The sequence below is a fragment of the Notolabrus celidotus genome, chromosome 9, assembly GCF_009762535.1.
Source record: "Notolabrus celidotus isolate fNotCel1 chromosome 9, fNotCel1.pri, whole genome shotgun sequence".
Taxonomy (NCBI): domain Eukaryota; kingdom Metazoa; phylum Chordata; class Actinopteri; order Labriformes; family Labridae; genus Notolabrus; species Notolabrus celidotus.
The window spans coordinates 23,118,550-23,190,638 of record NC_048280.1 but is presented as its reverse complement, the minus strand read 5'-3'; the positions used below and the strand labels follow the sequence as shown (position 1 = coordinate 23,190,638).

At 40.9% G+C, this 72,089-nt stretch overlaps 2 protein-coding genes across 3 annotated transcripts; one reads left to right on the top strand and one right to left on the bottom strand.

The window, feature by feature from the left end:
* The first annotated feature begins 27,434 nt into the window (after nt 1-27,434).
* Nucleotides 27,435-57,510, top strand: rasa1a (RAS p21 protein activator (GTPase activating protein) 1a). 2 transcript variants are annotated; one of them, XM_034691280.1, is made up of 25 exons: nt 27,435-28,767; nt 43,475-43,627; nt 49,459-49,594; nt 50,229-50,299; nt 50,822-50,939; nt 51,132-51,163; nt 51,791-51,843; nt 52,007-52,157; nt 52,283-52,361; nt 52,624-52,747; nt 52,854-53,010; nt 53,551-53,638; nt 53,907-53,987; nt 54,083-54,240; nt 54,335-54,411; nt 54,518-54,690; nt 54,798-54,957; nt 55,060-55,202; nt 55,353-55,468; nt 55,582-55,668; nt 55,766-55,833; nt 55,922-56,010; nt 56,102-56,179; nt 56,261-56,395; nt 56,492-57,510. In XM_034691280.1, exons 1-25 carry the CDS (start codon nt 28,220-28,222, stop codon nt 56,573-56,575), a joined length of 3,159 nt encoding a protein of 1,052 aa, XP_034547171.1. In that variant the 5' UTR covers nt 27,435-28,219; the 3' UTR covers nt 56,576-57,510. The 2 variants fall into 2 exon arrangements, with proteins under 2 accessions (XP_034547171.1, XP_034547172.1); XM_034691281.1 differs by having other exon boundaries at nt 27,491-28,767; nt 55,937-56,010.
* A 110-nt stretch (nt 57,511-57,620) lies between these two features.
* On the bottom strand, nt 57,621-63,405 carry ccnh (cyclin H). Its single transcript, XM_034691282.1, has 10 exons — nt 63,203-63,405; nt 62,972-63,096; nt 62,749-62,871; nt 62,584-62,657; nt 61,008-61,221; nt 60,727-60,890; nt 60,144-60,214; nt 59,922-60,024; nt 57,868-57,931; nt 57,621-57,793 (listed from the first exon to the last, which is right to left on the bottom strand). Exons 2-10 carry the CDS (start codon nt 63,086-63,088, stop codon nt 57,767-57,769), a joined length of 957 nt encoding a protein of 318 aa, XP_034547173.1. The 5' UTR covers nt 63,089-63,096; nt 63,203-63,405; the 3' UTR covers nt 57,621-57,766.
* Nucleotides 63,406-72,089: the final 8,684 nt, after the last annotated feature.

The following is a 72,089-nucleotide window of genomic DNA, read 5'->3' as shown; positions in this document are numbered from 1 at the left end:
ATGTGCGAACACATGAGATGTTCATTGATAGACAGCTTTTTAATGTAACATGTCGTTCTTTCTATTTCACATTACCTGCATTGGTGCACATTGAAAGCATCACTCACTTGAATCTCCCTGGGAAAGTCTGGGAAATTTCTGAGCTTGCAAAAAAATTCTGATCTGTTGCTAAAACACTGAGCGCCTCATCAGGACTGAGCAGCAGATTCAACTCTGACAGTCAGCCACGGACGATGCTAAAGCACATCCACTGTTCCTGAATTCATTCACAGACTGTGATGGCAGTTTTGCCTCAGCATATTCCCGTCTGCTGTCTTGTTTTTTTTATTTTCTCTCTCTCTCTCTCTCTCTCTCTCTCTCTCTCTCTCTCTCTCTCTCTCTCTCTCTCTCTCTCTCTCTCTCTCTCTCTCACTCTCTCTCTCCCCCCAATCTCTTTCCCTGCATCCCGCTATCTTTGACACATCTTTCCCACTTTGGTGTAAGAATCCAAACTGACGGCAGGCAGACTTCTTCTCAAACTTTGAAAAAAAAATAAGACTGTGAATAGAACATGTAGCCCCTCGGCTCCTGGGGGGCTCTGAGACTCCTGAGCTTTTTCTTAGAGGTGCATTTTCACAAGCTGAGAAAAGAGAAATATTCAAAACAAAGAAGGTGGGGGAGTAAAAATAAAAAAAAATATCTCCAGGAATCCAAGCGGAAATAACCTTAGAAAGCACAGGTGATAAAGTGGTTTATGCAAGTTGGAGAGTTTTTGTTTAACATAAAAAAAAAAACCTTACAGATTTTTAATACACATTACAGAAATTTCACTGTTGTTTCATCACTTCCAGCAAAGATCTAACCTATCTTCATAAGCTCTTAAAGAAGACATTCTCAGCAGTATTATCTTGATGCAATGTCATCATATCACGGAGCGCCCTTATTCTGAATATATGTTTTCATCTATCCTCGAAAAAGCTTTCCCTTTGGCTACATCATAATATTCCATTACTTTGGTGTAATTTTCACAGGAGAGAAAATGAGCAAAGTATGTACGCTTAATTCGATGCAGCTATGCCCTAAGAGTTTCAAATTGAATTCCACCTACCTTCAAAGTCTGCTAACACAATTAAGCGTAGTTCTTTGACTTTAAATGTGATTTTGTTCTGAAGTCTCTTTGTTCTGAGTATCTTTTCTTGGAAGTTAATTACATTTCCGGCCTCTGTTGTTCAGCAGTATAAAAAGGGCATTCATGACAGCTAGCTTATAACTCCACTCGCAGTCGGCGCTAGATCATGAACCTGGGTGTTTAATATTATGTTTCATATTTAGGCAAAGAAATGTGGGCTTTAATTTTGGTATCTTTGTTTTGTTAATTGAACAACTCTGAGTTTTACATATAGAAGATCTCCACTTTCAGGGCTGAAAATTTCAATGGTTCATTAACTTACTTTCCTGAGTAAGACGCCCAAAAGGTCTCACAAAGTAAGGGTGAATGGCCTGCCTTACAGAGCAAGAAAAGATGGTCTAATTAAACTATGCCCTCCATCACTCTATTTAACCTCTGACTGCTTTTTTAATGAGTCACTCTCATGGTACAGGTTTGATTCATATTCCATTTATTCATGGACACATAAAAGTGAAAAATGTGGGCCAGACCTCCATAAAGTCAATGTTAACCTGCAGTGTTTTTAAATTTGGGTCTGTTACAGTCTGTGAAAAGAGAGAGTTCAATATTTGCAAGAGTTAAACATGTAGTTATATGGCACAACAGTATATTTGTCCTAACGAAAGAAAACTGTGTGAAAGTCCCTCCTCATTTTCTAATACTTTCTGCCTCAAGGTGAGGAGAGCAAAAAGACACCAGAGCAGCTCAACAGCAGCACACTGCAGAGTGTGTTATGTTTAGTAATTACATTTTATCGTCGAGTATCCAGCCAATCGGTCCACACTAGCTCACTGTCCCTGGAGTCTCCTCAGCAGCCATCTGTGAGCGAGGCAGGGAGAAAGAGCAACAGGGAGTTTGGGAAGTCTGGATGTTCTCAGTCAAATCTGCACCACCAGCTGCAGAAAATCTAGGAGGGCTGGGAGTGAAAGAAATGAGTAAGCTTTGATATAATGAGATAATAATGAATAAATGTCGGTATGCCAAGGTTTGTCAGTACAGGAGAGACACTTATCAGCCTTACAAAAATATTTGGATATAAGTTAATTTATTTACTCCATCACAAGGACAACTCTATAAAAGATGCAAGAGTGTAGCAACATATCAAAAATCAGTTTTTATGTATGCATTTAAGGTTTCTTATATCAATACAGAAACTCAACATTTATCAACCAATGAGCGAGCACTTTGTAACATGTAAGGTTGTTAACCACAGGACGGCACTCTAACAAGTTTAAATGTCTTCTCTATTTCTGCACAGATGTTTGGGTAAACACCCTTTCTCAGTGGCGTCAGGCAAACACACGTATACCCATTTTCGACAGAGTCAGATCCAAGGGCTGATTCCAGTACCTAATCTGGAACCAGTTCTTTGTGATTCGACTACCTAAGAGCTGCCCCCTGCTACCCAGGGAGAAATGGTTCCAGGGTAGCACCAACTCCTTGCTGGGCTAGAAGGAAAGAACCAATAACCCCAGCGAGGTTATCGTGAAGTGGTTCTCTTGTGGGCCTTGCCTGTGGAAAAGCAAGCTGGTTCTTAGAGAGTTCTCACATTGAACCAAGTCTGAACTAGAACTAGCACTAACCCAGAACTAGAATAGCAATAGCAATAGCAATAGCAGTAGCAATAGCAATAGCAATAGCAACAGCAACAGCAACAGCAACAGCAATGTATAAAGCACATTTGATTACACGTAAGTTCAATGTGCTTTACATGGGGAATTAAAAACATAAAGACATTTTTCCAAACAGAATAAATAAAAACAGAAAAACAATAGATACACCCAACATACATCAGACACAGCAATCAAACAAACAGCAAGTGTTGTTGATCTTGCATCCAGTCACAACAGTCATCAAATCATTCATACGCTTGAGAAAATAAATATGTTTTCAGTCTTTTTTTAAAAGTGGAGACAGTTGTTATGGACCTGAGGTCAGCAGGCAGTTTGTTCCAAAAAGATGGACCACAGTAACTAAAGGCCCCTTCACCGGACCTAGATTTCACCCTGGGTACATTTAAAAGACTTCCGCCTGCTGACCTAAGGATCCTGGTCGGGTTATACACTGTGAGCAAGTCAGAGATGTACTGGGGAGCTGAACCATTCAGAGCTTTATGGACTAATAGCAGAATTTTGAAATGGATTCTGTATTGAACGGGGAGCCAGTGAAGTGTTTTGAGAACCGGGGTGATATGATCATATTTTCTTGTATGTGTCAGGATTCTAGCTGCTGTGTTCTGGATGAGTTGGAGCCATGCTATGGAATGTTTGGATAGACATGTGTACAGTGAGTTGCAATAATCTAACCAGGTTGATATGAATGAGTGGACTCATTTCTCAGCATCAGTTTGGAATATGAATGATCAGAGTTTGGAGAAGCGTGGCCACTTTAGTGAAAACAGGGCAGGTGACCCCTGTCATAAATCAATGATGTTATTCGTGGTGTGTTACCAAAAGCCCTCAAAGGACACAAAATTATAGAGACTGATACTTAAAGTGTGGCACACACACATATTTACACACACGTATTTCTGTATTTCTCTGCATTGAAAAGTATACATGGAAATGCGTATCACTTGCAGAGCGTACTCCGTATAGATATTGTATCCCAACATGCACACAAATACATTGAGTCTTCTTGGCTCAAGAGTTTCAAGAAAACAAAACCAAAAACATCCTTTTTGCAGAGGAATGGGAGAACTCCATGAGCCCAATCACTGATCACTAACAAGAGTCACTTACCTGCCTGTGAGTACTTGAGTTTGTTTTTCTGAACCACTGAGGACTGACATTTGCTCAGGACATTTATGTGGCAGTAAAGAAGACAATTGAAGTTATGTAAGTGTTGTCCTGTAGTACACACATCACTGAGAGTAAGTTTGTTCTTTGATATAGCTTAACAGTTTGGCAGAGCAGGACTTGTTGGTGGATAGCCATCTGCCTCGACTGGCTATGAATCATCATAGGAAGAGTACAGTGACTTAAACGTGATGAAATGATGCCACCCATTGCTTTGAGCTGCTACTGTACCTTCTTTGCTAAAGGAGGAGTAAATGATTGAGTAAAGGACTGAATGACTGAATGAGGGAATGACCGTTTGAAGGAGTGCAGAGGTGAGGGAGGGAGGGAGTCAGGGAGTTTGGGAAGGAACAGACCTCTCTATCATCTCCACCCAGACAGCACTGGGACTTCAAGAGGGAGATGTTATAGAGTGGTGGAGAGACAAATTGCCTCTCTTGACCTTTGAGAGAATGGCCACATACAGTAATAATCCATTGATGGGGGAGGGGCGAGCTGAGCCGGACATCATTTGTTTTTGTTTTGTTTTGTTTTTTTTCTCTACAGAGAAAGATTCTTGAACCAAACTGCATAGGAGGAGGAGTCTGAAAGGATGGAGGACTGAGCACTCATATGGAGTTCTGTTTTGTGTTTATAGTGTCTCATCTCTTGGTCTTAGAGCTTTGATGATTATCTAACAACGGTTTATCTCACAGTTTAAAACTAAACATGATAAGTGCACAGCAGAGACTCAATTGGTTTCCAAAATATGATCCAACTGGTGCAAAAATCTTCCCTGCAGTGCTTTTAGCAGCAGCTCGAGATTTCCAACTCTGAGATTTCCACTTTACTTGCCTTCATTAAATTTCAAATTGTGCTTTAATTATTTGGCCTTTGATTCAAAAGCTCTCCCCTGCACTTTATTTTTTACCATACAGGAGGCTACATGTGGGATATAGCCTGCAGTGATGTGAAAGCAGTGTTGCAGTGTTATAGGCTTTGAACTTTTTCCTCCACTGCAGCAAAGAGGTTAGCATGATGGACTAGTTACTGGTGGGCCTGTCACTGTAGTGTGCACTGCGCTCTGATCTACATGGTTCTGGGCTTTAAGTACTACTTCACGCCCTGAGCAATTACGGGCTGCTTCACTGTAGTCTGCCAGAGAGAAAGCTCAGGATGTATCAGTGGGGACAGAACTATTTCGGAAAGTGAATTATTCATCAGCCACATTACTGTAGAAATGATTTAGATCGCTTCCTGGATGGCTAAATTTACTTCACCTGTGACTCTTTCACCTGAGCACAATATTTAGAAATGTGGCAATACTTTCCTTTTTCACACCAGCATATTAAATGATTTTTAGTTGTAACACCAACAGCATAACACTCCTTTCACTTTTGATTCTAACCTTTTTTTCCACTTTTTCTTACCCAAGCATGTCTCTCCTATATTAAAGAGGATTAGCAAGAAGACATTGAAGTACTAAGGTCTCCTTTTCTTAGGAGCAAACTGAAACTGACACAGTTAATTACCTGGCTTTCTTACGAGTTATTCAGATGTGTTACATTTTGATTCTGGTTGGTCAGAATCCCATGACAGTGGTGACCAATCTTCAAAAGCAGAAGCAATGCCAGGGACAACCTGATCACACGTCATATCAAATCAATGCGTGAACAGGATACTAGAATAGTTAACCCCTGCCTGTTACTGGACACAGATGTGAGATGAGCAACTTGACTGAAACCATTTCTAATAGTAAAAAATGGGGCAACACCCCCTCCTGTGATCCAGGAGCTGGTGAGTGTATCTCTAACATGTAGATCACATTCAAAGTAATTTAACCCTCCTTATGTTCAGGGTCAGATTGACCCTTTTCAAAGTTCAAAAATCCCCAAAACATTTTTAAAAGTGTTTTTTCGGTATGAAACTTCTTCTGCTTGCCTTTATTAGCGTAATCAACATATAGAATAAAAATGGTTCCATTCACATATTGGTAAACCCCCCTGCATGTTTATATTGCATAGATACTGTTCATGGGTCAATTTGACTCGGCAGTCAAAGTGGAGGCTAAAGGGAGTCAGAAGTGTCAAATACTAATTGTTTCTTTTCAACTGTGTGACATATCTCACCCCAAACACGTACACACACACACACACACACACACACACACACACACACACACACACAGACACATACACACGAACACCCTCTCCCTATCTCTTAACCTCATCTGTAAAGTGCGAGAATGCAGGTGTTGGCATGCCTTTTGACGGGAACCTTCTCTGTTCCTGTGGGCAAACTCCACCCACATTAAGGGGACTCTCAGCAGGGTAGTGATGTGTCATGATCAAGAGGTATGGCTCTGAGAGCCGATGCTTGATAGTGAATCAGAAAAGCCAGCTCGCAATGAGAGAGAGCCAGCTCCCAGTTTTTTCCCTCTGCTGCTTAGCTCTCACATTGGTCAGCCCCAGCTCTGCTCACAGCAGAACTTTGGTTTGAATGGTCAGCATGGCGGCCATGCCTGAGGCATCTGATTCTTCTCAATGCTAACCTGCACTGAGGACATTAACAATGTTTGCCCGAGTTTGGTTCTTGTTTCTGTTTGCTTAAGTTTGGTTCTGGTTCTATTTGCCAGAGTTTAGTTCTTGTTTCTGTTTGCTTAAGTTTGGTTCTGGTTCTATTTGCCAGAGTTTAGTTCTTGTTTCTGTTTGCTTAAGTTTGGTTCTGGTTCTATTTGCCAGAGTTTAGTTCTTGTTTCTGTTTGCTTGAGTTGGTTCTGGTTCTGTTTGCTTGAGTTTGGTTCTTGTTTCTGTTTGCTTGAGTTGGTTCTGGTTCTGTTTGCATGAGTTGGTTCTCGTTCTGTTTTCTTGAGTTGGTTCTGATTTTGTTTGCTTGAGTTGGTTCTGTTTCTGTTTGCTTGAGTTGGTTCTGGTTCTGTTTGCTTGAGATTGGTTCTGGTTCGGTTAGCTTGAGTTTGGTTCTCGTTCTGTTTGCTTGAGTTTGGTTCTCGTTCTGTTTGCTTGAGTTGGTTCTGGCTCTGTTGGCTTGAGTTGGTTCTGGTTCTGTTTGCTTGAGTTGGTTCTGGTTCTGTTTTATTGAGTAGGTTCTGGTTCTGTTTGCTTGAGTTATGTTCTAGTTCTGTTTGCTTGAGTTGGTTCTGGCTCTGATGCTTTATAGTGAATCAGAAGAGCCGGCTCCCAGTTTTTTTCCTTTCACTGCTTAGCTCGCACAGTACTCAGCCCCAGCTCTGCTCACAGCAGAACTTTGTTTTGACTGCAGGAGCTGAGATCGAATAGAGACAAGCTGTCAGCCATTATGATAGTGAGGGACAAGTGGGTAGAGCAACTTCCACTACTCTATAACCCAGGCCCTAATGTCACAGTGGATGAAAGACCAGAGGCATTCAGAGGTTTCTTCCATTTTAGGCAATGTATACCTTCTAAGCCAGCTAAATACAGCATCAAAATCTGGGCAGCATGTGACAGAAGAGGTGTCTCCTGATAATTTATCAACATCACTTCATAAAATAAATAAATAAATAAAATCTATGTCATGCAAAACTATTGTATTTATATTTAGGTCTTTCAAATGTACATTAAAAAAAGCTTTAACGTGAATTTTCATAAAAAACGAGTGAGTTATCCTCATTGAACCATGATCTGTGAGGATTAAAGAACACCAGTGCACTAAATATTGATTTAAATGGTTAGTAATGGAGTTAATAATGAGATTAAAACAAGTTTATTGGGATTTTTTTGAGTTCTGACACTTCTGGATAATTAAACATGCCCCGGGTCAAGTTGACCCACAAACATTATTGCTGTCCCTAAGAAACGAACATAACAGGAGGGTTAAACTATGAGCTGTAGAGGCAATAGCAACAAAGTTAAACATTGGGACATTTGACTCATTTATTTTAACCGGATAGGTCACCAACCTCGACATTTTGGATCAATGAGGTATTCAGATTCCTCCCACATTCCTCCCTACCCTGCTCTGTGACTTAAACATTTACTGAGCAGGTGTTGAAGAGCCAAACTCATTCAGTAGCAACACTCATCTGGATTTAACATATAAATTTCTTTCCCCTCTGTCTGATTAATACTTCTTGTCTGAGTTGAAGGGGAGTAAGAGGGCATTTAGAGGGGACTTAACCCTAGAACACTATCGCTAAAATTAGTAACACCATCACCAACGGCAGGTGTTTTTTACCCGATATAAAATTACTTGTCATCAAAATAAACCAAAAATGACAGTACATCACAAATTAGAGTACTGTTCTTTCATTTTCAACTGTACCATGTCTAACAAAAGGAAAAAAAATGATCATGGGGGAGGACCCTATTAAAGTGCTCCAAAATTACTGATAAATTTGGAATTCGGGACCAAAAATTGCCCCCCCCCCCCCCCAAAAAAAAAAAAATGATGAAACTGGAAACTTGGTGTTCAGTCCATCCAGTCCTGGGACATTTGAGACTTCCCTGTTGCAGGCACAGTCTCCTTGACACACAAACAGGTGTGCCACCTTATAAAACTATAAAAAAATAAGAAGCATCACTCTCCTTGTAGATACTAAATTAATGGATGAGGTCTGGACCGAAGTATTCACCTTTTTGCGTCTAATACATCATCTCTAATCATCCTTGCTGCAATGTACAACCAGTCAATACGTAGAGCATTCCTATCAGTTACGCACTGAATCCTGGTTTAATTGTGCACAGCTGACTGAGCAGGAGGCAGTGGGATCAAGTCTGACTGCATGTTCCCCTGACTCCTGAAGGAACACAGACCTCATCATATAGGCACATAAATAACTGCCACAAAGACTCAAATGACTTATGAGCTTGTTTAAAAAAGTATCATCTTGCAGGAACGCCGTACTGTACAACATAATCAATTCCAGGGGAGCACAAATACATGCCACTTTATTATTACAAATAATAAATGAACATTAGGCTGCTGGTAATGCAACCAATTTGTCTTTCTGAGGCACACTAATGGCGCAAAACACTCAGCATGAACTCTCCACTAAGAACTTTGGGTATTCTGGCTCTTTCCATTAAATATTGAAATGCAATCAGAGTTGTAATCTTCGGCTGCAAGTCTAGCTGCAGTCAATGGTGCTGAAACAACAGGCAGCCAGTTCAGTCTAATATCAATCAATCATAAGGGATTGTGCTCGCTGGATAAAAGTGCTGAGATGGAGAGACGGAGAGGCATTTTCTGACTGGTGGATAAAAAAACACTGTATATTCTGCATTGAGGCGAGCATGAGCTGATCAACTAGATGTCGCCCATTTTTCCCTTTGCATTTACAATTTTACGAGTATGCAGACACTGCTTTGAACTGTGTTTGACCTTCCATAGATCTATTTGCTTGTTCTTTTAACTCCAGACGTCCTTGTCTGTGTGCTCATTAAATATCCTCCCATCAGGCCTCAGGGTCAGGGACGCCGGGCCCAACCGTCTGAGATGTCTGTGGTGTGGAATACCAGAGGAGCCCCCCCCTCCCTGCTTGAGTGGCAGCCAGACAACCACACCTTCACACACACACCCTCCTCCTACACTCATCTCTAATGAAACAGATGAATTATTGCTGTGAGTGTCCAAAGTTTAACGGAAAGTGATGTTAGCATGAGCCACAATAAAAAGAGAGGGTGTGACTTTATGCTTTGTGCTCTGCATACACAGGGGCGTGCGTTTGTGTGGCTGTAAAAGAAAAACATAGGACAGGGTGTTGAAAAAAAGCTGTACACACTATCATGCACACAAACACACGCAGCCCTCTTTCCCCCACAATTCAGTGGCCCAGTAAAGCCCTGACGTCGTAAACAGGATTTATGTCATTTAATTAAGCTTTTGTACAATTACCGTTATTTACAGCTGCATGAAGCAGGCAATGGGGAACTCATGGCTGTGTGAGCCAAACACAGAGCTCGTAATTTCTGTCCTTTACTTCTTACTGTTCCCAAGATATGAGGATGATACTCCTGAGCATGTTGGCTCCATGTATTATGTGATGTTGCTGCATATATGTCCCACTAATGGATCTTTCTTTCTTAATTGTTGCTACATTTAATCCTAAATCAGAGTCTGGATATCCCACATAGCTGTTTTTTAGATAGAGATAGGCAAACTGTTTGTTATTCTTTTGAAAAGCTGCATATATTTGATGAAAATGTAGCAACTGTTCAACCCAAACTCTGTATATCTGAGGCAACATTAATGCTGACATCCTGCATTTTCATCTGATCTCATCTGCTATGAATGTACAGCTTTCATGCCCACAAATCTGCTCCCTCATTTGCGAGGAAATGTGTGCCTGACATGTCTCATAATGGTGATTTATTTTCTTGCTCCTTATAGAAATGTTGCACACTGGTCTCAGCTTTGATGTTACAGTGCCATCTACTGTTCAGCCTGAAATAATCTAGCTTGGTGTGTGATAGAGAGAAAATAAATCTCAACATGTGATTGTGTGTAGTGTGCCTGCTCGCTCTGACAACAACAGAGCCCCTTCGGACAACTGTTCCCATCTCTGTGTCAAACCATCTGTGTGTGTGTGTGCGTGTGTGTGTGTGTGTGTGTGTGTGTGTGTGTTTGTGTGTGTGTGTGTGTGTGTGTGTGTGTGTGTGTGTGTATGTGTCTGCTGGCTCCATGCCATGTGGCAGACTCACACAATCTCACTGTGACTGTTGGCATTGTTCTCACTCCAGGAGTCTCATCAACATGGGTATTGTGAGGCAACAGTCACACATAACCATTTAAAAATGTATTACATTACATTCAGTGTAAGAGATTACCAAACAGGATTCCTTGTAAATTGTCTGCCATTGCTTTCTGAATATTCTTAATTTAATTTAGTGAATAAATGTTGCATTTTTCCCCTCAGTCTTCTTCAAACAAAACATCTTTTGTGTGGGGCTTGCAAGCTCTGACCAGGAGAGGGGGCTTTGCACACACTTTTATGACGACAGGAGTTAGATCATGAGGAGTGGCAAGTCACAACACATTTCTACCTATTTTATTAATACAAAGTGCATTTAAAATCGGTGATGATATGTTACTGGAGTCAATCAGCAGTTATTCAAATAAACATCTAGAGTTGTGAATCTCTTTCTGACATTACTATCATAACTTGAACATCCTCTTAGACATCTAAATCTGCATATAAGTAATAGTGTTGGGATCGACATAATCAGTATCTCTCCTCACGCCAGGCTGTGCCCCTCTCCTCCTGTAAGAATAACCTGCTGTTTACTTCATTTGTTTGTGCATCATGCCCTTTAATCAACCCTTCTGAGTGGCATGGAACATGAAACTAAGCTCAGAAATGCAACAGGCCCCAGGGCACCACCACTGAATGCAGGGCTTTACTTCTCATTATGGTCCTAATAAAGAGGCTTTTGGATGCAGCTGGCCCAGGGAGGCCTGTGTCATAAAAGGAGGTAAGGAAGAAAAATCAAGCAGCAGATGGAGGGAAGAACAGAGCAAGATTAGTGAATTGGGATTTGCAATGGCAAGACAAAAGTAGCACAAAGATAAAGGGTAATGTGCACGTGCATCTTTCACTGTAATTTTCATTGATGATAACATAATTGCACAGAGACAAGGGTACCCCAATTTTCTTTGCAAACTGCAAAATACACTTTGTGTTAGTTACACAGCCCTGGGTTTGACTTCATAAGCTGTCATTGCTTTTGAAAGTTAAAGTGAATGAACCCAAATAACACCTTCCTTCATTGCACAGCTGCAGCCAGTGTCTCTGTGCATTTCTGCAGTGTTTTCAAAAGTGAGTGAAAGGATGGATAAAAATAGTTCCTGTCTAGCCAGTAATGATAAACCCATACCTGCTGATCCGGAAGCCAACCCTCATCCCCTTTGAAGACAAAAAGAGCTCCTCTCCTATTCAGTCATGCACAAAACACACGACTACAGGGAACAGTTCTTTACATTGTTCTGCACTCTTGTTCTTGATCTGTTATTCCTTGCAAGGTGTGTCTATTGAACAACTTCTGTGTATCAAAATCCAGTCCTGCAGGACTTGTAAACACAGCATGCTGGGACAAATTCCACACTGAGGATGCAGCTGCAGTTCAGGGACTTTGAATGTGCATTAGCTGCATGTGTGTGTTTTTGAGAGAGGTGCTAAAACACAAGCTAGTAAAAGCTGAGAGGAAAGGCACTGTTTAATTAATTGCAGAACAAGTTTAACCCTCAAGCAAACAACAGTGCCTGCCTGTGTTTTAGTTGGATCCTTAGAAAACTGCTGCTGGTGAGAATACAAGCTCATAGCTGCAGGCTCTATCCGGTGAGTGTAACTGAGTTTAAACATTGGCATCAGGGTCATTACACGAGTTGCACAAAGGCAGCAAGTTCAGATGATCAGATGATAAAACCCCAATATGATACATGTTTGTACGCCAAAACTTTAAAACTAGTAGCATCTGAGGATTCAGATGTCTATCTTTAAATGTAAACAGACTAATTTCGTATAATTTAGGTCAGAAAAACATACAATTTCAAGTAGGAAAGTGAAAAGAATAGCACTTCCTCAAAGAAAGAGGATATTTCTGGCATGTTTCTTCAGTAACACATGGGTTAAGTGCTGAAGATGAATATCCTTCCTCTTATAATGGCTTGTCCTAGATTCCCCCCACCTGCAGTGCCCTTATTTTTCACTGTAGTGTCTAATCCACTATCGCTCTTCCACTTAACACAAAACAAAGCCTCCTACAGTGTTACTCGAGGCGGCCCATGGGAGCTACTTTGTTGAGACCCAACTTCATCACATTGAGAGTAACACACTTTTTATGGCGTTCTATTCCAGGATGAGGATTAAGCCGAACAGATAGCAGACACTTACCTCTCACCTTCAGGAACTCTGCTGATTTAGAATGCAATCCATCCCATAATCTTAATTTGTTTCTGCATTATTCATGATTGAACATACTTTTTCAACTGGGATAATTTGCTTCTTATCGAGCAGCTGAATGATGTAAAGAACTAAAGAGCCAACACAGCTGAGGGGATCAAACATAATGTATCTGCAGGTTAGGATGTCTGTGTGGGAGTTTATTAGCTGAGCCGGCTCGCATCAAGAGAGAGCCGGCTCCCAGTTTTTTCCTTTCCTTACATACAAACTACTTCCTAACTTTTTAAATCATAAATGGATGCTAAATAAGCATTTTATTTATCGGCTTCACCGTTGTTTACTTCCGCTTTCCGAAACCGGAAATCCAGCGACGTCTGGCTCAGCATGCTGCATGACAGATCGAACAGAACAGTCATACTACATACTAAATTCAAACGCAGTATGTAGTAGGCAATACCTACTGACTACTACATTAGTAAGTAGTATGTAGCAGGCCGTTTCGGAAACAGTCACAGTTTTGATTGGTCAGCATGGCAGCCATGCGGCCAATCACATGTGAGGATATAGGATACAGGTGATGGAGGGGAGGCTGTGTATTCTGGCTTCATCTGTTCCTTCAGAGAGAGTCTTATTGAAGACCGGGCAAATACTCACTGAGAGGAGAAATCGGATCAGCCCATCCAAGCTGAGGCATCTGATTTTTCTCAATGCCAACCTGAGGAAATTAATAATGTTTGCTCCAGTTTGGTTCTGGTTCTGTTGCTTGAGTTTGGTTCTGGTTCTGTTTGCTTGAGTTTGGTACTGGTTCTGGTTCTGTTTGCTTGAGTTTGGTACTGGTTCTGGTTCTGTTTGCTTGAGTTTGGTTCTGGTTGGGTACGATTCTGGTACGGTTCTGTTCTAGTTCTGTTCTAGTTCGGTTCTGGTACGGTTCTGGTATTGTTCTGGTAAGGTTCTGGTTCGGTTCTGGTTCAGTTCTGCTTCGGTTCTGGTTCGGTTCTGGTTCGGGTCTGGTTCGGTTCTGGTTGTTGTTGCTTGAGTTCGGTTCTGGTTCTGTTTGCTTTAGTTTGGTTCTGTTCGGTACGGTTCTGGTTCGGGTCTGGTTCGGTTCTGGTTGGGTTTGCTTGAGTTTGGTTCTGGTTCTGTTTGCTTGAGTTTTGATCTGGTTCTGGTTCTGTTTGCTTGAGTTCGGTTCTGGTTCAGTACGGTTCTGGTACGGTTCTGGTATGGTTCCGTTCTAGTTCTGTTATGTTCTAGTTCGGTTCTGGTACGATTTTGGTACGGTTCTGTTCTAGTTCGGTACTGTTCTAGTTTGTTTCTGGTACGTTTCTGGTACGGTTCTGGTATGGTTCTGGTTCGGTTCTGGTTGGGTTTGCTTGGGTTTGGTTATGGTTCTGTTTGCTTGAATTCGGTTCTGGTTCGGTACAGTTCTGATTCTGGTCTGGTTTGGTTTGCTTGAGTTTTGCTCTGGTTCTGGATCTGTTTACTTGAATTCGGTTCTGGTTCAGAATGGTTCTTGTATGGTTCTGGTACAGTTCTGGTATGGTTCTGGTATGGTTCTGGTATGGTTCTGGTCTGGTTCTGGTTCAGGTCTGGTTCTGGTTCAGGTCTGGTTCGGTTCTGGTTGGGTTTGCTTGGGTTTGGTTCTGGTTTTGTTTTCTTGAATTCGGTTCTCATTCGGTATGGTTCTGGTACAGTTCTGTTCCAGTTCGGTACTGTTCTAGATCAGTTCTGGTACGGTTCTGGTACGGTTCATAACCCTAACCCTAATCATAACCCTAACCCTAAACCTAATCACAACCCTAACCCTAATCACAACCCTAACCCTTATCACAACCCTAACCCTAACCCTAATCCTAACCCTAATCCTAACCCTAATCACAACCCTAACCCTAATCACAACCCTAACCCTAACCCTAATCACAACCCTAACCCTAACCCTAATCAAAACCCTAACCCTAATCACAACCCTAACCCTAATCCTAACCCTAATCACAACCCTAACCCTAACCCTAATCACAACCCTAGTCCTAATCACAACCCTAACCCTAATCATAAGCCTAATCCTAACCCTAATCACAACCCTAACCTTAACCCTAATCACAACCCTAACCCTAACCCTAATCCTAACCCTAATCACAACCCTAACCCTAACCCTTATCCTAACCCTAATCACAAACCTAAACCTAAGCCTAATCACAACCCTAACCCTAACCCTAATCCTAACCCTAATCACAACCCTAACTTTAACCCTAATCACAACCCTAACCCTAATCACAACCCTAACCCTAATCACAACCCTAACCCTAATCACAACCCTATCCCTTACCCTAAACACAACCCTAAACCTAACCCTAATCACAACCCTAACCCTAACCCTAATCACAACCATAACCCTAATCACAACCCTAACCCTAATCACAACCCTATCCCTTACCCTAATCACAACCCTAAACCTAACCCTAATCACAACCCTAACCCTAACCCTAACCCTAATCACAACCCTAACCCTAACCCTAATCACAACCCTAACCCTAACCCTAATCACAACCCTAACCCTAACCCTAATCACAGCCCTAACCCTAATCACAACCCTAACCCTAACCCTAATCACAACCCTAACCCTAACCCTAATCACAACCCTAACCCTAATCACAACCCTAACCCTAACCCTAATCACAACCCTAAACCTAATCACAACCCTAACCCTAATCACAACCCTAACCCTAACCCTAATCACAACCCTAAACCTAATCACAACCCTAACCCTAATCACAACCCTATCCCTTACCCTAATCACAACCCTAAACCTAACCCTAATCACAACCCTAACCATAACCCTAATCACAACCCTAACCCTAATCACAACCCTATCCCTTACCCTAATCACAACCCTAAGCCTAACCCTAATCACAACCCTAACCCTAACCCTAATCACAACCCTAACCCTAACCCTAATCACAGCCCTAACCCTAATCACAACCCTAACCCTAAACCTGACCCTAATCACAACCCTAACCCTAATCACAACCCTAACCCTAACCCTAATCACAGCCCTGACCCTAATCACAACCCTAACCCTAAACCTGACCCTAATCACAGCCCTAACCCTAATCACAACCCTAACCCTAAACCTGACCCTAATCACAACCCTAACCCTAATCACAACCCTAACCCTAACCCTAATCACAACCCTAACCCTAATCACAACCCTAACCCTAACCCTTATCACAACCCTGACATTAACCCTAATCACAACCCTAACCCTAATCACAACCCTAACCCTAATCACAACCCTAAACCTAACCCTAATCACAACCCTAACCCTAATCACAACCCTAACCCTAACCCTTATCACAACCCTTACCCTAATCACAACCCTAACCCTAATCACAACCCTAACCCTAACCCTTATCACAACCCTAACCCTAATCACAACCCTAACCCTAACCCTAATCCTAATCACAACCGTAACCCTAGGATCAGGGTGAGAATGGTTTTGTAACAGAAATGCACAAAATTGGGCAATTATAAGGCTGCTCATAAAAACACTCTATGTAAAAGGGTTTTCAAAACAAACCATTATTTTTTTCAAAGTTTAGGTAAAATATACGGCTACAAAAGATCCTAAATTAAGAGCCGTTCGGGAGTCGAAAGAGCCGGCTCTTCTTTGGGAGCCGAGTCAAAAGAGCCGAACTTCCCATCACTAAAGCACATGCTTACTACCATTTGCACTCTTAGATGCCCTTGGAACTATTTGTATTGTAAAACATATCAATGTAAACCATAATACCATGTACCATAGTGATAAACAGATAACACTTCAATTTGAATCAAGTAAATACCACTTGTATATATCTTAAACGCTTTCAGAAAATTAACAGTAGCAAGACTCACATATCCCTTCAAGCCACCAAATGGTATCGTAACAATGGTGTATGCTGTTTTGTAATGACACAGCACAATTTTATAATTTATTAGAAATGTATTCAAATTATTTCACGGACCCCCATGCTATGGTTCGCGGACTCCCAGGGGTCCCAGGACCCCACTTTGAGAACAACTGAGCTAGAGTAAGGTAATAGAGCTCTCAGCCTGCAGAGAAAGTTGTGAGGCACAGACCCCCAAGCTCTCTGCCCGACTACGCTGGTCACTCTATAACTTAAATATAAGACTCTTTGAATCAAAAGAGCACTCTACAAGGTTCATGTACCATAGAACTAGACAATATACCCCTGTTTTCTGTGAATGCATGATTATGAAGTGAAGGAGGAAAGATGTGAAAAAAGTTGCGCCGTGTCGCTGTCTTTTCCAGCACAGAGTGCACTTAACATTCAATAAATGGGGATGTGTTTTATTAATCGGGGTAAGGTCACACGCAGCCATGTTGGAATAATTTTCCAGGACTACATTTGATTTTCCAGGACATTTTACTTTTTCTCCCATTTTCCAGGTGTTTTCCAGTACTGGAAAACTGGTCAACTGTTTTCCAGGTTTTCCAGGTGTGGGAACCCTGGAATGAGATGCAAACACACACACACACACACACACACACACACACACACACACACACACACACACACACACACACACACACGCACACGCACACGCACACGCACACACACACACACACACACACACACATACTAACTCCTTGCACTGTGTACATACCAAATGGGCTGCCACAAACAGCCACAGGGGGACAGATCAAGCAGAATAAAACAACACAAACCTCAGTGTCAAGCAGTGGTGGGTTACACAGGTGATTATAAAACACTGTCAGCTTAAGTAGAGGATTTGCTGAACATAACACAGATCAATAAAGACCTGCTGTGTTGCCAGATTGTTACCTCTGGGGATTTCCTATGTTGATGTGATCAACTGTCATGGCCTTTACAGCTCCATCTCTCTGAAAACAAACATATGAAAAAACATTTGAAGACACAGAATATGACAATTTGATTTACTTTTTGTAGCTTCGCTGTCATTTCATGAAATACATTGAATATTGTTGTATTGGAGTGTGCATGGAGAAAGTAAAAAGCACACACACACACACACACAAGTGTCTCTGTATGTCAGGAACATCCAGCCCCTGCAGATATTTAAAAGGTTTGTAGTTTGCTCCATCACACAGAGGGAAAAAAGGCTGTCAGCTTGGATTCAAGGCTGTTCAGTTTAATTTTACCCCACAGCTGACTCAGTTTCTATCTCACAGTATTGAGTCAGCTTTACATTACTGGCTCGATTTATAGCCATTCATAAAACCATGTCTGATCCTATAGGGTCAGGGATGATGCTGCAAAGAAAAGAATGCAAATCACAGAGACACTAGCTCTAGGTTCTCTACTATCCTGTCCAGGCTGATCCATTCTTTATTGATGTACACAGAACAAATAACCTCAAGCCACATATTTGAGTGAGACAACCAGATCTGTGCTGTGTTTGAGGAGTTGCTCAGCCGTGCTTAACAAGCAGATCATTTTAAAGACTTTTCCTCCAAAGACAGCCATGTGAGAATTAAGTAAGGGCCTCACCTCCTTTCTGCTGCCCTGATTTCTCATTTTGTCTCACAACAGTATTGATCTGAGCATCCTGTTATGGGGTTTAAGGAAGGATTCAATAGAAGATTGCTGATGGGGGGCTGCTCAGGAACCACCTCCACAGTGATTAATGCCGATAAAACGCCAAGAGGTGGTCAATGCTAAAGACCGCAGCAGTGGGAGAATGTTCAGCTTGTTCAATAAATGTTGCTATGGGGAATGTAGTGTCTGTGGTCATGTAGCCTATTAGAATAAACCTTTTAAAACTGTATTTGACTAGAAAGAGCTCCAAACTTCAGGATGTATAAGTGTCACAGTTTAGGGTCCCTGCTTCCTTAATTTCTTCTTATGTGGTATTTCCATAAATTCCATTTGCCTCCTTCTATCTCCTCTATTCCCCCCTGTGAAAATAGGTGGTGTCATTTGTTTTTGTCATCTATCTTCGAAATTCACCACTTTATCTCTTATAATATCAGTGTAAAGTTTTATTATCTAAATGTTTTGATGTCAGTTTATTAAGTGTGTGGAACTATTACAGAAAGTAATTGTTTTATGATTAAATGCTACTTGCATTGAAGGCAAGCTGAACTTGGTTACGTTTGTATATTATTTTATTTGTGTAGCTAGAGCAGGCAGTAAAGTGAACGTGCAGGTCTGTTTCACTGTGTTTATCACACAGAGAGTAATAAACAATGGATGACTTTACAGCTCCCAAAAAGTGAGGCCAAAACATTTAGAGCTCCCCAAGGTGAATAGCTGCAGTGTACGCACCATTTCCTCTTTCCTGGGTGTTAACAGATGGGACAGAAGTCAAACTATACTCTAAAAGGCAGATATGATTTCTAATGTTAGCAAGAGATTAGCTAATGCTTGTTAGTTGAAACCAAAAAAATTGAGTAAAATATTGCAGCTCAGTTGACAAGTCCAGCAGCTGCTGTGTGCAAAGGGGAGGAATGGTGAGAGTAGATGTAACTAACACTGCCACAAGAGTCATTAAACTTTCCATAACCCTGAGCGGCTGCTTCACCCCAACAAAAGAAGCAGTTAATCTGTAGACTGACCAGAGGAATCTTTGCTGTTTTATCAGTAAGTTGCATGTGTTTTGGTTAGCAACAGGGACATGACGTCAATACCATGGCTCCACCAGCTGATCCCTGCAGCGCAGACTCATGCTCTAATTGTCATCGTCAGTGCTAGATGTCAGCGCCTGTCAGGATGTATTTTGGCTTCAATGCTTCACAACACAGAGGTGGAGATGTGTCATCCCTCTTGATATAAAATCACCAGTTGATTTAAATGAGTGTTGGTGAACTCTAAAGAGACCCGGAGGTAACAGGAAGTCCACCAGTTATGCAAAAGTAAACAGCATTTATTTAAATTAGAGGTAGAAAATGTATTCTATCATTGGTTATGTTATTTCTATAAATGTATGTATGTTCAGCAAAGTAAACAAACAAATATGAGGAGAAACAACACATTAACACAGTATGTGTGCCAGCAGCCCTACAGTAACTACACTTTATGTTCACCATATGCCGGGAAATAATGTTTCGAGCAGACATATGTGTTCGAGAGGCGCAGAGCCGCAGACTGCTGTCCTGTCCTCTCCTTGGGAGCACATGGTGCGCTGCTGTGACAGTCAGCATTGAACATGTCTTTGGGGATGCTCCATTATTTACACTCCGCCTTCCTGTGGCCCAGATGAGACATGACAGGAGCCACAGGAAGCTCATGAATTAAACAGAGGGGGCCTAAAAGCACATGGGGAGGGTGAGGGGTAGAGGGTGATGGAGAGGCCTGGGGGGGACAGCCGAGTGCCGGGGCTGGAAGCAGATTGTGACGCACATGTTGCCGTTGCCTGAGGGGGCTGGAGAGAGGTGAGTAAGGGACACAGGGATGTAGTGATAGAAATACAAGTAGAAAGCTGAAAAATGATTTATAAATTATCTTTAAATGAGGTTTTAATGAGAAATGAAAAGGACAGAAATAACTTAATCTAGAGAGGGGGGGGGGGGGGGGGGGGGGGTGTTAATTTGTTCTGCTGTATTAAAGTCATGTGGGCGGTGAGATGATGTCATGCATTCAGAGGACCTTTTATGATGTCTCAGCTGTTGCACAAATAGGTTGGGCAGCCATGAGTAGCTTCTGGTGTCAGCCTGCATGTCCGGATGGATGGATGGATGGATGGGGTAACCTCATATGGGCTGTGACTCATCATCTGATGCAGCACACCAAAGCACAGTAGCTGCTGGCAATGAAATTAAAATAACAGGCAACACTTCCTCTTTTAGCGACGTAATAAAATTTGACTAATGGGTATTGAGGTCATGGGCATTGATGTTGATTTTGGATGGAGAATTATGCAGAAGGTATTTGTCCTTTTGCGTGGGTGTGCCATGTTTATAATCATACGAAATGTCACAAGGATTAACCCATGTGTGGATTAGTGTAGAATTGTTTGCTTGTCTGTGTTTTTATGGTTTTCTCTCTCTCTCTCTCTCTCTCTCTCTCTCTCTCTCTCTCTCTCTCTCTCTCTCTCTCTCTCTCTCTCTCTCTCTCTCTCTCTCTCTCTCACTCACTCACACACACACAAGCTCAAGCATACACGTGTGTTTTACGAGTCTGATATTTGTAAGTAACTTTTTACAGGAAGTGCCTCTAATGACAAACCCATTTTATTGGCCCACAGGGAGCTTCTGTCCATCTCTCATGGCAACCCCAGACGGGAAAAGGAACCGCCCAGACCGTTGGTGCCAGAGTGATATCATCTGATCATCCACCTCCAACGCGGGCGCTGAGCCACGCGGTGCATTTTCATATAGTGGAAGGTCTTCATCCTTCACTCTCCCCCTTTTATATTCCCAGCCTTTTATCTTCAAATATTAATCCTGCAGAACAAGTGAAATTGGCTTGTCATATAAAATGGGAAGTTGTGAGCGTTATTTATCTGAATGGGTGCCAAGTGAATTAGGCTTATTAACTTGAATCTGTAAAATCTCTTCTTTTTTTAAACCTCAGGATGAATGTTGCTTTCTGTTATTGATGCAGTCCATTAGTTGTAATAGTAGTCTGTCCGTGGAGTATCAGTTGTCGTTCCGCTTGTGCCTGAGTGCTCTTAATTCCCTGCAGAGCCCATCTGGACAAGTATCCTTTCAAAAACAATATGACAAGGAACTACAATGAGAGCTGGACATTTACACAATCATTACAATGCTCCCCGGTGTATGTTGCTTTCCTACTTATTGCCGAGTAATGCCAAAAAAATCGTGTCTCAATCCTCTTTTTCCCCATTTGCATTCACAAGGATAAAGAAACTAATGATGTGCATAAATGACTGTTGTGTCGTCCTAGAGTATATTTTTCATTAGCTCTTTCACAATAAAACACATTACGTATATTCCTGCAAAAATATCCATAAAAAAGCACCTTTGATGTCCATTAACATCAGTTACGTGTGGGAGTCTATATGTGCCAAAGAGCCAGACAGATAAATAGACATTCATTTCTTTCTCGACACCAAACTGAGCTCTCGAGTGACATGAAGTTGTCTTTATCATAAGAAACAATAAGAATGACATTAAGATGCCACATTTCTGACACTGCTTTGTCAATATGACCTAAATAAAGAGGACTGCAGCACGGGTGATACTCAAAAAATGATGCTCCTGCAGCCTTTATAAGTTCATGACGTCTAATGCAGTATTTATCACATTGCTAACTCTACTCCCACTTAGTTTCTTTTGTCAAAGTTGGCCTCGTGTCACGGAGCCAAAAGTTGTCCATGTGTGGAGCTGCCCATTTTCTACCACCATAAAAGTGTGACTGAAGGGGCCATGTGGTCTCCATCCCCACCCCCATCACACCACCACTCTGCCCATATGTGCATTGGAAGTGGCAGCTGCAAACTCCCCCGCTTGCCCTCTGAAAAAAGAAAGTGAAAAACAGCCCCCGAAACCATGGTGAAAGTGGGAGAGCTTTTCTGGTCTGAGTGTCAGGGTGACACTCTGAGTGTCAGGAAGAAGAAACACAAAGAAAAAGCTTTTGTTGTCCCTTTTGTTCAGATTCATTGAGAATTACAGGACTGTACTGTCTGCAGTGTTCATCTGTTAAAAATCATCCATCATTTCACACTTTTTGTAATTATCTTGATGTATTCATTGCATACATGTGCGCTCTCCCCACCACATAAACAAACAACCTGCAGCTATCCACAAATAAAGCCCCACAGCAGCCTCCCCCATCTGCCTCTTTTCTTCAGCTCCCTGCGGGAGACTGCGGGAGGTGCAGAGCAGCAGACTGTGCCATAGTCTGCTCAACACATTAACAGCTCACTGCCACAGTGAGTCCAGGATGGACACATATTGTACACATTGAGACAACGCCAGCCTCATCCAGCACCAATTAGAATATTACAAGACAAGCGTGCAGACAGGGGGACAAATGTAAGCGTGTGCTGCACACTCAGACAGAAATATAAAGCAAGCTACCTTTACTTTCACGCTTTCTGTTTTACATTCACCACAAAACTCAATGAAATGTCACCTCATACACACACAGCAGATCTAACCTGCTGCTTCCTGCTGCATAATACCTATCGTGTGCAAAGTAGAAACTGCAGTCATGTACTGTTTCTGTATATTAAACAGGACATTGTATGAATCAGAAAAAAATGTCAAAAGTAGAACTTGCAAAAGAAAGTTACAGCCAACAATATTCTTGTGCATAGATAACATAGAGCTCAAGTGCAAAGGATAAAGTATAGACAGTGTATTACTAAATATAACTTAAAATCAGGGCTTTGTCTAATAGGGTTGCATGATGCAGCCTGTATGCATTAAATATATTTTAATCTTAGCTAATATATGTTTTAGCAGTACATCCTGCCACTGTCTGGGACCTATATTTCAGATGCATGCTCCATGGAGTATTTCTTTTCTCATGTTACATCTTAAAGTTTAATGTCTCATCTTGAAATTCACATATGACATTAAATGTTAAGCATCTGGTTAACATTTGACACAGCACGGGACAGTCTCATAAATCCCACCTACGTCGGAAAATGGAGCCCACTGGTCCCAAGGACCTTTGCTCACGCTATCCATCCATGTGTCACTCACTCCACTTTTTAAACTTTTATGTTCATCTTGTTACTTATTCACGCAAGGCCTGGTGTGTCTACGGTTATCTCCAGATTGAGTCTAGGGAACAGAATGTAGAAGAACATATGTGATAATGTTTTATACTTCTCCTTAGAAACTCACCACTTTAGCACTTATATGAAAGTTCGAGGGGTTAGTCGTTAGTGACGTGTTGTAAGCATCTCGCTATAGAAGGTGTTTCTATTTTTTTCACTTTATAAAAAAATACATGCACATAGACTTCCTTTCTCAGTCTCGTTCTGTCACTTATGCACATGCACATAAGCATGAATAGCCTGTCATTCTCACTGCTGTGTCACAGTTTCCACCTCTTTACCTTACATATGCTAACCATAACTCAATGAAAGGTTTGACACATATGGTTGCTGCAAGAATCTACCCTCACCACTCTGTCATCAGCTGTGATGACAGAACATCAGGGAAGCTTGTATCATGAATTACAGCGAAGTATGATGCTGCAGCCTTAAATCACCAGATGTGTGTCAGCAAAAGCAAAACAATCATTGTGTTGAAAAGCACGGGAGGGTAGAGCTCTTCCCATGTCCTGCCTCAAAAGGTAATGAAGTGAAATGATAATGTTAAAATTATTATGGATGAAAGACTCTAGTCCACACTCGGTTTGGCTTTTGAGGTACTCAAATTAGGTCCATCCTCCAGTCTGACATCGCAGTTATGGTGAAACAGAGCAGAACAGCCGAGCTGAGCTGCCATTCTCCTGACTCTCACCCATGCAGAGACATAGAAATGAAGACAGCAATGTCAGTGTCATTCTATATGCACATAAGGTGTGAACTCTTGAGTGAAGATTTCAGATTCGATGATGTAACCATACACAATGTGTATGCCAGGGAGAGGGGATTAGCCACATCCTGTCTGAAATCTCATTATGCTCGGACTGTGAGGATCCACAGGACACAGTCACACTGACACACCGAGACACAGGATCAGACCACCACAAGGCCACTTGAGGACAGACATCACAGTAAATATGGGTGTAAGGATGACTTAATGGAAAAAAAGCAGGCTGTTGTGCCTCTTTGGACTCTTTGGGAGCCTGCGTACACTAGAGTGCTGTATGAGTTCAGTGAGCGGGTTTGACCAGGTCTGTTGGTGCATGTTTGTTTGCGTGTTTACATCAGAGTATTGCTGTGTTTCAAGTGGAGTGGCTTTATGGATATATGTCAAGTCAATGTCAGGCTTTAGATTTACAGTTCACTGACCTTCTGTGTCACAGGACTTAAGGAAAGCCCGTGCTTCAGTGGAGTACATCCACATCAGCTTCTTGGATGACAAACAGGGACGCAAGGTGAGCTCCCTCCTGAGTGGTAGAGTAGTTTTTTTAACACCCTAGCTCCTGCACCTCTGTCATGCTGATGTCAGGAGCCATTTATCATGAGCCTACCACTCAGAGAACAGGGGGAGTGAAGGAGAGGAGGGAGCACTGGTAGGATGTCACTCACATTAGATCAGAGAACTCGGCAGATCAGCAAAGACTTGGTGGAGACTGACAGCAGATGCCATCCAGCTGTGCTTTAAAATCTTCATCCATCTATCCATCTATCTCAGAGGAACTGTCAAATCACAGTAGTTAAAACTAGAGGGAGTAGAGAGATGAGTGTTCATGAATTGAGAAAATGGCTCTGACAGAGAGTAAAACTGCACTGAGCAAAGTGGAAGGGACATCAAGATATTCTTTGACATCTTTTTTTTTTACAATGCAAGTTCCCCTGAGATGGGTCAATGTGGAGGTAAAACGGTGACGGCAGCCTCACCGCTGCTGCTGCTGCTGCTGAAGCAGATCGACACTGTTTAAGCTCTATCAGACCAGGGTAGAACCACAGGAGCTTACAAAGCAACTCCCCTGCCTGCACACTGCAAATGAATGTCCAAAGGTGGTATTTAAAGCTGACCCTGATCAGATGAACATCGAAGGGTAACTCGCCTTTATTTACATCCGTTGATGTTCCTGATGTGTTTCTACATTATCATGTCATATCATAATTTTTAAAATATGGGCAGGAGCACAAATTTCTTTGTAGATGCTGATAAATAGGTGAGGTGCTAATGAAAGAAGAATACAAATATTCACATTTCCTGATTTTCTCTCATATTTTGATGATATGCAAGCTAAATACTGCTGCTGAGATTTTTTCTGCACTTATTTTGTGGTTGCTATTATCGAGTCCAGTATCCACAGACATCAGCAGAGGTTTGCTACCTTCCAGGATAATGTTCTGCCGGCCTGTGCTGCAGCCATCTTTAATTATATTTCTGTCTTCAGTCTGGTCTGTGGTTTTATTGTGGCCATATCTGACTTGGCCAGATAAGCATTTATAGAAAACAAGAAAATATTAGTTTACTTACCCGTATGGTAAGGGGTGCCTTGTCTGTCCTACAATATCACAACCTTTCTAAACATTGTAAACGAATGAAAACCTAACTCTACCCTTATACTATCAGATACCTCTGCTCTAGATAGCCACTCTGTGGTCTATCTAACAGGCTGCAGTGACCAAATAAGTTATTTTGAAATGGAGTTTTTGGACAAGTTGTGCTGTAAAATAAAGTTTAAAAAAATATAGAGTTTCTGTCATATAATTAACAGTTAAAGTCAGACTGTATATGCAGCTGTGTGTCAAAGTGATAATTTTAAATATGAAACTACTAGAGCCAAAAACAAAGAATAATTATTATTACCTAAACTGACAGGTTGGGATGACACCATTTTGTCTGTTCATTACATTGACACCTTGCCCTCAATATATATTATTCGATTCAAGCTCATTTTGAAGAAGAAAAAAGAGATCAATAATTTGTTTTCATCACATTTGTGAAATGACAGAGAGGTTGCAAATGAATCTTGTATGCAATATTATTTTTTCTTAGTTACTATTTTCTTTCTATGTTATTCAAATTACCTTACAGGCAACCTAAAATGACTCGATCAATTTGATGTAGGCTAAATCATTAGTATACGGTAAGGTAGTTAAAAAAAAGCTTGATTAGAGTGATGTTGAAGCTGGTCTGAAAGCCTTGACACTGCTTATTCTGCATGTACATTATTTAACCTTTAACCCTCCTGTTATGTTGCAGGTCAAATTGACCCATTTTAAAGTTTTAAAAAAAATGTTTTAAAGGTATTTTTTCAGTATGAAACTTATTCTGCTTGGCTTAGCGTTATCAACATTAAAAATGAAAATGGTTCATTTCACGTATTTGCAACCCCCCCCCCCCCCCCAAATGTTTATATTACATACATACTGTTTGGGTCAATTTGACCTGGCAGTCAAAGTGGAGGCTAAAAGGGGTCAGAAGGCTTAAATACTAATTGTTTCTTTGGGATTGTGGGTAGAACAACCTCTACTACTCTATAATCTAGGCCCAAATATCAAAGTGGATGAAAGGCTAGCGGTATTCAGAGGTTGCTGCCCATTTAGGCATGCCTAAATACGGCATAACTATCTGGGCTTCACTTCATAAAAAGTAAAAAAACTTAAATGTAAAATAAAATAAACAAAAATCTATGTCATGTAAAACTGTTGTATTTAGCCAACCTTGACCTGTGAGGTAAAGAAGACCATTGCACTAAATATTGATTGACATGGTTAGTAATAGAGTTAATCATGAGACATAAACAATGTTTTGGGGGGATTTTTTTTGGTTTCTGACACTTTAACATAATTAAACATGCGCTGGGTCAAATTGATTCAGGACCATTATTGCTGTTCCTGAGAAACAAACATAACAGGAGAGTTTTAAGAATAGCACCATCACCTTTTAAATCACGTCTTAAAACTTTTTTTTTACTTGGCTTTTAATACAGCTTGAGAGTTTGTGTTGGTCTCTGTTTGTCTTTTAATTCACTGTATTTTAAATTGTACTATTATTCATTTCTACTGTTTGTATTTGTTGTGCAGCACTTTGGTGACCTTGTTGTTTTTTAAATGTGCTATATAGGCTATAATGATAATAAAATTGATTGGATTGGATTGGATCACCTATTTCCTCGAGTACCGATAGAAGATGTCATGGATGGAACCGGTGCCGCTCTGTGTTCACTTGGCTGTGTCTGCTGGCTGACTGGAGAGCAGAGGGAGAGGGAGGGGAGAAAGAGCAGCGCAGGCAGCAGCGGGCAAGCCACCAGCCCTGAAACCCAGAAATAAAGACCAACTTCGCTTACATGCGTAACAAGAATTCACTGCAGTTAACGATACTTTGCAGTACCTTTCCGGGCACTTCGTGGATGGGATCAGGGACGTTTGTGGACTATATTTTGGAAACTCTAAAGGAAAGAAAACAACAACACTGGAAAAAAATAGACACACAACAGTGACAATAAAACAACACTCCCCGACAAGTGGTCCGCCTGGTGCCGAGGGTGAAGTCCGAGCAGCAAAACTGGAACATTTGGTGAACTCATTTTCTGTTTGTTTTAATAGTTAGTTTCCATGTGGTGTTTTTGTGTCAACTTTAAACTCAGGAAACAATGAAGACATAGTGAGGAAGAACTCATCAAGTGTCTCGAAGCTGCTAGCGTTAGCTGCAGCCGAGTGAGCTAAGCTAGCTTGGCGGCTAACGTTAGCTGGCTAGCTGAAACGCGTTTTGGAGAAACTTTTTGGTTGTTGTTCCTCCAGAGCCCGAACACTGAAGGAGTACTGTAAGAACAGAGGGGAAGGGCAGGTTCCCTTCTGGACTTTTCCCCCTCTATATACTCCTCCAGTATGATGGCTGCGGAGGTCAGCAGTGAGGATACGGGCTCGGTCACCGCAGGGACAGGGGTGGCAGGCGGAGGAGGAGGCCCGGAGACGACGGCCCCTTTTCCCTACTATCCCAAGCCGAGCAGAGTGCGAGTGACTGATATGGGACAAGGACCAGCACCAGCCCTTCGTCAGAATTCCTCACCAGACTCACTTCCTGACATGAGTATAGTGTATCCAATTCCTGGCGGGGATATTCCCGGAGCAGTGCTGTCCGCTCCAGGGAGTGGCGGGGCAGGAGGTGGACTTTCAGCTTTCCAAGGAACAACCTCAGGGACCGTGGTGGGCAGCGTTTGCAACTCTCCCACTTCAGAGGGTCCAGTAAGCCGGGTTTCACCCACATCAACAGCCCCGGATGGATCTAGTGTCTTCCCCCCACTGCCTCCACCTCCTCCTCCCCCTCCAGGCTGCGGGGGGCTCGGTGGCACTATGGATGAAAGCGACCTGCAGGATGGACCGGAATACGAAGAAGAGGAGGTGGTGTTCCCTCTCTCTGCACCTCCCACGAACCAGTGAGTATACAAGCATATCAAACTGACATCAACAAATCAATCCTTTCAAGCTTCAGGTCCAGGTTGTTTTTATTGATTAGGTTTATTTTGGTTTGTATCAACAACTAACACTTCCCTCCACAACATAGGAGCCATGTAAACATGACAAATAAAAGCAAAAGAAAACAAAACAATCACTGAGGGATTCATCAAGAAAATATATATAGAGTCTAGCATATACATACACCAAGCGGCAACCTCCGGTCTCAAACTATGAAGCTCATGTGGAAGTGTTATAAACTGCAATTAATCAAGAATCCACTTGAGGCTGGCTGCAGAGACACCGGAAACCCCATACACACCAATTCAAAAAAGACAATCTTTGCAGCATTAATAAACATGTTTACAGCCTGGTTCAAAAAACGTCTTGGCTCTACGTAGCTAATTTCTCTATCAGCACACACTGTACAGGGGTGAATTTTTTTCTAACGCAACATTTCAGAAGATATTAAGATTACAAGTTTTAGCCCAAATAAGGACATGACTGACTTGACTCCCAGACGGGAACACATAGCTGTTGGCTAGGAGGCTCAAACTCCACCTCTTTACGTTACACTATTCCTGGTTGAGTCACGCATTTCCAATATGGCTGCCGCTGACGATTGGCTTCAAAACAGCGCTGAGTAACAGATGGGTGACGTTACAGATACTACGTCCATATTTTATACAGTCTATGACATACACACACATATTGATATGTACGCACACGTACACATACACATGCATACATACACAAGTACATTCATGCATATATAAACATGCATACACATCCACATATATTTTAGCTAATCACATGGTTCAGGTTACTTTATTTGTATCTGTATGTAAACTTGTTTTGCAGTCAGTGAGATATTAGGTCAATACAGAGTTAGAAGACAGATGTCAGACAGAACAAACAATTTAATGTGCAAAACAGACAAAAATATCCTGAAACTAATGTTAGTATAAAAATGGTGAAATTAATAGACATGATAAAATGATAAAGTGCTAAAGGTTCCATTTAAAACCAAGCGGCAACCTCCAGTCTAAAAATACAAGTCCAAGTCGGAAGTGTTAAAAACTGCAGTTCATCGAGGATCCGCTTGAGGCTGGCTCCGGAAGTACAGGAAACCACATACACACCAATTCAAAAAAGCAGATCTTTACTGCAGAAATAAACATGTTTACAGCCTGGTACAAAAGACGAGTGTAGTCTGGATAGCTAATTTCATGATCGGCACACATTGTACGGGGGTATGTGTGAATTTTTTCTAACGCTGCAATTTCGAAGATATTAAGATTACAAGTCTTCAAATGAGAGGCACAGCTGACTGGATTGACAGGCGGGAACACTGTAGCTGTTGGCTAGGAGGCTCAAAGCCCGCCTCTTCATGCCACAATTGCTCGACAGCAGCAATATGGCTGCCGAAGACGATTGGCCTCAAAACAGAGCTTCAGAAACAGACAGGTGACGTCACGGATACTACGTCCATTTTTTTATACAGTCTATGTTTAAAGTGCATATCAGAAAACAGTCAACCAATAAAAACAGCAGTAACAGCAGCAGGAACAGAGCTTTTCTTGTTCCGCTGTGTCCTGCACCTAGGGACTAAAAACCGTCGTCCAGAGTGAAGAAGCTTGAAATCATTGTGCAGAGGGTGTGAGGCATTGTTTAAAATAGAGGTGGCTATCTGCTGTAACTGATTCGTGTACAGGGATGCTGGGTATGCCTGTGGCTCACAAATCAACTTACTTGCTACTTGTACTTTTTGATGTGTTCACTTCCTTCCTGCAGAGATACACGAGAGGTGTTTGTGTGAGCTCCTGTGGGTTCAGCAGTGACTGAGAGCTGTTATTTTTAGTTCTGATAAACATTTACAGCGCCACAACATTTTCTTTATCTGCTGTGTAATCAATAAGAAGTGATTGTTCACAAGACACAAATCCCAATATACCAGGACCTATGCATACCTTCTGCGTACACATGCAAGGAAGAATCAAGCTGACTCTGATCATACAGAATCTGCAATTTGATTTTTTTTTCTTGAGTCAAATCCAATCAAATCCACCTTCACAGCATAGTTTTAATGTTTGCGTTCATGGATCAATATTTGATAAAGAATCAGTCATATATTAAAGTATATTCAGCAGGGTGATAGTTGACAAAGACTCACTTATGGGTTATTTCATTACATTCAACAATATCTCTGTTAGACTGGTATTCAAAGGAACCAAAAACACCCTCTTTATTCTCTGTATCTATAATTAATTTATTGAATATTAACTTTGATTTGTTGACCAGCTAATATACTTAAGGTTAGTTTGTTAGTAAGGTTAATCAGTTCTTCTGTGGCAGAGATATTATACTTGCCAGCATACAAGGTTGGTATGTCATCTCACTGGTGCCCTCATTATTTTCAGTGACGTATTCAGCCTTATAATAAATGGAGAATTGTAATGGCTTTAAAGGAGCACTAATGTTGTTGCTTCGCTGCACAATTCCCAGCTTATGGACAGTTTAATGTCCACTGACTTCATGTACTTGTGTAACATATTGATGTAGTTAAAGTGAAACAAGCGTGTCTTTAGATTGTAGCATGAAGAATGCATGCTAAGCTTTGTTTGTTTTTTTTCTGTTACAACACCAATTAAAGACATTTGTATGAGTTTATCAGGCGTGCACAGAAGCACATGTCCAAACGCACGTTTGCTGGTGTTGTAATAACCTAAATCCAGCCCTCTCATTTGTTATAGTCTCATTAGAGAGCTGCTGAGCTTTGTCATTTCTGGCGCTCACACTGTAAGATATGGAAGTGACTGGGACTGGAGTGTGGATTCAGCTTTTATTTTAGGAGCCACCCTATATCTCCCTGTCAGATTACAGAGAAAGGGGCAGGCCAGTATTTCACCAGTCTGCTGGTAATGAATGAACGACCCAAAGTGGAACAAAAAACTACAATGCTCAGTTATTACATGTAACACCACTATGGAAGTAGTATTTTCCCAAGGGAAGGCTGACTTCCTCATTGGTTTGCACTTAGATTTCAGTTTATCAACTTGCAGGGTTGCCAGCAAGGCAGTGGAACAGTTGTCGCTTGTGCATGAATGCCATTGATTTTCTTTGGTTGTGCTTGTTTCACAATGACAGACTTGTAGTCAAATGTTTCTCTGCCACATTCACAAGCACATAACTTTACACACTGGTGAGAGTCAGAGTGAATCACTCTCTCACTCTGCCCTACTCAGAGATGTTTTACACAACCGAGTTGTGTAAGGCACATACACAATACAAGCCTTTCCTCTATTTTAGGGTTTGTGGTTTTTGTGAATTGCTTGAAGTGGTCATTACGCACCGGAAAACTGAACCACACTTCTTTTAAGATTTTAGTTATCGGCCTGCAATTTCCCAATAAGTGTTGGGAAGTGTTTGACAAAATCAACTGTAGATGCTTAATAAACTATGAACTAATGAACAATTTTACAACATATCAACTCAAAAACACAGAGGGAAAATAATGTATTGATGTATTTGGTTGTTACTTACAGGAACACCTGCAATAGGAAATATAAGTAACAGGCTCATGTAGCATTCAGGCGCACTGCCTTTATTCATCCTCTTGTCTGGAAGTAAGCGCCTCTCGGGAACAGACGAGATAGAGGGTGCTTCCTTTGCTCTGCAATGATGACCTAGTTAAGGAGAGGGTCTGTTCCTCCTTAAGGACGTGTCACTGATCCATTATGATGGACAGGGCTGATATGAGTGGACTATCTGCGAGGTCACTGTCTCATCTTGATGTGCTATCCTGTGTAGATGAAGCCTTATCTAAGATACAGGGAATCGGGCAAACTGCATCACAGTCATGAGCATTGCTAAAGTAGTTGGCCTGAAGGCAATCTACTCATGGCCACGTTTTGTGGCATAAAATCAACATACCTTCTGTCACATTGTGTGTGTAATGCCCTTATGTATGTAGAGTACAAAAGATGCATACATTTGTTTTTTCATGACGCACATTTTCTCACTGTTCCCGTGATAGCGTACGCCAGGGGCAAATCTCTGATTGGCACAAATGGGTGTTACATTCGTAGCTGACTACCCTGAATGATTGTGAATCTCACTTCACTAGCTGCGTGTGCCTTCTGTAGCCTGGGTCCAAGTTTCACCTTGTATTCCTTTGAGTTATGTTAGCAGCCTGCAGAGTGCATCTAGAAAAAGTGATGGTGGAAATCTTCCACACTGTTGGAAGTGGTCCCACTGTGTGTTGCACGGTGTGCCGAGTGCTAAACTTGGCACACTTGCAGAGAGCGGCAGAATGTTTATGCATGTGATAGAGAGACAAATGGCAGTCACATTCATTCACACCTTTTGTGCTGCACTGCTTCATTAATAAAAAATAGACGCAGCTCTGGAATCAGGATATTACACTGATAGCTAACAAAGAGTGGAGTTGTAAGACGGCACAACAGCGCACGTTCCTGCTGCCATCAGAAATCTGCAGCCCAATGCCTGAGCTTAAACAAACAGACGTTGGGAAACAGGTCATTGATTTTGAGTTTCCACGAAGATTAGCAAGGATTTTGAGTCATAGAGGGTTTCCCTAAGAAGGTGGGTGGTTAGAGGAAGAAGTAAAAGGGAAAAGAAAAGTTGGATCAGAGGATCAGTGGCAATGAATGAGTTTACCAGATTTAGCACTCGGCTGAGGAAACAGTAAGTATAATGTTAATTGAGTATCCATGCTACCTTATTGCCCTTTGTGTAGGGTGGCAGAGACAATCGAGCTCTGAAATGGCACAAGGATCATGTCACATAGCTTAACTGGGTTATTCCCAGAGGGAGATTGTTCCCATGGCCAAAATGTTACAGCACTTCATAACAAAGCAGGGTTTTATTAATGGGATTGGATCAGTCATTACACACTTTTGATGACTGGTGAGCCGTGCAATTAGTATTAAGCCCGTAATTTCCTGCCAGACATTTTTGAAATTATTGCAGTACCTTGGCTGGAAATTTTCTTCAACTAATACAGCTTCCATGAAACTCTGCTTAACTCATTTAATAGAGGATGCATATGCATTTGCATGGTTTACTGGACACATTGATTGAAATACTAGTCACACTTTTATTAGTGTGAACTCTGTGCTGTGCATTGATAAGCAAAAGCCTCTGATTTCCATGCATTTTCATTGTGTTACGCAATGTCCTGTCATACCCTTCCAATGCCCACACTGCCCTGCCTTTTCTCTCGTGCATCCTGTTTTCAAGACTTCTGAGCCTCTCATTGTGGTCTTAACAGGATCCTCTGGAGCATTTCAGTTGTGTTTGACAATACCAAAGATTTTTTTGATTTGATTTACTTAGTTAGACGTGCTGAGTGACAAAGTGACTTCTTTCTTTGTCTAGGAAATGTTTCATTGCAGCCCAGACTTCCCACACATCAAGTATAATAAAGGTCTGTCTTTGACACTTTGTCGTCAAAACATTGCATTTTGTGCTGAATGATTCTAAGTAGGGCTGGGCGATAATTCAATAATGATAATTATGGTGACGTTGTTTTTCTCAATATAAATGTAACAAATGTTTGATAAAAATGTAATATAAATAAACCTGTAATTTAACAAGGGTGTGCTAGTAAGCCTTAAACGCTAGTTGCCACCCAACATTAAACAGAAGAAGAAGATAGCATTGAACAGCCAATCATGTCGCAGGGTGAGAGGTAGGCAGGGCTTAAAGACGTTAAGAGCAGAATGTAAACAGATGAAACAAGCAACAGTGACCAAAGAAAACTCAAAACCTACCAGCTCAAAGCAGAGTCATTAGTCTGACACTATGTGGACTCTGTGGCAAGTTTTAACTTAATACATTTCAGAATAATCAACTTTCAGGATGTGAGTAAAGGAAAAGCACAGAGAAAACTTCTGCTGTGTATTTTGAACATGTTTAATGTCCACCGAGACGGCAGTACAACTAAAACACCGAATAACTGTGATGCATTCACTGCACTGTGGGAAACAACATCACTCTGCCTGTAACCTTTAGTAATCTTAAAAGGGAGAGCACAACTAAAACAAGACTCTATAAACTGATACACAGAATATAATTTGATATATCTTTGTTGTAAATCTACATGAAATTATAAAATTAACCTCAACCTGAGAAAAATAACAATCTAAATCTCATCTTACACAGAAGACCTGCTTCCTGTTAGCCCTGTCAGAAATTATGGATTCAAGACGCGGGACCAAAAATCTGCCTTTATATTTAAATGAAATAAATATTTGATATTTATCGTGATAATTATCGATAACGGCTGATGAAATATTTTATCATAACATCATTTTCAATATTGCCCAGCTCTAATTTGAAGCCTTTTATGGGCATTGCACTTTTTCTTCTTCCTATATATTTTTAAAAGTTACTTTAAGCTTGATGAGAAATTACAGCTTAAATTCTGCAGAGAGAGAATCCAGCTGGATGCCCCTGTATGAAAAAATCGAAGCTCAGGAGGAATATTGAATGTGTAGATGACAGTGAAGCCTATTATCACTGATGTAATGGTGTTATTTCAGGGTGGCTGATTCACAGCAAGAAAGCTGAGATGTCTGCTTTGGTCCCCGTATGTCTGGCTGCGCATTAAAACGATGATGATGGTTGGTTAGCATTCAGTCTCAGTGAAGCTACGGATGCATGGATGGTATTTCCCATCTCTCCATCTGCACAGCTTAGGTCGACCTCCGTGTGCTGTCACTCTCTTGCTCTGGCAGAGGTAACAATCTGTGGCAGTTCATCACATGCATGGAATAGCAAAACCAATGCATAGCTGCTGTCAAGCCCAGACAGCTTCATATTATAATAACTTTGGGTTGTGGAAACTCGTGCACACAAAAATAAGTTAATGATTAAGATAGCAAAATTTGCATAGCAGTTTTTTGGCTTGTTGAAAGCGGGATTTCTTTGCAGAGAAAGGTTCACATCATCCTGTCTTAGTGTTTAAATGTTCCAAAATCAGGATGAATTTCATTAATATATATCTGTGTGTTCAATATTCATTGACAGCACAAAAATGTGCATTCTTACAGTCATCTGTTTCACTCTTAGACCACTCCCTATCTTTGCTGTCCCACTGCCTCAAAAGCCAATCGGCAGCACGCTCATGATGCAAGGCTTTATGAGAGAGAAAGAGAGGAAGGGTGAAAAAGAGAAAGTCAGAGCAGGATGAAGTGGAAGCAAAGACTACAGGGCTGCAGTTTGCCTCAGACTCCGAACAACTTCTTAAGGACGCCAGGCACAATCCTTCAATTTTCTTCAGATTAGTTACGACACCTTAACGCATGTGGGCTTGCGAATCTTCATCTCTTTGACCTCCCGCTCGTCTCACCTCTAAGGATGTTGCTCATTGAGCCTTGCAGTGGGAGATGACTGTATCGGGGCAGCAGCAGCAGCAGCAGGAACAGGGTCACATCATCATGACTTGTATGGATATAGAGCTGCCTTTGCGCTGCTTTCCACTTCAGAGCCCACTGTTTTTGCCTGTCCGACAGCATTATCAGTGGAGTGGGTGCACCTTGTGAGATCACAGGAGGGAGATGCAGCAGAGGGCGAACTCAGCGTAAGTGGAGCATCAAATGAACCTGTAACTCCTACCTTGCTTCTCCAGAAACAGCTGACACCCTCAGCTCAACTTTTCACATTTCTTACTCCAATTATGTTCATGTGTGTAAGCATCCTATATAATGTTCTTGAGAAAGCGTTCACATGATAGTTGAACTCGTGATGATAGCTTTTGTAATCACATAATTGACAGATACGACACATTTAGCTGGAAAGAGGTCTTGTGAACTATGTTCCTAAATGGTAATTTATGAGACAGATACAGATCGGGTACAAGAGCTGTTAAAGACTCCTCGCTTGATGTTTTATTCGAGTGTAGGGAACATGTTGTGCTTAGTAACCCCACAGAAAGTATTCAGCTCCCCTGAGGTGCATTGCTAATGTACAGTAATGTGATTTTTCAATACTTTTTGATACTGATGACTGCTGACAGGACCTCTATGGAGATGTTTGAGAGAGAGTCATACAGCTGCATCCAACAGGACAGGAGAAGATGCGAGGGGAGATACAAGCTGCTGAGACGGAGCGACAAACAGAAATTGGATACAACTCACTGAAGTCAAAACAACCTATGTGTGTCTGAGACGAAGCTTGAGGAAGGCAGAATAATTCAGAGTTTGTAACATGTTTTTCTCTAAGTAGATACAACATAACTGTACATACAATGGCAGTATATCATAGTAATTTAGAAATTGAATCTGTACGACTGCTCAAGCAAACTAAGACTCATTAAAAGGTAAAGTCTGACCTAACTTACTCCATCTGTCGTTACTTTTAAAAAATAGTTAAGCTTGACTGATTCTGGTCAGTAGAGTACGCGGTGACCTCGATTTGAGCTCAGAACCTTTCCGAAGACTTGACATTCCTTTTTAAAACATTACCTTGTCATTTCTCCAACAAGGATTCTAACTTATCATGACACAATTCATCCCAAATTATTTTAAAATATCCTTGAATTTCAAATCTCTTTTTTTTTTCTTCTCAGACGGGGCCCTGATGCTGATATCGGTCATCTTTTAAATTCTTCTTTATAATTGCCTGATTAGTCCTACAGGGAGTACACCTCACGTTGGTTTTGCTGTCTTTAAGTGCTGTGTACAATACAATGATCATCGCTGAGTGCACATTCATAACCCCGAGCAATGGAGAAAGTGTTTGCCATCTTGGCTTGAGTTGATATCTATTGCCATATTTAGATTGTTGTGTAAAAACGTATCTGTCTCTGACAGCATTTGCCCATTTAATTAAAACATTCATTATAAACATGCATGGTATTTACACATATTTACACAGCGGAGAGAAAAAAAACAGCCTTTCTAAAGGATTTTTGGATGCTAAATTAATACAAATTATTCATCCAAGCAGTCTGTCAATCGTCTGGTAAAGGGCTTTTTTTTTTTGTCTGTGTGCAGGTTGTCCTTTTCCAAACCCTCACTTTGTTTCCAAAAAACACACTGAGGGTTTGTTTTGTCTCAACACTGCAGGCCAAATCTGCAAACATAGTGTCACTCCTGTCCTGTCAGAGCTTTTATGATGCAACACTTTCAAGGCATTCAGCATTCAAACATAGCCAGAAGGATTGTATACACTGTAAATCGTGCTGCTGTGCTTGCTGGAGCCTCATTATTTTGGCATCTTGCCCGAGCTCACTCGGCTCGGGCATGTTCGATTTCAGCAGCATGCCGTAATATTGCACTTGACAGCATGACACAGTTAGCTCAACTATGCTTCTAACTTAACCTAGTAAGTCCTTTGCTAACAGCAGAGGCTGAAAAGCCTGTGCCTCTGGTGTCACGGTGAAGTCAGGATGTGGGCATTGGGGTATTTGGTGAGATGTCATTATCAGAAAGGTGTGACTTGGTTGGTAAAGAATGTACTGTAACTACAGTGCATTAAGATCTGTGCACAGCCAATTTCAATCCTTTTGTATTAGTAGCCAAACTGTTAAGGAACTGTATGCAGAGATAAATTCCTTATGCTGAGTTGAGTGTTGGTAGAGGAGCGAACCAGGACGTCATTGTATTGCTTGCTGGTCATGTACTGACATGACGGGGCATTCCTTGAGCTGATGGAAGCACTGAATCCTATCGCTGCTGTCATGGCTCATGCTCATACTGTGTCGATTTTACTACCTGTGTTGCCTTGTTTACCCACACAACCAGAGTCATTGTGAACAGTATGATTTAAAATTCAAGATTTATTGCCAAGTGAGCTTTCACACACAAGGAATTTGACGTGGTGAATGGAGCAATGGTTCTTAACAACAAGACAGTGAGGACAATAGATATATAAACTTAAACACAAATCCTAAAATTCTAAATAAAAATACTATGTGTACAAATAAAGGTAAAGAAGTACTTTTAAAGATATGAAATAAGTTAAATGAGCCTAAGCCAGAGTGCACATGTAGTAGATGAATATAATAATAAAATATGTTATGGAATAAATTACAATATTGCACATGGTTATGAGGTATTGCACTGGAAATCGAAGTATTGCACATGTATGTGATTAGTCACAGGAGTCAGAGTATGATTTAAGACTTCAATAATAGTGCATATCAGGATGTTAGATGTCTCTGTTTTACATGTATGGCAAACTGTAAACTCTACAGATGACCTCAAAGCACTTCAGAAAAAAAAGCCATGAGGCTTTTGTTGCAGAGGCAATGCAGGAACCATAGTGTAAAAACGTTAAGTACTAAGCACAGAAAGCTTTAATTACATGACACAGTTTTTAAGCAGTTTTTAACTTATTAATTAAACACATTTTTAACAAACCAAAACAAAAGACAGAGAGCTGTCTATACACATGAGGTTTTAGAAGCCTCTTGAAGCAAGCAAAACAGAGGATGACAAAATACAAAACATGTGGTTTTGTGTGTTGAACAGGAAGACGAAATACAAACACGCTATACATGTAGGAAGTTACTGAATTCTGAATGAAAAAAGTGATGGGTGAGATGGATCAAAAAATATCTCTATAGTTTGAGCTGAATGGTTATATACAATATATATATATAGACTTTACTTAGATGCATACTTATATACCCACATACTTATTTACACCTCGCACACATTGCTTGTTACTTGTTAACTTTTGTTCTATTTTATGTTTATATGTCTGTGTGTGTGTATGTGTTCCTGTTAGCGCCTCTTGGTCAGGTCATGTTTGTAAATGAGAACTGGTTCTCAAACATTTTTACCTGGTAAAATAAATAAACAAATAAATAAAAAATAAACAAATATATACATATACATTTTTTTTTTCTGAAAATTTCCCAATTTAGCCTACACATTTCAAACAGATCATTTTATGGTCAATAGGCATGTTATTGTAAGTGGTTATTACTGTAAACTATCTGTTCACAGAGCATTAGTCCAAGCATCTGTATTTCTAAGGTTTATTAATTCAACACTGCACTCACCAATAGACACATGAAGTCTGTGACCAACACACAGCATCCTCTGCCACATGTTGAGTCGCACCTGTCTAACATCAAAACAGCTGGTTTTGGGACAAGAACTTTTCATCTCATAGCCTTTGAAATTTATTTTCACACTCATGTGGCTCACAGGTCTTGCTGCACCACATATCAGATGTCAGCGTGAGATGAACACTTGAGCGTGCTGTGTGGTGAGGCTGGCTTCAGTGTACTTTTTTGGCATTTTCTCTCTCTTGCAAAGGAGTAATTGTGACTGGTACCTTGGGTTAATGGTTGTAGCAGCAATTCTTTTCCACAGTTGCAAGGGGTAACTGGTAATATCGACCCACTGTTCAAGTGTTTTTTAGAAGGCAAAGCAAACAAATATTCTGTTCAGAGAATATGAAGAGGTAGAGTTGAGGCAGGCCTTTAACCTCTTTGCTAACAGCTAAAGTGTACCCGCCTGTCAGTCAAGTCACCTCAGCACCCTGTTATGCAAAACTTGTAACCTTTATCTTTTTAAAACAATAGGTTATAGAAAAAGTTCCACCCCATCAGTGTGAACGGATAAAGAAATGAGCTATTCAGACCAAGATCTTCAACCAGCCTGTAAATGTTTATTTTTGCTATAAAGATGGGCTTTTCTGAATGTGTGGCTTTGGGTGCTTCTGGAGCAAGCCTCAAGTGGACACTTGAGGAACTGCAGTTTTTAGTATTTTCACATTGGCTTCATATTTCAATGCTGGAAGTTGCTGCTTGGTTAATATCCAAGAGCGCCTTTGTCAGAAACAGCTGACAAAATGCAGATTCCCGTGCGATAAGACGCTGTATTGCTCAAAAATGTACAGAGGACAGCAAATCTCCATCCTGTCAACTGTGTTTGGTTAATTATGTTCCTGCCAATGGTACTTCAAATACTTTGGAAAAGCAGTGTTTAAAATCTTGACTCACAGAGACCAAAGATTTCATACACGACAAAAGCAGCTGAGGAAAACAGTGATGATTATGTATCCTTTTTAAATTTCTGATCAAGTATGATGCTCGAATGATTATTTCTAGTTCAGAGCAAGAATCTATCTGTTGTGTGTGAAATATAAATAACGAAATATTAAAACCTGGAGTAGTGATATGGCGGTGTAGATCTGGAATTTGTCTCGAGGCTGGTTGAGTTGTGCTTTCTTGATTTTTCGACCCTGTTGACCTTGTGATATTAAAAACAGCTTTTAGGTTCTGAATTTAAGTAGTCCAAAAATGAAAATGTGAGACTACTTAAATGACAAGGTTAATGTAAAAACATTAGTTGCGCTTATTTTTTCCCTCTGATCTTCATTTATATCTTAATCATAGACAGTATAAAATATGGACGTAGTATCCGTGACGTCACCCATCTGTTTCTGAAGAGCTGTTTTGAGACCAATCGTCGGTGGCAGCCATATTGCTGCTGTCAAGCGATTGTGACATAAAGAGTCGGGCTTTGAGCCTCCTAGCCAACAGCTACAGTGTTCCTGCAGTCAGCTGTGCCTCTCATTGGAAGACTCGTAATCTCAATATCTTTGAAATTGCATCGTTAGAAAAAAAATCACCCCACATACAGTGTGTGCCGATCAAGAAATGAGCTATCCAAACTACACTCGTCTTTTGTACCTAAACATGTTTATTTCTGCTGTAAAGATCGGCTTTTTTGACTTGGTGTGTATGTGGTTTCGGGTACTTCCGTAGCCAGCCTCAAGTGGATCCTCGATGACCTGCTGTTTTTAGCACTTCCGCATTGGACTCATATTTTTAGACCAGAGGTTGCCGCTTGATGGTAATGCACCAAATGTATCACAAATGTCATAATTGTTGGGAATATTTGTGGTTAATTGCGGCAATCGACAACAAGTAGAGCAATTAGTGGAGTTTTTTTTTTTATAGTGTATGACACAAAACTATTTTTATTCTTGTACTATTAACTGTTACCAGCCTTTAGAATTGGCTAGATGTTGTAGATCCATAAGATGTGAACTACTCCTTAACCCACATATACAGAAGCAGCCTGTCTGTCAACACGATGCACAGCCTCAGGGAGTTTATCAGTTTGAATCAGCATTTAGCTGCTTTAACTTCACCTCACTCCAAAAGGTCCGAGGTGATAAATGATGGGTATAATCAAAAGCACATTGATTGCGTAGTTTACACAGTTCACTTGTAGATACCACAATTATTCTCCTACATGTAGATGGGAGGATGGTATAATTCATATCTCTCAGACAGCATGACTGGTCCCACTGCTTGGAAACTGCTTTGACAGTCCCAGTAATGCATAATGATAACAGCAGCCCATGTAAATGATGCTGCTCTTTTAAATGTACTTAAAGACTACAACAGGAAATTCTGACTTTTTGGTAACAACGTGTGAAAAGAGGATGTGGTCACCTCACCAGCATATGCCTTCTGGCCTGTTTCATAATAACTTCTCTGACTTGTGTGGATGTTTCTAGTTCTGTGTTTTTAGCAGCCAGGTGTTGTGTCATGGTGGATGGCAGAGTGTGAGAGAACTGCACTCTGGAGGAAACCTTAGATTTATCCCTCTGTGTGTTGTGTCGCCTTCACATGACTGCAGGAAATAAATGAACTGGGGGAAAACTTTTCACACAGGACTACACAGACTTAAAGATACTGCAAGACTCATCAGTTACTATTTGTAGCTTAATGCATATTGCACATACCAGCATTGTTTCTTCAGCAATGTTGGAAGTGATTTCTTCCACTTCTCTTAAGTCACATATCTTTTCCTCTCCCCTCCTCTCCTCTATATTCTCCTTCAGTGTTATTCCCTCCCTCAAGAGCTGCTTTGCCCTGACTCTTCAACTCCTCTCAATCTCCCTCTCCAGTTCTCTTATCACCCAAATCCCCCCAAAGCCCCCTTACGGACCCTTTACTCCTCGTCTTGTCTTCAGCAAGTGTTCTCCAGCTTACTCTGTGATTGCAGACTTGGTCACGTTTTCTCTGTAAGCACAAACCTTGACTCACCCAGACCAGATGGGAGCTCTTAAGGTCTCCTGTGAAAAGAGCTGCTGCAGTGCCCCATTCATCTTCTCACCACTGGATGTTTTTCCAGTCCCTGCCCTCTGCTCCAAGAGGCACCAGTGGCCTAAATTTGGAAAAGCGTGTTAATTTTTTACCCCAGCTGGCAAGAACCCACTGAAGTTCAGCCTCACCTGCTGAAATTTTAACCAGTGTTGTTCCTAATGCTTCTGTTTAATTCAGAGACCTACAAGGTCTTAATGGTGTGCTGGAAACTCCGAAAAGCTTTTAAAGCCTCCCCCTGTCCATTTGTTTTAGAAAACAGAGTCTGCTTGTTCGGTTCGGGTTGTGCTCTCATGAAAAGAAGGGATAAAATGTTTTACAGCTGCATATCTAATAAGGGTTTTATTGATTGATTTGTTATGCTCAGTTTTTAATATCCCTTTTAATAACGCTCACCACTAGCTTCACAGAACAACAAATCTGATCCATGACCCACTACATCTACCTCAGGATGTTGTTGGATGCACCACCAAAATTCTTGTACCAATCCAAAGTCGTCTCTTTGATGAAATGAAACCTTTTTTGATATATTTTCACGGCCGCACACACCAACAACTTGTCCTTTCCTCCCTCTCTCTCCTCCTCAGGTGGTACCATGGCAAGCTAGACCGAACCATCGCTGAGGAGCGGCTCCGCCAGGCCCGGACCCCTGGCAGCTACCTCATCAGGGAGAGTGACCGCCGGCCCGGTTCCTTCGTCCTGTCTTTCCTCAGTATGACCAATGTGGTCAACCATTTCAGGTATGAGAGAGAACATGCAACGAATCAGGAATAATCAATTAATCAATCTTATAGCGCCAAATCACAACAAACGTTATCTCAAGACGCTTTTACAAACATTGCAGGTCTAGACTGTACTCTGTGTTCAATTATTAACAAAGACCCAACAGCAAGACAGGATACGATCCAGTCCCCTCTTACTGACAGGCTAGTCAGCTAGCTACTGCCACAAGGAAAAACTTCCTTTTAACAGGCAGAAACCTCAGGCAGAACCAGACTCATATTAGACAGCCATCTGCCTCCTCCAAGTTGGGGTTGGAAAGAGGGATATAGGAGAATCAAAGAGAGAGAGTGATGATAGTCATTAGACATATAGTAGTAGTAGTTGCAGCAGCTGGAGTCTGGAACGTCCACATCAGCAGGACGTCTACGGCAGCGACTCATAGGAACCTACGAGACAAGGGAGCTCAGGGACTCTAGAAAGGTCAGAGATCCCAGTGCATCAATGCACCAGTTCCCCCAGCAGTCTAAGCCTATAGCAGCATAACTAAGAGCTGGTTAAACTTAATATTAAGGTGTTTTTCGACCGCATGAACTTTACCCTGGAACTAGGGACTTTACCACTGAACTATGTGCGTTTTAACCGGGGAACCAGGGTCTAAATTTAGTTCAGGGGTAGATAATCTCCCCCCTGAAAAGCCCCTGCTTGGGGTGTAGTACTTTTCAAAGGTCCTGGGACTTTCGGTTATTAGTGGAGTTAACACAGTTGTTGAAACACAGAGGGAGTTCCTGGGAATGCATACTAGTTTAGTTTTTTATTAAAATTTCATAATGTTATTTTCTAATATAATTTTTCTTCTCCATACGTCACTGGCCTGATTTTCGCAATCTAGCCGGGACTTCAGCCCCTGGTCGAAACGCAGACAACAATGGGGGCACAGGAACCTTTTAGAAATGCACCTTTAGTGATAGGCCTGGTCCAAATCTACAGCAAAAGCCTACATAAATGCCTTAAATGGCATCTCCAGGTAGTTACAAACTAGTTACTCTTTCTGAAGTAGCTGTTTTCATAGATATGCCCTTACATTACCTCACCTGATGTGACCTGCACAGTAGAGACTGGAGAAGCCATAAGGAAGGCCTGTGTATGGGATCCTGGTCCTGTACAATCATGATTAAATCTAAACAGTGATTTTCTATCTGGTGCTGCCGTCACCCCTCATAGCGTTGCACACAATTCCAGCTTGTTACTGCTACGAACAAAGTTTGCACCAGTTTGTTGTGATGCATTTTAAATTGATGCTCGGATGTCTGCTGAAACCCATGACTGTGCACGTGAGTTTGTTTGTGACGCAGAGGGCTTTTCATTCAGAGGAGTGTGTGTCTACAGTCAAAGAAAACACAGCACACTGATGTAGCAGCATTAAAATGAGTTTGTACAACCAAACAGTCAATATAAGAAGACAGATGAGCCACTACAGTCTGTCCTTCCCTTCTCAACACGTTTTTTATATTGTTTATGAGGATACTTTAAATCTACAGCTTACACAAAAGGAGGTCACATGATTGTTCATTTAGATTTCACCCTTTACCCCAAAGAAAATAGAAGTTTACTTTGTAGAGTGTCTTACTTGAGGACGGGATGTGAAGAAGTAGAACTATTTATAGATGTAGAAAATCAATAGCTGCTGAGCAGGGGTGTGACGATACCCTCAGCTCATGAGACAAGACATCACAATATTGGGATCACGAGACAGGGTTAGATGATACTTTAACTCTATTTTTAAGAAAATTTTAATGATGAAATTTTTGACTGGAAAAAAAGAGTCTTTGCAGGTCCATTTTGAAATGTTTTCGCTAGTCATCGTCTCGTAATGAATATCACTTTTCTTCTACTTTCTGAGCGTGAATTATCAAATGCAGTGAAAGACACCAACAATTTGTAAGCTCTGTAAAAATGTCATCATTCACGTTAGTCAGATGATACTTATGAGAGACTGAGAGAAGCTGAATCATGAATGATCAGATTTACACATATTCACACCATTCACCGGATATAGCTGTTTGACTTTTTCCACTTTAGATATGTCTTCTTTCAATACTATTCCCAGATCTGGAACACAGCTATGATATGCCAAACTGTTTCCATTAATTGGCTGTGGCCTGTTATTATGAACTCTTACTTATGCGTCTCTCTGTCTCACTAAATATGTGTGGCAATAACAGGTTTTTACTTTGTTTTTACCCTTTTATCATCAATATGTATTCTTCTACAATAGTTTTGCATATCAAAGCTTTTTAATTACACACTAACAAGCGGTAACCAAGACATGAGGGTACTAAATATTTATTAGATTTAAATTAAAACGACTGTTTTGCACTCCAACGGTGCCAGAGAAAGGGAAAACGCAGAATACAGACAAGTGAATGCTAATATGGACATCAGTGCAGACATGAAACATGAACAGAACATTTGATCATGAAGTCTGGCGTAGCTCTGTTTAACTATGAAGTCTGTCAGTGTATGAAATTAACTGCAGTCTGGAGTCTCTTTTGACAGTGACAGACGGTAACAGCTGGCCAATATGAATGATCCCTCCACAGGTTGAGCCTGCATTAGATCAGTGTATTATAGGGGTGTATTCATTTTAACAACGATTCGATTCGTATCACGATTTGTGGTTGCTGATACGATTAAAGTACGATATTGGTTTATTTAGAACGATACGATCCAAGCCGATTCAGTAACTTTTTAGCCAAAAATTCAACCAGTGTGACTGTGAAATAAACACCTTGATACTGGACAGTCCTAGATTCCTGTTGTTGCCATGATGTTTTTCACCTGAGGTGAGTTTTGGCCTAGTCCCTGACTAAACATGCTGGCAAGGCCTGAGGCATCTGCAGAACCTCTTGCAGTGGGAACGCTGCAAGAGGTGCCTGGACGGCCGGCATTGTTTGAAATCTCATGGCGCCTTAGTAGGTGGTTGGATAGATTTGTGGTGTTGCCTTGGTACTTTACTTGACCTTTACATATCCTACAAACAGCGAGCGACTTATTTAGAACATCTCCATCTTCGCAAAAGCCAAAGTGTTTACACACACTGGACCGCAATGGTGGCTTGATAAATTCTGGCTCACCGGCTTCTCCTCTGCCATCCGCTATGCTATGTTTTGTTGTCTGCTTGCGCGTGGCGAAGACGTCACAGACAGGCAGCCTGAATTGAGTAACGTTTAACGTCTTTATCATTTAAAGTGCAAAAAAAACACATCCATATAAAGTCTGCCGTGCTTAAATCCAATGCGTTATTTCCTAGTATCGATACAATCAATTTACTACCTTTTAAAACGATGTTAGATCGATACAGTTCGTCCGGAAGACCAACATGTCGAGCACAGATCGATGTAGTCGGATCATAGGAATATAAATCGATACATCAATGTAGTAGATGAATAATTACACCCCTAGCGTATTACATTTATATTTTCGTGCACAACTGTCTGTAGGGACGCTATTACCCATAGCATAAACAAGAAGCTTTCCACAAACGTTACACTTTTCTTCTTCGTTTGTAGTTTCAGCAGCATCTTTTCAACCGCGCTGGACTGATTTTGATACAGCTCTGCCACCACATTGATGAAAGGCTGTAGTTGCGGTAGAAAATGACAAAACAGCAGTGGTTGGTAGAGACTGATTAAAATAGATTAAGTGAGAGCGTGCTGATAAAGTAAACCATGCGGCAAAACAGAAAAACTGAAAAGTCTGTCACAGCCACAACCACGAAACCGTCTCATGTGTAGGTTGGCAAATACTGACACTTGTTAGGTCTTTCAGCATCTAATGAAGACATGTTTGCTAGGTTTATGTCTGAGACAGACAGACAGACAGACAGACAGACAGACAGACAGACAGACAGACAGACAGACAGACAGACAGACAGACAGACAGACAGACAGAGAGCAGAAGACATTTGGAAAATATTGCCTTTCATTACCACTAACAGTGTCAAATGTTGATTGGTGTACAGTGACTTTCTGTTCCAGCAGTGTGCAGGTTGGAAATCAAAAACAACACCCTGTTTGGTGCCCAGAAGTAGATTTTTGGGTGCTGTGGTATTAAAACAGGTGTTTATCTGCTTGATTTTGTTTTGTATCGAAGTTCAAAACTCTGGTATTGTGACAACCCTACTCACGAGACAGCTTAACACATTGACAAAAAATATCATCATGCTTTAGTAGGGTGAGATCTGGTCATACCCTTACTGCTGAGCATAACACCTTATATTCAGAGGTCATACAAACCTTGTGTATTATGACATAAAACTGGGGTTTATTGAAAGTCTATCCGAGCCGTCATACAGCTGCTGATGTACTGATATGGTCACTCCCTCTCAAAAAAAAGATTTGCTGCATGACCAGCTCATCTCTGAGGTAGACTCTGTATCCTTGAAAGCAAACTGTTTATCCCTCGGATATAGCAGACTGGTACTCAAAAAGTGTCCTCTTCTTATTAAATAACAATGACATCATCTCCTAGACTCACAATGGTTAGCGATGATGATGATGTCATTGGTGCTGGAAGGAAGGAGTGATGCTGTAAGAGAATTATGAACACAAGGTTAATTGTCTGTCCCCTGCTCTTGAAAAGGTTGATGTCCTTAGATTGTGCAGCAGCGAATGAGTAATAGCCCTAGTGGGTTTATGATAAAGCCTTCATCAGAGATACACTCAAGTGATGAGGAGAGAATTAGGATTAGCGGCTCTGCAATGGGATATGCTGTAGAGCAGTGCTGTTATCATGCAACTGTGCCATTGATTTTCAGGTTTTTCTCTAAGTCATGAAAAAATCCTTATAGCTGTCTTACATCTAGAGCTGGGCGATATTGAAAAAGATGTTATCACGATAACATTTTCCATATCAGTCGATATCAACAATTTTCACGATAAATATGCAATCGTTCTTTCGTATCATTTTGAACTTAAAGGCAGATTTTTTTTTATCTCCTGAGTGAAAGTTGAAGAAACCAGACGGTTTGTTAGCTTCTCTCTGGGATTTAGTAGTCAAGTAAATAGCCATAATATCTTAACTAATGAGGTTAAGTCGCCTATCTTGTCGAGCATGTTTTCACTCTGCTTTGAGCACGTAGGTTTAAATTTTCTTCAGTGTCGCTTTCGCTCGTTTCAGCTGTGTTTACATTTCGCTCCAAACGTCTTTAAACCTGCCTAACTCTTACCCTGCGACATGAATGGCTGTTCCATACCGACTTCTTGTTCTGTTCAACGATGGATGTGAACTAGGGTTTAAGACACACTAGTGTAAAGAATTAATAACGTCAGATTTAAATTGTACGAGACTGATTACAATTATTAAACGTAATCAAAGCTAATTATATAGATAATAAAGCAAGATTATGTGTCACGAGAGTGGTGCCCCAATTAATTTATAGGAGAAAAAATATATAAAATATTAATTTCATAATTCATAAAATTGTGAAATTACACTGATATTACACATACTATACGTTACACTAGCGCCCCCTCCCTTTCCAGTGGTTGGGGGGTGTAATTACAGTTTTAAATAATCAACGTTTTGTTGTATATTTCTTATATATATATTGAGAAAAAAAACATCACGATCATTATCGTTATTGTTTTATTGCCCAGCCCTACTTGCATCCTTTGACTCAGACATTTTTTTTCAAAATCTTTGGAGCTAAAATGACAAATAATTTTGACGCCATCAGTTAAAATATTCTGCTCTCAGTCGACCAAAAGTTGAACGTTTTCCTCTGCCTTGTAATTTCTTTGCATGTAAAATTAACTGCTGTCTTCCCTGCCATTGATCTCTCCACCAGGATAATCGCCATGTGTGGGGACTATTACATCGGTGGGCGACGGTTCTCTTCTTTATCAGACCTGATTGGTTACTACAGCTACGTGTCGTGCCTGCTAAAAGGAGAGAAACTGCTATCCCCTGTGGCGCCCCCAGAGGTGAGAGGGACTGCAGAGCTGCTTTCGAACAGCTGATTCCTATATAATACAATTATAAGGACCAATGCGTCATTCTTTTAAGATTTTACATTTTCTTTTAAACAGTTTTACTTGCTTGTGTGACACAGCACTACATGCCATTGCATTTTTTTTCTTGTCATTTTGCTAAATACATATGGTTAAATAACTGAATTTCAACCTTTTAAATTTGTCGAAATGCAAACAAATATGTTTAGGTCGACAGTCAGATATTGAGCTTGACAATGTGTCTCAAAAAATGTTGTTCAGTGAAATATCTTGTATCTAATTAGTTGAGTAAAACAGGAATGGAGACATGTTTCTTTATTAGATTACTTTAAATCCAGCTTGATGCCTTAATTCATCCCCTCTCTTTAAATACTGCTATTCTTCATGTCCTCCTTTTCCTTTTTGCTTCTGCCCTCGAGCAGAATTCAGAGCTTTTTAAGGCAAAGCTCAGACTGATGCTAATTACCTTGTTTAGCCCAGTGTGATGTCCCCCATAGGGAGTTGTAGTAGAATACTTGATTTCATGGAGTAATTGGGGGATTTACCATGGATGTGGTTCTGGAAGGTCAGGATGAGACTTTTGTTCTTTGTGTGCATGTTTCTGCAGCCTGTGGAGGACAGGAGGAGAGTCAGGGCCATACTTCCATACACCAAAGTGCCAGATACTGATGAGATCAGGTAAGTGGCGACTTTCTTGTCTTATACATGTAAAAAAAAAAATGTATATTGATTTGTCACTTTTCTTACTTACACTGTCACACAGTTAAAATTGCAGAAATACACAGTCTTATATGGTCCATGGACCAGTTAATGAAAACATCTTATCCCTGTTTCTAAGAAGCAGTAGGCAAACTTACTGATGATCCTAATATCACTATTTCACTAAAAGTGATCAACTTTTTTTGACATCCGTCTGAAGTCAAATTCATCCTGAGGTCTGTTAGAGTTACATGCTTAACTGAGTACATAGAAATACTATTTCCACCACAGTTTTTATGGGCTAGAAGAGACACCTGCTGGTGATATCGTAGTATTACAACCACCAAAATTAGAACACTCCTCACAATTTCATTAGGTATTACATTTAGCTTAAGATCTGCTGGTCTCAAATATCACAGATTATTATTTCACATATAATCCCTGCCTTATTATTTCTTTGTCTTGATGTTTGTCTCCTTTTTTGACTCTCTGTGTCTCCAGCTTCCTGAAAGGGGACATGTTTATTGTTCACAATGAACTGGATGATGGCTGGATGTGGGTCACTAATGTTCGCACAGAGGAGCAGGGCCTTATTGTGGAAGATCTGGTGGAGGAGGTGGTGAGTGAAGCACCAAAAATATTAAGAAGTTGATCTGTTTTTGCGTGAGATATTTATCGCAACATCAAATGAAATTATATGATATTGAGGAAAAAGTGATACATTTATCATATAGAGATAGACATAGATTTCAGTATGAAGCATTCTAATCACAGGCTTGTCTTAAAAGTTTCTGTTTGTGTTCCTTTTCAGGGGCGGGAGGAGGATCCACATGAGGGAAAAGTGTAAGTTTGGTTTTGATCTCGTCAGTGTTCAATTTCTGATTAATGAGAAAAATTGAAGCAGTTATAGGATGACGAAGCTCCCTCGCAAACTTTTCTCATTAGTGATGATTCTCTATGGTACATCATCTTATAACTCCACTATGTTTTTTTAATTTGTTTATTTTTGTATATACTTGTAGACAATTTTTCACTTCAGGTTAATATCCACTATATTAGTTCAGCCTGTTTGTTTGCCTCCAATCACATCGCCTTGTTTTCTTTGTCCTTCAGTTCTAAATGATGTTTTTATATTCGCTTTAGAAAAGAGAATAGCATAACAGCATGTTATCATTATTGTCTCCTCGCTTAACCTGACCTTCAGCTTTGGAAGTCTTGAAGCTTGACTGTGTTAGCGACTATCTCAAAACAAACAGTCAGTATGACAAATTGAGCTGGATGAGATGATAGAGAGGATAGATTGAATTATAGTCACATTTGATATCTTTCTTTTTCTATTTGCACAGTATATTTGGGATTTTTCATATGATATTACACTAAGTTCTTCAAAACATATGCATTTGTTGATCGGGCTAATTTCGTTGTGTGCACCTCTTTCTTTCTGTCTGTGTTGTTCCATCTCCTGAACAGCTGGTATCACGGAAAGATCACCAAACAAGAGGCCTACAACCTGCTGATGACAGGTACCATCACTCCTCGCCTTTCATTCAGCAAACCTTATTCATCATTTGTGACATTCTTGTGCATTCTTGTTACCTGAAATAACTTGTGAACATCAAAGTCCATTTATCAAAACGTACTGCTGAGCCTGCACTAAAACCGCCTTCTCTCGCTCTCCTCCTACAGTGGGCCAGGTGTGCAGTTTTCTAGTGCGACCATCAGACAACACACCTGGGGACTACTCCCTCTTTTTTCGTACCAATGAAAACATCCAAAGGTTTAAGATCTCCCCCACCCCCAACAATCAGTACATGATGGGAGGGAGGTACTACAACAGGTATGTCCGACAGAATCAGATCAACACAAAGAAAAGGAAGCTACATTTGAAGCTGTAGCTGGTTTGGACTGTTCAATGAACCAGCAGGTGTTGATCTGCTGCGTTTTGTTTTCTCTCACTGGCAGTGTTGATGACATTATCGACCATTACAAGAAAGAACAGATTGTTGAGGGCTACAACCTGAAAGATCCTGTTTCAGTGCAGGTACGTACAAGTCCATCCTACTCTTATCAAAACTGTCTAAGTTGATGTTTCTGACTTGACAGGAAGACGACCATTTTTAGGGGTTTGATTCGACTTCTCTAAGATCCGGGACATTCCTCTCATGCTAGAGATATAGCACTTGATTGATTAAAACATAGTTTTGTAGTATACACTAGCTGTGTGGATGGAATTGATTTTGCCTTCATGGTTGTGTGATTTCTCTGTTTGTCTGTTTGTATGTTTGTTTTTGCTTCCGCTGCAGCACCAGGAACAAGTTCTTAGCGACACGGTGGATGGGAGAGAAATTTATAACACTATCAGACGGAAAACAAAAGACGCTTTCTACAAAAACATTGTCAAGAAAGGCTACCTCATGTTCAACAAAGGTACACTAAACATTGATCTTTTTGTCATGAATAAAAGTGTTTCAGCTTAGTCTCAGGACGAGGTCTGTTGGGATCTTCCAACATAATTAACTTTCTTTTGCTTTAGGCAAAGGCAAGCGATGGAAGAACCTTTACTTCATCCTCGAGGGAAACGACGCCCAGCTCATCTACTTCGAGAGCGAGAAGAGAGCCACCAAACCCAAAGGGCTGATTGACCTAAGTGTGTGCTCCGTGTATGGTGTGCATGACAGTCTGTTTGGCAGGTGAGATATGAAACTGTGGCTTAAAGCAGGGGCTCCCACAGTGTGGGTCGGGACCCCGTGGGAGGTCGCAAGACAACAATGGGGGGCCGTGAGATTTTTTCCAGATTTTAATTCTTTAGTAAGTAATCTAAATTTGCTTATTTTACCCATTATTGTAAAAATATAGACAAAAATAGAAGTCTAGAACCCTGCAAATAAGTATATTTCATTAGTTTTCTGCCTGTCTTTGTTGCCAGATGACTCCTAAAGTTAGGGTTCGGGTTAGCTAACAGTTAATTATCAAAAGGAGGATCAGTCGCAGCAGGTTAATTCACAGCAGCACAGGAAACACTGACACGTGCATGTAGATAAACTCATTTTGAAGTATGAAGCATCATTTAACCGGTTTGATGGACAGTGGGGTCACATGTCTTTGGCATCTATAGCTTTGGGGTCGTGGGCTGAAAAGTTTGGGAACCCCTGGCTATAAGTGTCATAATGGATTTAAATTAAATGATGTATTAACAATTTAAAATAATTGTATTTGTTTGCTCTTTTCAGGCCAAACTGTTTCCAGATTGTTGTCCAGCACTTTAGTGAGGAACAGTACATTTTCTACTTTGCGGGGGAGACTCCTGAGCAGGCACAGGTAAAAGGATCAAAATGTGGTCTCTCAAAGGAGTCTAACTGTGTCTGTCTGTACAAGAGTCTGTCATGCTGTGAAATGTTCCTGTTGTCTATAAAAGAAATACATTTCCAGGACACTCAGATCTCGACCCCTGGGTGTGCTGAAGAGCTTGTTTTCTGCTGTCAGTAAATCAAAAGTTAAAACAGTGGAACGATTTCAAGTACTGACAAAGACAGAGCCCATGAAATCTAAGACTTACAGATGTTCTGACGGTATTTTTTTTTAACAGGACTGGATGAAATGCCTTCAAACTTTCTGCAGTAACTTAAGGAAAACCACTCAGCCGACCTCCAACAAGAGGCTCAGACAGGTATGTACACCATCACCTTGTTTAGTGTGTTTAGAACATTGTTGAACCGTCCCTGTATGTATGTTGTGTGTGATAATGTAATTTTTTCCTCTTAGGTGAGCAGCCTTGTGCTGTATGTGGAGGAGGCCCACAAGCTGCCGGTGAAGTATTTCACCAACCCCTACTGCAACATCTACCTGAATAGCGTCCAGGTGGCTAAGACACACCCAAGGGAGGGGCAGAACCCTGTTTTCACTGAGGAGTTCATCTTTGAGTGAGTGCATCACGTATCCTTCTTTCTCTCCAGTGATAACATTTCTCTTTTTGTTTTCAGAATAATTAATGTATTTATGTTTTTTTTTTTTCAGTGACTTGTCGAGTGAAATCAATAGATTTGAGATCAGCCTAAGCAACAAAACAAAAAAGAGCAAAGAAAGCGACATCTGTAAGTGCACTTTCCTATTTTTGATAATCAATCTAATCTCTGTCGCCTCTGAATTCACCTTATCTCTCCATCTATCTTCCTCCTCACTTCTTTTTCTCCCTCTCAGTGTTCATGCGGTGCCAGTTGAGCCGCCTGCAGAAGGGCCAGATGATCGACGAGTGGTTCCCCCTCAGCTCTCACGTGCCTCTGAAGGGCATCGAGCCGGGCTCCTTGCGGGTACGAGCCCGGTACTCCATGGAGAAGATCATGCCCGAAGAGGAGTACAGCGAGTTCAAAGAGGTCCGTCTCACTGAGAGGAGGTTTCAATCGCAAAGACCATTAACTGTCTGCTGCTGCGCTGGTGTTGGCTTAAATTGATGGCACTGCTGTGTATGTGTGCTCTGCAGATGATTTTGCAGAAAGAGTTCCATGTCGTCTACGCTCTGGCCCACGTGTGTGGTCAGGACCGCACCTTATTGGCAAGCCTCCTCCTGCGGATCTTCAGACACGAGAAGGCCGAGGCCCCTCTACTCAGGACACTCAATGACAGAGAGATTAACATGGAGGGTGAGAATAAAAGCTGTGACATCACGAAACCACTTCGTGCTTTTTTGTTGAGATCCATGTGCCTATATGATGTCTTAACCTCTTCCCGTGCACTCTCACCAGATGAAGCCACAACTTTGTTCAGAGCAACCACGCTGGCCAGCACGCTTATGGAGCAGTACATGAAGGCCACAGCTACACCCTTCGTTCACCACGCTCTCAAAGACACCATCCTCAAGATCATGGAGAGCAAACAGTCCTGCGAGGTAAAGAGACCTGAACAATGACACAGCATCAACAGGGCCAAGATCCTTGTGCCTCTGAGTCAGGAAGAAAAAAAGTCATTTGAATGTGTTTGTTTTCATTCAACATTTCTTCCTCTGTCGTCCTCCTCTCTCCATGTTTGTGTCTTAAAGCTGAATCCCTCAAAACTGGAAAAGAATGAGGACGTGAACCTGAATCTTGCTCACCTCCTCAACATCTTGTCTGAGCTGGTCGAGAAGATCTTCATGGCTGCTGAGATCCTACCACCGTAAGAAAAAAAACACACATAATCCCAGACATTTACTAAATGAGGGTTAAGTTGTATTCAAACCGTCGTACAATGCCAAAGATCTAATAACCTCTCTCTGATGACCCCTCCAGGACGCTGAGGTTTATCTACGGCTGTCTGCAAAAGTCTGTGCAGCAGAAATGGCCCACCAACACCACCATGAGGACAAGAGTTGTTAGGTAAACAGACACGAAAAAACAATGTCGGACACACTTCTTTTTAGACGAAAGCTCACAACAATACTCATTCAAACACTCCTCATCCATCTCTCTCCAGTGGCTTTGTCTTCCTGAGACTGATCTGTCCTGCCATCCTCAACCCCAGACTGTTCAACATCATAGCTGGTAAGCATTATCCGAAAAATGACACAAGATCCCTTCTGTTTGTCGAGCGACATGTGACAATGTTTTTTACTGCTGCATGTTCTCACAGACCCTCCATCCTCAGCAGCAGGCAGGACCCTCACACTGGTGGCCAAGTCTGTCCAGAACCTGGCCAACCTGGTTGAATTTGGTGCTAAGGTTTGGATTATGAAAAATGCACACAGTCAGATGAGTTGTTTGCTGTACCATTAGTTACGCCTGTATTGAGTTTTGGTGTTTTTCATTGCAGGAACCATACATGGAGGGAGTGAACCCCTTCATCAAAAACAACAAACACAGAATGATCATGTTTCTAGATGAGTTAGGGGTCAGTATCATTCTTGCTGTATTTTTAGATCCTGTCTGATTGATTTCTTTACAAGCTTATAAAGTTGCCTTTGTTTTGCAGAATGTCCCTGACCTCCCTGAAGCCACAGAGCACTTTAGGACAGATCTGTCCCGGGACCTGGCCGCGCTGCATGAGCTCTGCGCCACGCACTCAGACGAGCTCCGGACGCTGAGCAACGAGAGGGGAGCACAGCAGGTCAGAGACGGATGTCACTTTGTCGTGCTCACAGGTAGACCTATTCCATCCTGTCCAACGAGATTAATCTCCATGTGTCTTACTTCCTGTCTGCAGCATGTGTTGAAAAAGCTGCTGGCCATCACAGAGCTCCTCCAGCAGAAGCAGGTTCAGTACGCCATGTCCAACAGCAACAGGTAGTACAGCACTCCCTCCTCCCTCTCCTCTCGTCATCCCATCATCTGTCAAGTCTCCTCCACCGGATCGCAGCACAAGTGGAGACCTAGCATGCTCTACCCTCATCACCATGGCACCAATACCCTCCATTATGTCCTCCTCCTCCTCCTATTCCTCCGACAGTCCCGCCCATCCCCACCCACCTGCCATCTTGTCCCGTTCACCACAAGCGAGCTATGCAACAACAGCAGCCGAGTGAAACAGCCGACGCAGTACTTATAAAACAAAGAAAAACAAACTTTTACCAGTGACTGACAGCTGTATGCAAACAAACACATTTCCCCCTTCAGAAACTGTGTTCAGACTTTGGGTACATTTCATTCCCTTCATCACGAGGGCCAAATATTCCGACTTTAAGAGGTGTCTTTGTACCCCAGATGTGTTTTGACAGCACAGGTTGCCAAAGTGTATCCCCTCCTCCCTGCTCAATATGAGGAAACTGACATGAAGAAGCTAGTTCTCGGTCCCCTTTTTCTTGTAACTGGATTATGAGCGATGATGCTTTTTATACTGTAATTGACTGACTTATTTTAAGGTTGTGACAATATCCGCAAAGAGCTGAAACGAGCATTTCTGTCTATTTTGTTCTGTTTTTTTCTCTCTTCATTTTCTAGATTGGAACAAAGTCTTTCAGAAAAGTATGGTTATTTTATATTAAGAATAAATTCTCTTGCTGGAATCATGAGTATATAAGTGAGACGAGCTGAATTTTTATTTTCTCCAATTGTATCAGCTATTTTTTGATTATTTGGTAAGTCTTTTTTTGAAACTTCTCAATGCCAGGCAAGACACATAATCAGAGAAACCAAGTAAAAACAAAATGTTTACAGCAGTAATTTTTTGAATAGTACAGACTGTATCAGACATGCATGCACTTATTAAACAGTTTTTGTAAAGTAGTTTATGGAGTCTTTCATTGTCCCCTGATGAAGGCGGAGAGATGTATGCACACAGTATGTTGTGGCTTGTTTAAATGTAAAATGTTTTTATTCATAAATATGAAAACAAATGTAGAAAAAAATATCTTTATTCTTGCAGAACAAAGGCGTCACAAATAAGTGTCCAAAAATAATCTGTGGGAAAAGTAAATAGAAGGAGAACTCTTCTTGGTTCAACACTGGAATTAAGTCACATAAACATTTTGATGGCAAGCGCTCAAACCAGGTCTTCATCAGTCCATTCCTGCAATGAAAGAAAGACCGTTTAGAAGGACTCTCTAAGACACATGTAGCCTGAATAATGCAAATTAGTCCCACCTCTTCTTCCAACCGTGGTTCTTTTGATACATGACCGTCTTCTTCATATCCTCGCTTTCGTTTGCTGCAATTAAAAAAAAACGATTTACAAAGTGCACTTAAATGCAACAAAAAAAATCGACTACAGTTATTAACTTTAGCGTCATCAGATCTTAAATTTGCAAGCAGTTGGTGAGCTCAGTTTTTTCACTCGACCCTGTTTGAAACACTCATTTAGTAAAGAGTCTAGTTGTCACCCCACCTCATGGTCTCCATTAGTAGTTGTAGTACCAAGCCCCTTCATATACTGTTACGTGTGTATTCATGTAGACTAGCTCACACACTTTATGACTATACGCATAAAATGCTGTTAGAAGGATTTCATTAGACGGCAGGCTTTAGAGCGTGTGCCTCTCACAAACATGTTCGCTTTATCTTACAGGACAGAGTGCACCATCATGTCTCTGGCTGCTGCCATCCAGGTAATGTGACTTTTACAGATTCCCAGCTGCGAATCAAAGTGTGGTAGTGGGACCACACAGCAAGCCAGCCAAAGCAAGGCCTCGTCCCACGAGACCGAAGACGAGAGTCAGTTTGTATTTATAAGCATGTGGCCTAGATTCAAAACAGTTCAAACGCAATATGGCTGTTCTCCATGGGTAACCACTTGCTGCATATTTGAATACTTTCCTTCCAAAGCCCTAACTAAACTGCTTCACATACTGACAGTGTGTTGAACTGATTACGTTTGACAAGAAGCCTCATCACATGAGACCTGAAGAGAAAATTTCTCTGAAGATGGACCTAAGATACCGTCGACTGAAGACGTATCTGAACTTCTTTTTTCCTGATATGCCTGCCTTTCCCTCAGAACTTTGACTGGTTATGGTCGGTGCTTGATGATCTGACACTCCTTTTCTTGGACTAAAGGATCACAGCAGGGGAGGCAATCCAAAGCATTGAAGTAGCCGTCATCAGGGAATTTAAACATAGCACCTCTCTCCGAGATGACACAAGCCTTAACTCCTTTTCTACACACCCTCACCTTGCCTGGGCCTCCTGATATTGTGAAAAGCTCTTCCTTCGTTGTCTTTGTGTATGAACTTCCACGCAGCACCGAAACCACTTGTTACTTTTTTTATATACGCTGCTTTGTTTGTGGATATTATAAACTTAGGCTTGTATAGAAGTAAAAAGGTGTTTGTGTATGAAATAGCTGAGGTGAAAGATAGAGTCTGTAGGAGATTTGTGTCCTGTCCTGTGCATGTGTTAACCCTGAATGGATCCCGCTACAGTGTGCGGGCCTACATATATGCTGCTCTAACCATCATCTGAACTTCCTTTAAGCTTTTGGGGTGTGAACAAAATAAGCTTTTCATGCATTTGCAGTCTCTCTCTTGCTGTCACAGGGCGGCGTTTCAGTACACCTCTGCACCGACTGTTTTCATGTAGATTCATCCTGAGAGGTCATGCCACGCACAGATTTATCAACTTCTAAGTCATTAGTTGTAAGGGTCGGCCTCTTGTGCCTCCCGGTGATTCAAGTCAGAATCTGTGCCTGTCATAGCTCAAGAGTTTACCAAACTGTTTACTGTAGATGCACTTAAGATACCACGGACCTCACCGACCTCACCAAGTGTTAACAGACAACCGGCGACAGATTAATGAGCCTGAACGTCTCCTCATCAGCAATGCCAATATATCAGCTGTGCTACACGGTATGGATGATGTAGGTAGGAATGTGGCGTGCTCTTGTACTTCCTTTCTGTATTTCATACAGCTGATGATGTGTTCCTTTTTATTTTTCTACCTGATACTGAACCTTGAACCTTTTGCATCTTAGATACGACAACCTGGCTACAATAAAACTGTTACTACGTATGAATACTGAAGGATGGAGTTTTTCACTTTGGAGTACACACAAACATAAATGTGCTGCATATATCAACATGATAAAGTGCTACAACTAATCGACTAGTTTATACTCAATAAGGATAAAAATAATTTAATTTGGCTTTTTTTTTTCTTTTTTAATATACTATAAAGACAATTTTCCATGCAACACATGTCCTTACTTGCTTGAACTGAATTCAGCATGAATCCTCTCCAGCTTCTGTTTGTAAACATTCACCTCCTCCGATTTTGGAAGTTCATACCTGTTCAGGATGTGTTTCATCCCTGTAAGGACACAGAAAACACCAGTCACAAATCTTCAAACTGTCCCCGTTGTGTAGTAAAGATCAAACAGCTCGATAGCACCACCCTGTGGTGTCAAACTGAAGGTACAGTTGACTCACGTTTCATGGAGTCGTACATCTTTGAGAGAGTTTCTTTGTCCCCCTTCAGTCCGACACACTCTGTCAGGTAGCTGGGAATTTGAAATGAACACAAAATGAGAATTTTATGGAGGAAAAATTTGGGTATTTTTTTTTAGGTATTTTGGTTTAAGCCTGGCATAACATTTCCTCACAAAGATTTCTTAACTATCAAATGAAGAAAGGATTCTAAACAAGTCAGAACCAAATCTATTTTTATTTTTAAACATTTTAAAATAATTGTATATAATAATCTTACTCTGCACACTAATCAATACAGATATCTAAACTTTTTTAAATAGAAAAGCTTTATTTTTCCATGACCAATCAAGTTCAATATAAGAACAGTAATAATATGCATCATTTGCACAACACGTTTTAAAATGCAACATGCTGTGTTCAGGTTCCCCTCTAAACGTGCCTCTTTTCAGTTATTTTAACATTTTAAAGACTAATTAAATAATTTTAATACGATTTATTTTTTCTAAATTATTAAAAATCTACATATTTTAAATTAACACTTTTCAACTTTCTTTTTATTTTTTTGACATGCTGAATGACCCACCTCTCCATTCTCAGACCGGCTCTTGAAGAGCTGTTCAGGATAGCTGTCAAAGCAATCTGAGAGGGGGGAAACAGCAGTCCTGCATCTGTTATTGTTGCCTGAGTCAGAAAGTCATCAGCACTCTTTCTCAGTGACTCTGGGTTCTCAAGCGTGGGGTATCTTGTCTAAGGAAGAACATATAAACTGAGTTAGAACATATAATCTAAACTATGAAGCGAATTAAATGAATGTTGCATTAAAGCTAGTTGGTGCAAAAGTATCATATGAAGCTCTCCTTCTACCTTGAGGTCAATGAGCAGCCCCTCCATTGGTCTGTAGGGGTTGTGGACCACCAGATGAAAGTTGAGTTGTCGGATCAGCAGCAGCTCATACTCCAAAATTTGCTCAAGAACCCTTTCCTGCCCTGCTGGAGTCTCCTGCAGGAGATTGCCCACAAACTGGTTGCAGGACACGTTGAACTCATCCACTTTACATGACAGGTATGCACACGTCAGCCTGAAACACAATTTTGAGTTTAAGAAAGTAAACTGGTAAGTACAATGTGCAAGTAGATATTTTACATATATCCTCTCTCTCTCTCTCTCTCTCTCTCTCTCAAGCTCTCTCAAGCTCTCTCTCTCTCTCTCTCTCTCTCTCTCTCTCTCTCTCTCTCTCTCTCTCTCTCTCTCTCTCTCTCTCTCTCTCTCTCTCTCTCAAGCTCTCTCAAGCTCTCTCAAGCTCTCTCTCTCAATCTCCTCTATCCAACCCCAACTCAGACGAGGCAGCTGTCTAACATGAGTCTGGTTCTGCTCAAGGTTTTAAAGGGAAGTTTTCCCTGCCGCTGTAACTTGCTACTTACTGCAATACTGCATGGTGCAATGCTCGTGGTGGATTAAGATGAGATAAGATTAGGGTTGCAAAATTCCGGGAATTTTCAAAGTTGGAAACTTTCCATGAGAATTAATGGAAATTTATGGGAATAAATGGGAATAAACCAAGAATTTACTAAATTGAAGTTTGGCTCTTAATAGGGAACTTAAATATAGTTGGGGAAAATATATTTTAGCATAATCATGGCTAAAACTACCAGATTTCATGCAAGCACAGTTGAATATCTAAGCTATTCCTCAATCACATGTACATAGCACACTGCTATTGAGACCACGCCCCCTACATGCACTGTGCATTCCTCCATCACATGCACAGATGAGCTCTAGAATCCTGGACCACACTTTTGGGCCCTGAGCATAAGACTATTGAAGCCACAAATTTGAGCCTTATGACTACCCAAAGTCAAGTACGTTTTGATGATATTATGTAGTAAATAATATATTTAACAAATTTGATGTATGGTACTGATGTTTAACTTACAAATATCACATATAGATGTATTCATACAAATGCATTTCCATTAAATTCCCATAAATTCCCATAATTCCCATGGAAAGTTTCCAATTTGGAATATTTCCAAAATTCCCCAGCTTAACTTCCCATGGAAATTTACCAGAAATGTCCCACCCCTTTGCAACCCTAGATAAGATTGAGTCCTCTGTAAGAGGGGACTGGCTCTTATCCAGTCTTGATGTTGAGTCTTTGTTAATAATTTAACATAGAGTACAGTCTAGACCTGCTCTTTCTATAAAAGCGTCTTGAGATAACATTAGTTGTGAAACAAATAAAGACAGACAGACAGACAGACAGACAGACAGACAGACAGACAGACAGACAGACAGACAGACAGACAGACAGACAGATAGATAGATAGATAGATAGATAGATAGATTGATTGATTGATACAGTTGTTATAGTGGTGGATGTATACATTGCGTTGCAGTTGTATTACAAACAAGAAGTCTTTCTTAAACCAGCTCTACTTACATAATAATCCTGGGATGATGCTCCATGATGGAGTTGTTTAGGTAGAATCTTCTGAAGTACATAATGGCTGTACCCTGCTCAGAAGAGAGAGACATACATAGTTCAGATATATGCAGACGTTAATCTAATGTTTTTCTGGCACAGCTAAAAGAGTAACAAACATACCACTACAGATTTTGGCATCACAGGTTTGAACGCGTTACAGAAGTCCAGCATCCTCTTCTCATAGTGCCTGAATAACACGTCCTCCTCGTGACGCTCCAGGAAGAAGGACGAGCTCACAGCAGTCTAACTCACACAGAGAGAAATGGCAGCAGGTAAATCACACTCACACACTGAGGTCTGTTGTCTTTCTTTGGGTTATTTTTTGAAAATTTTCACTTCTTACTTTCCCACTTTCGTGTATCTTGTTGCGAAATTTCTGATTGGCCTTCTGTCTCATCTGCTCAAGTTCATCCTCGTTTCTAAAAATCCAGTATTTCCTCTGTGAACTGTTGTGAAACATGGCTGCTTCTGGAGGAAAACAAGGGGAGAGCAAACATGTCTAATGCATAATAATAAAGACAAGAAGAGGAGAGTTAGCCTCCTGCTAATAGTGTGGCAGCATTAATGAGCTTACTTTGTGTCTAAATGTCAGCTACTCCATTCAGAACTGGATACCGGGAGGTGAGCAGCGCCGCAGCGGGGCGGTTGGTAGTTTTAGGTGGGTATAAAACAGCCTTTTTACGCTCCTGTCCAAACTTCAACGTGCTGTATAAAAATCTCTATCAACAACAAAAGTGACAACGCGTCGCCAGTCGTCTACGTCACGTTGTCTCGGGTTGATGACGTGACACTACCGTAATTTAGAATAAAGGGCGCAATGGAAATTCACCGAATAAGTAGGTTCACCTCTTTTATTCTCTTCCTCTTTACATTTTGAATCTATATCATTTAATTTTACTTTATTGTATTCATAAGCTTTAATTCTTATGTCACAATGTTAACCATTTCCATTTGAGATATTCTTTTATAATATAGGGTTGCATAGCCTAATTATGGAAGCTCTAAGATGGCATACATCTTTATTTTATTTATTTTGTTTTATGAGATCATGCTTTTTCATTGTTTGCTTGAGATTTCAACTTATTAACCTTGTTATCTTGAATTAAAAACCATGGCTTTGTGATAAGAAGTTCATTTCAGTTGTTTCTGAAGATCTCTGATGATTTTTCTTGTATGATACGATATGATGTCCTCTCCTTTATTGTCCCAGTAGAGAAATTTGTCTTTGACATCAGTGCTGCACATGTTACCTGCTCATTAAAAAAATCCCCACAATGACAGAAGAACATACAAAAAATAAAAAATAAAAATATAATAAATAATGCACAGTCATTCAACACACAGCATACTCTTAAAGAAATGTCAAAAATGTTTCTATCATGACAATAGATTCATTCATTATTATATTTTAATAACAAGGTTGGTTTTCTTGTGACAACTTGATAATTTTCTAGCAATTCATTTAAAAATATGTATATTCATTTTAGGTGTGTCACTGTATCCAGAAACCCCAAAATGCCATGCTGCCATTGTAAATAAAGCTTACAGCTATATATTTGTTTTGTGCTTTGGTACTCTTGACAACATCTTAAGAAAACAACTGAAATTAACTTCTTATTATGGGAAAATTGAGTATGGAAATGTATGGATGCATGTCTGCTTAAGGCTTCCGTACACCATAAACTGCAACAATAGGCTTATCTTTCTGCAACATTAGCCTATTAGCCTGGAGCTATTAGACCTGCACGTGTCATACTACTATAAGTCAGGGGTTCCCAAACTTTTCAGCCCATGACCCTCAAAATATAGGTGCCAAAGACTTGGGTCCCCCACTGTCCCTCAAAGGGACTTAATGTGGCTTAATTTAGCTGGTCTGCAGAAAATTAGCCTACCTATATGTGTTGATGTGTTTCCTGTGCTGATATGAATTAACCTGCTGCTATTCATGCTTTTGATAATTAACTGTTCACTAACCCTAAACTTAGGAGTCATCTGGCAAAAAGAAAGGCAGAAAACTCATTACAATTTCTATTTTCAAGGTTTTATTTCAAGTTCAGCCACTATTTTAGTCAATATTTTTTACTATAATGGGTAAAATATACTGTTTTTAGATAACAAAAAAAAAACACATTCTGGAGGCTTGAGCGATTTATATAATTCTGCTTATTTCTATCAAAATTCAACGTTTAGCTCCTCTGTGGGCTCGTCCATCACACAGACACTCCCATTTGATTTGATCTGCACTGTTCCTCTGATCCACTTTCTCTGAATCCCCTCAGCTCACACACTACCTGATGCAAACTTCAGAAAAGCTGAGCTGGTTTATGAAACTGTTGGTCAAATTCCTGAATGCTGGATTTGACTCATTTTAGATGGGAGAGCATAACAAAAATGGAATCACACAGTATGTTTAGACGGAGCCACTCAACCCCCACCAGTGTTTCCGTATACCGTCATTTGCATAAACATGAGTAATTTATGAATAATAAATGCCCGTGCATTCAACTGGAGCCTTTAATTTGCATATCGCCGCTGCTAGTTTTATTTCCTTAGTGCCGTGTTATCATGAAGCCCTTCAAGACGGCATAAACCAGAATCAAAGAAATAATGCTTGAACAGGTATGTGCTGAGGACTAATATATTATCTTTATCTGATTCTCTTAATGCGGAGATGTTTTAACTTTTATGTGCTGGGAGTGTGAGTGTGTGTGTGTGTGTGTGTGTGTGTGTGTGTGTGTGAGAGAGAGAGAGGCATGTTAAACGCTGTATGTTCAATGTGCGCCGAGCTTACATCTACAGTATCCATCGCTCGGTTTTGCCATGTAGCTTAAATTGCATAAACATGAAGTGCCAATGCATTATTGATGAGAGCAGTGCGACGTTTACTGTATGTGCGCGCGTCGATAGGGCGTATAATGCTCGCGTACGTGAGTGCGTGAGTGACTGAGTGCGTGTACGTCTGTGTTGTCAGGCTGACCAGACACTTTTCCGTGTGCTTTTTCACATAAATCCTCAGTGCTTGGTATAAGAGTTATTTTTATGTTTTTATCGGTGCCTGGATATTTGAAATTCATGTTTCTTTTTGTTTTTTTTCACAATTGCGTTGAACTTACTGTATATTTGGGCACTCATTTGGCCAATCAGTGCATCCCTTTTTTTTGGACCAAAGCATGCAGCTCTGTGGTTTGGAGGATAGAGAGACATTTTATAGTGAAGCTTGTGTGTCTGTGTGACTAGAGGTTGTGTCTCTGTAATCTGACAGGTAGTGTAATATCAGAAATCAGACTTGGCTGATTTTGTGCCACCTACAGAACGGCTGAATGATCTCTGAGCCTCCCTGATCAAGTTACTTTCATCCAGTCAGAGTCAAATCTGCTCCCCCTCCTGCTATAAATCTACTGCATATGAAAACCTGAGATTATTGCAACTCATGGACACAGTGTCAGCCTCTGACCAATAGATTGATGCCATGTGAAGCATCACCTTGCCTTGGCTCTATACACAGCTTTGTAAACTATTCATGATGCTGATAATGTTGTGGAGAAGGAGGAGGAAGAGGATGAGAATCTAGAGGAGGATGAGGAGGATTATCCCCACCTCTATGAAGTTACTTCCTTGTATGCAAGGAAATCATTTGGAAATAACCTTGACGACGATACAAATGATTTCTCTGACCAATGAGCTTGCTTAATCTGTTTCTCCTGTTCTTTGATATTCCTCGTTTTTGCCGTGACATTCAATCCCATTTAAGCTTCACACACCAACAAATACAATTAAACCCACATTCAAAAACACCCCATATGTGTGCATATTAATTATTCTGTCCTTCATCCTGCACCCCCACCCCCCCATTTGCACTCTGGTTGCCATGACAACCAGGGGTGGCAGCGCTGATGTCAGAGCCTTCTCCAAGGACACTCATGCAGGCGCTGGGTCAGGTGATATGCACTGCTGCTGGGCATCGACTAACACCCAAGAACAAAATGGCCGCTGTTTCCCTTTCTTATATTTTCTCGCAGTATTGGGAGAGTGTCTGTTTGAGTCATCAACTAAAGAGGAAGTGCACCTGAATGTGCTTGTTTCTGATGATATGTGTGATATTGATGATGTGGGGAATTCTCAGTGTGATTGATGCAGGCAAAACGCATCACAGAGCTGAGCTGTCTGAGCCCCCTCACAGATCAGAATTTAGAAATCTTGCCCACTGATTTCAGTGCATCCATATCTGTGTGTGTGAGTGCCTTTGTATTCCAATGTGTCCTTACATTGGTTTTCTCAGGTTGGCATTAGGGTTTTTTCTCTTCCCTCTCCCCTCCTCCCTCCCCTCCAGACACTCAAAGCTCCCCCACCATCTCTCCCTCTCTCTCTGTGTGTGTGTGTCTCTAATTGAGCTTTGTGTCTACCTCCATCTCCATTCAAATCCAGGCTCATTTGCATACTGCCGCCGCGCACCGGACAGCTCCCCAGCTGTACAGTACAGCACTAAATGAGGAACACAGACCCACTTTACGTGACGTGAATACTAAGCAGCCAGGAGAGTCATTTTTTTCCCTGTTTCCTGAAAATACAGCTACCTGGGAGAGGAAAGAGGATGGTTTTATCAAATCAGTGTGTTCAGACAGAGTTGAGCATTACCAGTCTGAAAGGAGATGCTGAGTTGATTATTTTTAATAAAGCAAGACTTTGCAGAAGCTACCACATGCAATAATTTGACAGAGAAACAGCCAGAGATGTTGCTGTATACAAAGGATGCCAGTGATAAGAGCTGCATGTTAGTTCTCAGACAGCTTTTTTTAACATTCTGCAGCAAATACAGCATGTACACAGCTTTTTTAGCGTCAGTCCTGCTTTGCAGTTTCTCCCATTTTCCTCAAATAACACCAGGTTTAATTCGGAGCCAGTCACCCTGTGGCTTTTCTCTTGCCTCGGTGCTACTCAGGCCTGATCTTTCCCTTCACCAGAGAGAGAGAGAGAGAGAGAGAGAGAGAGAGGGAGAGAGAGAGAGAGAGAGAGAGAGAGACTCGCTCAGCATCAATGAATTTAAGGGACATTTTGCTTGAGTGTGCGTAGACACATGATTATGTTGTATTTCTGATGCACTCCAACCACACTTAACAGAACGTGTTAAGCACATCCTTAATGGGAACCTTAAAAACCCCAAGGCCAATTTTCATTTTCGAGCATATTGGTAGGGATTTGTGACATTTCAACTCATTTCAGGATTCAATCAAAGCCGTAGCTCCAGGGAGAGCAGAAATGGCACGCTCTTTCCTGCAAATCCAGCTGTCCTTGGTTCGCTATATATGCATACAACTTCTTCTTCCTCCACAGTGAGACCAGCCAGAATTGAGTGAAATTTAATGACCCATTTAAGTTTACCTTGAAGACAAATGCAAAGAGTGCAAAAATGTTTCTGTTTTTCTGCCTTAGATGGAATTGTTTTATTTAGAAAAACAAAGTGACTCCTGCTCGTTTGTAAAGGGGTTCTAAATCAGCGGGGAGTGAAAAACACATACACTGTGCGTCATCAGTGTGAGCACCTTAGCTTTGAATTAAATGAAGAAGAGGACAGAGGGATGTTGAAGTGAAGCTGCTCTTCAATCCTTTACAGCGCCGAGCTTGAACAAATCCTCCAAATCATCTTTACATCAACGTATATGTCCTAGGCTTTTAAACAGCTGACCATTTGGGTGGATGTGAGCACGTGTAGTACTGAGTCCTGCTACAGTAATGTACAGCCTGTGCTTCCACTCCAGAGTGTATTTGTGAATTGAACAGAAATGCATCCTCCTATTACAGGTTTTACTTACTGTACTATGTTATCCTGCGTAATGTTTTCCCTTTAGAAATAGAGGAACATTTTATTTCTTTAAATCCAAAATAAATCCGAAACCTAGTGCAAAACTTCTGTTAGTTATTTTAAGCGATCAACATTTCAACACAATCAAACATTCTGGTCTAGGTTTCATTTGGAAAAGACATACATTCACAGTTTATGAATGACCAGTATTTAGTGTATTAATTAGAAATCATGTTAAATGTAAACAGAAATAAGATAATGCTCACTCCAAAAAATTGATATTTTTTTTTGCTCTGGCCACTTTATTTTTAAACGGGCGGATGGGAAACAAAGCTACATAATTGTGTGTGTGTGTGTGTGTGTGTGTGTGTGTTGACTGTCTATGTGAATGTATGTCATGTTAATATTACTTTGAATCTGCTTGCAGTGGGGGTTTTGCATCTTAATCTAATTAAGAAAAGGATGCCTGAATATAGACGAAGAATTATGAGCTTGCAAATGGGGGAAGGGAACCCTGTTTGATCAAGTCAGGTTGCCCGGCAACCCAAGCCATTTATTTCAGACTTACAAAAAAAAATCCCTCTAAGATTTAATAATCAGGTTGTCTGCATTAAAATGCAGAACAGGCTGCCAGGCTGCACCTGAAGGACAGCAGAAATTAGGCAGGCTAATTTCTCTCCTTACAGGTGAATGGCTGACCTTCTGCAGAGTGCCTGTCAAAATCAGCACTCCAACTCTGCAAATCAGCTGAAATAAGCTTTTAAAAGCAGCTTGTAAAAAAGAGAAAAAAACTGAAGGGAATAAAATTGAAGCAGCGTGTGCACACGGTGTATTTATCTCATTTGAATTTTGTTAATTGAGCAAGCTCAAGTGATTCTAAACGCAGTCGTTATGAATTTAACGCGATGTTCATTTTCAATTTTCTACTCAGACAGGTTCACAGTTTGCTGCCTCGTTTATTTCAGGAAATAAAAACCAAATATCATGACAGACGGGGATAAAAACACAAAGAAAATACATGCCACAATATCTCTCGGCTGCATTTCTCATATAAAGTAACACCAATTTAAGTACAATAAATGCATATTTCATATGAATACCATTATATTTCATATTTGTCCACAATAATTGACAGTGCCTATATATAAAAGCATATTCTACAAATATTAAGCACTAGGAGGGGTATTTTTTGGTGCTCTGTAAATGAGACTGTGAAAGCTGGGTGTCGGCTGCAGAAGTGCTCCTGCAAATAATCCCTGGCACCCTCCTCTCTTTTGTTTTCCTAATTGCCGCCGTCCTTTTTTTTTTTTTTTTGTCAGAGAGCGTTCTTCTAAGTGCAGCAGGCCCTGCTGGAGAGCTCTGAAGGCTTCCTGTGGACTTCCTGTGGACTTCAACAAAAAGCCTTGTCAGGTGGATCAGCCATTAGTCACCGGTCGACATTGTCTCTGACAAACCTGACGTTTAAATTACACGCATAATTCCAAAGCACCCTCTGTGAGGCACAAATTGCACATGCTTAATTCTGGAAATGTCACATGTGCCAAGCTGAACTTCTTACAGAAAACATGTTGATACTAAATGTTGATTTTAACCTTTGCTCAGGCAAATATTTTTAGTCCAGTGTGTGGCAAATCAAAAATATTTCAGTTCAGACACTTAATTGGGAAATACATTTATAAAGGGTGTGATATGACTTTATTTATTTCTTCAGATTATTTTACTCCAAAATACCAAAATTGTAATCCTGAGGTCATACACACCCTGTTTTTGATTTGTGAATTTGCATTAATACTTTTTCCTAAGCATTTTCAAATTGAGATGTTCCTTAAAAGATAACAAAATTAATAGAAAAAATAATTTAATCTTCTTTTTTTTCAGTCATTTCAAACACGCACAGATTCGGCTTCTTTAGCCGTCTTTACGGCTGAAAAATGTATTTCACTTCAGAATAATTGGCACAATATTTCGCTGAGATGCCCTGATTAAATAATGCCCTCTTGTGGTCTTTGTGTGATGAATAGCGAATACAAGCAAATATTTAATTAATAATATAATACAAAGACAGCAAATACAGTTTTTCACGTCCAATGTTTGGTGGACTCGACATATACTGCCATACTCTTATCAGATTTTAAATTGTGGCAAGGCATTTTCTTCTGCTTCTAATTATATTTTCTCAAGAGTTTTGATTTATTATGGAGAAGAACACACACACACACACACACACACACACACACACACACACACACACACACACACACACACACACACACACACACACACACACACACACACGCACGCACTCAGTCAATTGAGAGGCTGATGAGAATTCCTCCTTCTTCTCACTAGATGGGGTCAGAGCATCATTTAAAGGCTTTGAAACAGAGCTTATACTGCCCTCTGAACCTTTAGGTTTATGACAAATTCTTGAAAAATCTGCACCTTAATTTTTATTTGGTTTATTAGGGATCAATGTTTGATTTTTTTTTTCATCTAGCCTATGTTGTGTCCATGTTTAATCTCTAATGAGGAGGTTCAAGTTTTTTTCTTCACATTTCTTCATGTGCATGGCTGAGATAAATCAGCACTCTGCAAATCTATACAGGTGTGTGTGTTTGTGTGTTTGTGTGTGTGTGTGTGTGTGTGTGTGTGTGTGTGTGTGTGTGTGTGTGTGTGTGTGTGTGTGTGTGTAGGTGTGTGTGTTGCATTCACGTTATTGTACAGTCAATCAAAGCCTCTGCTGTACGTTGATCAGGCCTCGTGTGTGTGTTTCCGTTAATCTGATATTTGTCTTACATGAAAAAATCACATTTGCCCACAACACATTTTTGAATCTTATTTTTCTTATTCTACCATTTTACACACTCAGTCTCTGACAAATGTGTTCCTCTGTGATTTTGTAAAGTCATAAGGTTTTCCCTCTCTGTCTTTTCTCTGCAGCCCTCTCGCTTCATACATTCATCGGAGAGTAGCATATCATTAGCTCATGGTTGTGTTATGGCGCGCTGTTGTTCGTCCCGTCCCGGCTCCTCAGTGAGTTTGAATTGGCCTGGGAAAGAGACGGGGGAGAGCTTAACCAGCAGAACTATGAGGCTCTGTGGAGATGACAAGTAGCTCCTTGATTAACCCATAGGCTGGTTGAGCGGACACACTGTGTTCTTTATTCATTCCCCTTGTCCTTTTCTTTCAGAAAGAGACCCAATAGGGCCCAGCAGGTGAATGTAAAGAAACGCGAGAGGACTCCCCTCCGATCGGCCCTTTCAGACCCTCACAATGGGCCGGCCCACCTCTTGTACAGCTGCATTAAAACCCTGATTAAAGTTCTTCCTGTTAGCCACTGATTGAGGATGCAGAGCTAAAACCAACAAAAACCTGCACTGCTGAGGCCTGATAATGACCGGGCCCCACCTACAAAGAGCAGGCTTCAAATGATTAGTGGGCTTTTGTTTTCTTAGGAGGTGTGTGTGTGTGTGTGTGTGTGTGTGTGTGTGTGTGTGTGTGTGTGTGTGTGTGTGTGTGTGTGTGTGTGTGTGTGTGTGTGTGTGTGTTAGAGAAAGAGGGAGAAGTGAGGGAGGAGAAGTTGTTTGAGCGTACCAGGAGGTCCTCAGACAGATAGCTCTAATTAATCAACAGAGCTCAGTGGAAAAGAAGCAAAAACCAA

Excerpts from the sequence above, each read along its gene's own strand:
- rasa1a (XM_034691280.1), top strand. The coding sequence starts at position 28,220 with ATGATGGCTGCGGAGGTCAGCAGTGAGGATACGGGCTCGGTCACCGCA. Across the intron at positions 51,844-52,006 it reads CTACAACCTGCTGATGACAG|TGGGCCAGGTGTGCAGTTTT; the intron begins GTACCATCACTC and ends CTCCTCCTACAG. Across the intron at positions 52,362-52,623 it reads AAGATCCTGTTTCAGTGCAG|CACCAGGAACAAGTTCTTAG; the intron begins GTACGTACAAGT and ends CTTCCGCTGCAG.
- ccnh (XM_034691282.1), bottom strand. The coding sequence starts at position 63,088 with ATGTTTCACAACAGTTCACAGAGGAAATACTGGATTTTTAGAAACGAG. Across the intron at positions 60,891-61,007 it reads GGCTGCTCATTGACCTCAAG|ACAAGATACCCCACGCTTGA; the intron begins GTAGAAGGAGAG and ends GTTCTTCCTTAG. Across the intron at positions 57,794-57,867 it reads AACCACGGTTGGAAGAAGAG|GAATGGACTGATGAAGACCT; the intron begins GTGGGACTAATT and ends CTTTCATTGCAG.